Genomic DNA, 60,445 nt, shown 5'->3' on the forward strand with positions numbered 1-60,445 from the left:
TGCCATAATGCGTTTTTTTCCAACCCACTAATTAATTCTAAAACTCATGGACAGACTCTAGCCGAGAAGGAATATATATAAGTTTATAAAAGAGGTCGAGGTTATCCGTTCTTAATTTTATATAATTGTGGCAAGGAAACAATCTACTTTGAATTATAATCATTACACTAATGAATATCCTTGGCTGAAGAGAAGCAGCATATTATGTAAGAACTACCTGTGCCGCTAATTTACAGTCACCTTATTTATGTTAATAGGCAACATTTAATTACCATGATATACAATACAAAAATAGTGGGAACATGTTGTGTATTTTTTTAATTTATCTATATTTTATAGTTAAAAAATCTTTGATCTAGCAGATAGACGCAAGACCTTGTCAATTCAAGATTTTAAGCAGTACAAAATCACATAGTAAAATAAAATTGAATTCCATAAAAGTAATGAACTGAAAAGTTGACCCCAAGTTAAAGTCTTTTGTGGAAAAAAAAAACATTGAATGAAAGGTTAACGGCAACCAACTATTTTGAGACCATTAATGCTATCAATTGTTTTTTCCACGAGATGGGTCTACGAGAGGAGATGGGGGACATTAATGCTATCAATTGTTTTTTCCAACGGTCTCTACTTGCTAGATAATCGTTTCCAAGAGGTGGGCCCATGAAGTCCTCTATAAATGAAAGCCAGAACCTCCTCGCTAGCTGTCCTCTATAACAAATATTGATCCAACCTTCCCTCCTCTTGGTTTATATTCTGATATTCAAGATGTTGACGGTACTGTTACTGATTCTGATGCTTTCCCTGCAAGGATGGCATCCTCTTGGTTGCTTGGAGGAAGAGAGGATCGCTCTCTTGCACCTCAAAGATTCTCTTAACTATCCCAATCGCACCTCCCTTCCCTCCTGGATGAAAGCTGACGTCCACTGCTGTTCTTGGGAACGTATTGTCTGCAACAGCAGTACAGGTCGAGTCACCGAGATCCATCTTGAGGGCGTAAGGAATCGGGAACAGGGAGATTGGTACTTAAATGCCTATTTGTTCCTTCCTTTCCAACAACTCAACACTCTCAACTTGTCAAATAATCGCATAGCTGCTTGGGTTGAGAAGAAGGTACGCTCTCTTAAGTATTACAAAATATTTAGATTACTTTTTTAAATTAATCAAATAAAGTGTTGTTTCATTACTATCAATTTGGTTCTCCACTGTAATTCATCGAAGAAAATAGAAATCATATTTAGCAATAAGGTGTTGTTTAATTCCTTGCTTTATTAATATAACCACAACAGATATTATTACATTACCAATATTATTACATCATCACTATAACAATCACCCCTCTTAAGAATTACATCATTCTTGATCGATCATAATTAAATTACTCCGATAATATTATTTTTTTTCTTTATATGAAGTGTTGATTATTTTTTTTTATTTTTAAATAGGTGGTTATGAGTTACAAAGATTGAGAAATTTGGATTCCCTTGACTTGAGATCAAATCATTTCGATAACAGTATTCTATCATCATTGAAGGGGTTTTCATATCTTAAATCATTATATTTAAATTATAACAGGCTAGAGGGGTTAATAGATTTGAAAGGTTAGTTTTTTTTCTTTACTATTAAATTTAATTTCAAAAAACACAATTTAATTTATGTGGTGCAGTGAATTAATTAACTTTTATTTTATATAAATATCAAGAATCCTTGAGCAGCTTGGAGACCTTGGATTTGAGCGGCAACAATATTAATACATTGGTAGCCTCAAGAGGTAATCCGTAATATCATGATGATGAGCCCATCCAATTATTAAAGCTCATCCATACAATATTGATTATTCAGTTTCTTCCCTAACTAACATGCAGGTCAAAGCAACTTGAGGACTCTATACATAGATAATATCACAACCTATGAAAGTAGCTTCCAGTTATTGCAATCACTAGGAGCATTCCCAAACCTCATGACGATTCATATGAGCTACAATGATTTTAGAGGAAGAATATTAGGTGATGGTAAGTTATATATATATAGTGATGTTTATATATTTGGGTTTAAATGAAAATTTTAATTTTCTACTTTTGAACAAACAGAGTTGCAAAACTTAAGCTCCTTGCAAAGGTTGTACATGGACAGTTGTTATCTAGATGAACACTCCCTTCAAAGCCTTGGAGCACTGTCTTCTCTAAAAATTCTTTCATTGGTTGCACTCAGTGGCATTGTGCCTTCTGAAGGTAAATTAACAAATTTTAACTTGGTGGATATTATTATTTTAAAATTCTATTATCCATTTATTAACTCCACGATTAGATGTGTTCGTATAGAATTCCTCTTTTATATTTTCACAACCTACTAAACAAGTCTTGGAGAGACAATTCTCAAAATTAACTCAATTGAAATCTTTATTATTTTAAGATTCTACCATCCATTTAATATAAATAATATTTCACTTTAATTTTGCTCCTCTCTCAACACCATTTTAGTGTAATGTAATTAAAATGATAACATAAAAAACAATAATTTTTTAATGAAAAGGCAACTTCATACATAGAGAGTCCTATTTTTAGAAGGAGAATAAATTAACAATGGTGTATTTTTATTTTTTGGGCTAGACATATAAAAAATCCTTCTCTTAAATGGACAATACAATTTCTACACTTACCTTATGCTTTTAGTTTTTTTAGCCATGATCAATACGTAATGAATTATTTCTAATCTTAATCCCTTCTACATAATTTCTTGTTTAATTGATTGTGGCAGGCTTTCTTGATCTTAATAACTTGGAATACTTGGAATTGAGTTTCAATACTCTTAATAATAACATCTTCCAAGCTATCAGAACAATGACCTCTCTTAAAACTTTGATTTTGCAAAGCTGTAAACTAGATGGGCGAATATCTACAACCCAAGGTAAGGTTAATAACTCTTACTCTTTCCTTTCCTTTATAATTTTATTTGCTTTTATGTTAATATAATTTCTTGATTATGGCAGGCTTCCTTCATCTCAAGAACTTGGAACACTTGGATTTGAGTTACAATACTCTCAATAATACCATCTTCCAAACCATCGGTAAGGTTGATGACTCTTACTCTCTCTCTCTCTCTCTCTCTCTCTCGGTTATATAATTTCCAGTAGACACTCAAGAGTTTTAATTTTCCCTAAATTATAATGTAATCAGGCTTATGTGACTTAAATCATCTCAAAGTGCTGCATATGAGTGACAATGATCTCAGTGGTTTCTTGCCTCCGTGTCTGGCAAATTTGACTTCCCTTCAACGATTAGATCTCTCTTTCAATCACTTGAAGATCCCCATGTCATTGAGCCCATTATACAACCTTTCAAAACTCAAGTATTTTGATGGTTCAGGTAATGAAATATACGAAGATGATCATAATCTGAGCCCGAAGTTCCAGTTAAAGTACCTTTCGTTGAACAGTCGTGGACAAGGTACAAGAGCATTTCCCAAGTTCCTTTACCATCAGGTGAGCCTACAATATGTGGATCTTACAAACCTCGGATTAAAGGGAGAGTTTCCAAATTGGTTGATTGAGAACAACACATACCTACATGATCTTTATTTAGACAATTGTTCTCTTTCGGGTCCATTCTTGATGCCAAAGAATTCTCATGTGAATTTGGCACTCCTAAGTATATCCATGAATCACTTCCAAGGCAAAATCCCTTCAGAAATTGGAGCTCGTTTGCCAGGGTTAGAAGTTTTATTTATGTCTGACAATGGTTTCAATGGAAGCATTCCTTTCTCGTTGGGTAACATTGGCTTGCTACAAGTGTTAGACCTCTCCAACAACAGTTTGCAAGGGCAGATCCCTGGATGGATAGGGAATATGTCTTCTCTTGAATTCTTGGACTTATCAAGGAACAATTTCTTTGGTCGTTTACCACCTAGATTCGGCACTTCTTCAAATTTGAGATATGTTTATTTGTCCAGAAATAAGTTGCAAGGACCGATCGCAATGGCATTTTATGACTCCTTTCAGTTATTGGCTTTAGATCTTTCCCATAATCATTTAATTGGTAGTATTCCACAATGGATTGACAAACTATCTAACTTGAGATTTCTACTCTTGAGTTATAACAATCTTGAAGGTGAAATCCCAATTCAATTATACAGGATGGACCAATTAACCCTGATTGATCTATCTCACAACCACCTTTCTGGTAACATCCTTTCTTGGATGATATCTACTCATCCTTTCCCACAACAATACGATTCCTATGATTATCTGTCCTCATCACAACAATCCTTTGAGTTTACAACGAAGAATGTATCTCTTTCTTATAGAGGCAAGATTATCCAATACTTCACAGGAATTGATTTCTCATGCAACAATTTCATAGGAGAGATTCCTCCTGAAATTGGAAACCTCAGCATGATCAAGGTGTTGAACCTTTCGCACAACAGTTTAACTGGACCAATTCCACCAACATTTTCGAACTTAAAGGAAATAGAAAGCTTGGATCTTTCCTATAACAAACTGGATGGAGAAATCCCACCTCGACTTACTGAATTATTTTCTTTAGAATTTTTCAGTGTGGCACACAATAATCTGTCTGGCAAGACTCCTGCGAGAGTTGCACAATTTGCCACATTTGAGGAGAGCTGCTACAAGGAGAATCCTTTTCTTTGTGGAGAACCGCTACCTAAGATTTGTGGTGCGGCTACGCCACCGTCACCAACACTAACTTCAACGAACAATGAAGATGATGGTGGCTTCATGGATATGAAGGTTTTCTATGTAAGCTTCGGGGTTGCATACATCATGGTGCTTCTAGTGATAGGTGCAGTTCTTTACATAAATCCATATTGGCGATGAGCTTGGTTTCACTTTATTTAGGTGGGCATCAACAATTGTTATTATTTTCTGGTGGACAATCTTCCCATTTTATCCAAGTTTTGATTTTCATAGCCTTGATGGTACTAAAACTTGATGCTTTGTTGTGTATTCTAGTTTTAAGATTTAAACAAGTTTAAATGCATGCTCAAGTGTTGGATTAATTTTCATTTGTGTTTTGTTTTTCATTAATTTTAGCTTCTGTGTGATATAATAATTAATTTTCTTCATTAGTTAATCCAAGCAAGTATTTTCAATTCAATTCGATTTTCCAAGCCCATAAATAATTCCATGAGTTCTACTTTTCATTGTCTTCGTACCTTGTATATTACATTATTACTGGATTTTTATGGATGATCAATTCAAATTTACAACACAAATATCCAAAAATAATATCAAGGGGAATACATTACAACACAAATATCAATTCAAATTTACAACACAAATATTATTGTTAAAAACACACATTTGCATTATCTTCCTGTACTGAATTCATCAAAGAATATGGATTTGTCTTCGTAGTTTTCTTTTCTTGGTACCTAATATTTCTTGAAGTCACAATTGATCTAAAGGCAAGGTTGTCCAAAAAGAATTTCATCAATATAGCTTACAAGAGGTATTCACATACTAAGCACCTTACCAGTTCTTGCTGAAGTTGCTTAATTTGCTGGAAAACAATGTGTTTGAATGACTTAGCTTCTTCCAAACCAGTTTTTGCTCAAGCTATTAAGAACGCAACTTACCATTCAATATCCCTCCGAATGCACTGTTCAATGGCTGATAGAGGCACGCAAGTTTTCAACTTTTCCACCTCTATATGTAATCGATATTAGGAATGTAACTTCTCTCTTCATCTCCTCATTCAGCAATTGGTATATGTTCACCGAATGATGATGTAAGTTGTCACCAACATGAAATTCATGAACACGAGCTCCAATGTCAATCCAGTTACAGCAAGGGGTTTTAAAGACACCACACTGCCTCATCAACACCCTTATCTTTGCAGAATCATCCCGCCTTCTCATATTTGCATATATCTTAGATAAGATAATATATTTTCCTGAATTTGATAGCTCCATCTCTAGAAACAATTGAATGACCCTTCACCAACATCTGCATTTCTACACCTCTGACAGGCACCAAGAAATGACCCCAACACAATTTCATCTGGTTTTCCAGGCATCTTTTTGATTAAGTCCCAAGCTTCGTTCAGAAGTCCAGCACGCGCACAAAGATCAACCATGCAAGAATAATGCTCCACTTTTGGGACCAATCCAACCAATCCAAATGACAAAGTCATTGATTAAAAAACTCCCACATTTTGCATACATATCATTTAATGCACTCGCAACATAAACATTGTGTTGTAACCTCTTTCTGATGCATGTGTCTCAACCTATTTCCCCAAATCAAAGGCCCCTATTGAGGAACATGCAGACAATACTTCAATCATTATGACTTTATCTGGATTAGGACCTGCCTCTCTCATTCCATTGAATAGTACAATTGCTTCATTGGAAGCTCCATTCTGTGAACACCTATGAAGTGATTGTTGAACAAAAAAAAATCATATTAACTTGAAACACATTTACAAATTTCATATATCTGTGTGGTTTTTATTTCATAGCTGATTAATTGTGAAGAATTCAAATTTCAAGTTAGTTCAAAAGAACAGAAATAGACACAATTACATTATATGTGACAATTACAAAGTATAAAACCATCTAATTACCCTGTGATAATGGCATTGCAAGGGACAACATCCTTGTTTGGCATTGAATCAAAGACCCTCCTCGCAGATATCAAATCCCTTCACTTACCATACATGTCAATCAAAGCAGACCCCACATATGAATTTACCTCCATCTTCTTCTGCAAAACAAACCCCTCCACCCATCTCCCCAAACCCAAATCCCCACACGCCCCAAAAACACTCACCAACGTCATCTCATCTGGCCCAAACCCCTTTTCCCTCATTTCCATAAACAACCCAATTGCCTCTTTAGAAAAACTCGTCTTAGAATACCCCGAGATCATCGAATTCCTTGACACCAACTCTCTGTCACCCATTACATCAAACACCATCCGTGCAAACCCCATTTCACCACACCTTTGGTACATTCTAATCAAAGAACGATTCACAGACTCATCACCATCCAAACCAGCCTTTAACACCAGACGATGATCGATCTTTCCGTGAAGCAACCCCAAACATTCCCACACGCTATAAACAAAAAAGGGTATGTAAAATTATTTGCTTTTAGGCCTAAAGACTTCAGCTTGTAATACAATTCAACACAAAAATCATACTTTTTCCATGTGGTAGCTAACCCACGAAGCATGACATTGAAGGCATGGTTTAGTGATGTGATTAAAAACAAGGGATGCATACGCCAAGTCTTTGAGGTCAATGATTTTGTAAAGAAGGAAATTGGGTTTTGGTATTGAGTTTATAAGCATTTATGTGTGGATTTTTTTTAAAAGGTTTTTGGATTTGCATTGTTTAACATAGACAAAGGCTTTTCAGTTAAGTTTCCATTTATTTGTTAGAAAATAGTTTTTTGTTGGAAAGTGAATTTCAGAAAAAGTAAATTTTAGGAAAAATATTTTTCGATGTTTGGTAGTGTAATGAAAAAATAAATTGAAAAAACATTTTTCAATGTTTGGTTATGTCATGAAAAATGAGCTGTAAAATAATTTATTAATATTTTATTTTTCTCAAATTTATAAAATAACGAGGAACAAATCTTAGAAATTAAAAAGTTGAATGAGAATAAAATTGAAACAAATATAATTTCATAAATTATCTCAAATAAAATAAATAATAATCAAAATAATAGTGATCAAATCTAAAAAAAAAAAAATTGAAAGATGAAGAAATTAAAATAATAATAATTAACATTTCTAAATTATTTCAAATGAAATAAGTAACAATAAAAAAAATGAGGACCAAATTTGATAGATAAAAAACTTTAATTAAAAAAATAATAAGAAAAAATCAAATAATAATTATAAAATTGATAACCAAAGTTAATATAAAAACTAAATTCTAAGGGATGAAATTGAAAAACAAATATTTAAAACAAAATATATATAGCAATCAAAAGTTTGAGGACCAAATTTGATACAATCAGGAAATAATATGATATTTTTAAATTTTTCACAACTTCTAAAAAGTGTTTTCCGTCAAAAATAAAAGAAAACACTTTCCTGGAAACCAAACTAAATTTTTTGTTGACCGGAAAATATTTTCTATTAACCAAAAAATATTTTCTGTTGATCAATTTTTCTAATAACAAAAAAACACATAAAATGTTTGATGTTATTTTTGGGTTTGGAAGTTAGAGGTTTGAAAAAGGGAGATTGTAGGGGGTAGAAAAGAGGTAGGTCTTGTCTTGAGCATTGTTTTTGGAACTCAACTTTGCTCACACTTCCAAAACATATAAGTAAGGCAGCGTTTGTTACTGTCTCCGGATACAACAGGCATATCATAGATAGTTACCATCCTTGTTTTAAAACCTGATCTAGAAAATGTACAGGACAACGCCCGAGTTAAAGCAAAAAAATCGAGCTCATGTAGGTCTTGTCAGAGATTGACCCAAAAAACAAATTTTAAAAAATCAAAATCACATCGTTTTGATTTCTTGCATGTTCTCATGTAGTCACCAATCAACTTTTGACAGATTATATGCCCGGGAGAAGAAACTCTACCAAGAAGTCAGGGTACATCTCAAATCTTCTGCATAACTTTTTGAATGATGCATTCTGAGCGTCCCTAGTTTTCAAGGCCATGATTATAAAATCGAATTTCAATGTATTTATCTATGCACAGCAGCGAAGAGACGATCCACACAGGACCCCGATCGGTTCAAAGAGATTTGGAGCAGTGTTGTAAGTTGAATGAGGCAGAAGTATGGAAATGGTGGAGGTTGATGAAGTAGAAGATGTAATTACTACAGACAAAATGGCTGAAATTGCCATAAAGGTACTTTGTGCAGGAATGTCAGTTGCAATGAGCTCACTGACTGAATTTTCTATTGGTTCTGCAGAGAGGGATATGCAGAATATGTTAAGCAATGGGAGAATGCCATTGCCAACGGCTCCAGAGTTCTAGCAGGCCTAGAACATAATTTAGGGTATCCCGGTGGCTAATATTGCTAGCATCAGTGATGTAATTACATGTTCTAACCTAAATGAAAAAGGTAGCGTAGAGCAATTGCTGCTCCTGCTAACATATTTCTTTGTGATCTATTAGTTGGCAAGCTAACCAAAGATGAACAGCAGATATCCTTAGAAATATCTGGGATTGGAAGTAAATCAATGAGAATGAATGAGTGCTCACGGGGTGATTTTTTACAGTGGATTCAAATTCAACAACAAGGGCTATTTCCTGCAGCAAGGAAAGTTTCCGAATTTTCATTATTAGAATCCAATTACTTTGCCCACAATTTCTTCTCTGAACCACCTATCACTATGCTTAGGGAAATGTTGATCAAGCACACAGTTAACAACCTACAACTGTTGGATGATTATTTTTTAAAATTTTTACATGGAGTACTAGAACGAAAGGTAAAAAGGAAACTATCTTTCTCACAGTGATGTCCATGACTGTATTGTCATGAGGAAAACAATTGTCAAGGAAAATACAAATTTCTCAAAAAAATGAATGCTTCTTCAATCATAACTGAAGTCTTCATCATCATCAACCTCCACCTCAGAAAAATCGTTACTGCTCATGACAGATAGAAAAACTAAAACTGCAACTACTTGTGTTACTAGAAAGTATCTTGCCCTTCTTCTGAAAGTTTTCTCCTCTTCCGTCCTTTCCCTCTTGGGTTGCTTCTTAGGCTTTGAGCCTAGTGATAAAAACACATGAAAATAGTTAGAAATTCTATTTGAAAGAAAAGAGACATGGATGGTACCTTTTGACCTCTTATTTCCCAATGGCTTTTATTTTTCTTGAAGCATCTGAAACAACAAATTGTTAGTTTGATGATGACTAAAACATGATCTGTAGGCTGGTTAGTAAATCCACAACTCAAGACACTATCAGATGACCAATATAATATTCACAAGAATAAAAGATGAAAATATCTTGCCTGAATTTGAAGGACGTCTTGTTGAAGTTGATGAAGCATCTGAAAGGAATTGCGGGACAGAAGAAGACGATCCAGCCTCCATGAAATCTGTCTTAAGTTTTTCAGCATATCGTATGAGATTACCATGCTCCAAGAGTGCACTTTGCAGCATCGATGATTCCTAATGGCATGGAACGCATAAAAGGATAAGAGTTGAAAATATTTGACAAGTGAAGCAACAAACTCAAATGCTTTGTGCCAAGACAGAATAACAATAGCAGATCACGTGAAAATCAATTAAGTAGAAACTATGTTAACAGAAAATGGTTTCAAGAGAGTTTTTAAATGAAAAAAAATAAAATTGATGGTAATGTGTTTTATAACAGCATAGATTGCTGTAGTGTTCTTGAAAGAAATTAGAAGGACTTGATTGTTAGATATTTACAGCAAGGCCACATGTAATAACCATAGCGATGCTTGTCATCAGGGCATTCAACTACAGAAAGTGAATGGTAATGATGTAATTTTTTTTTGCACCATCATCCCAGGTCATGTATTACCACATTTTCAGCTGTAAATAATTGTTCTCGCCATACAAATGCCAGCATTCAGCTCTCACAGGTCACAGAAGACAATTAGTAAAGTGCCTCACAGGAAATGCTTGAAGAGTGAAAAGGACATGCCCAAGGAAATATGCGTCCAAACTAGATGGCCTGCACAAACAGAAAAATGAAGTTGGGTGTATAATCAATGCATAGTCAAGACCTCAAACTTAAAATTTGAATTCAAAACATAAAAACCAAAATATCTTTAGATGATTTCAGGTCAAAAATGAAAAATATATATATTAACCACGATATAAAAAAGAAACACCTTTCAAAAAGAAATGCGTGATCCCCTAATGTGGTTGACAAAGCTCCAAATGCAATTTTCGCTCTCTTGTAGATCTATCCATAAATAAAAATAAAAATATTGCAAGGCCATGGTCAAGGAAAATTAACAGAAAATGAAGCAATATATAAACGGGTAAAATCATTCCACAGGTGTATGCTTTCTAACACTAGTGTATGTGCGCAGATTTGATATCAACAAGTTGCAGAAAAAGATCATAAACGACAGAAGTGTAACCTCTGCTTCCCTTCGTTCAGCATTTTCTTTAGTTATCCCAAGTCGCTGCTTAACAACGTGCACTTGTTTCATTAATAGAGCCTTTCCTATCAACCAAGCCAGAGTGATAAATTGTTCGGGCAGAGGTTCCATCAGACCCCACCAAGAGTTCATACATGATTGCATCTGCAAGCCAGGTGCTAACCATCGCTTTCATTGATATCCATTCTGGGAAAGAGCTGAAGTCAGTGTCCAAATCAACAATACCATCTTCCTTTAAACTTTTGATTACCCCACCATTCTCGTCATTGTAGGCCACATAAGTGCCTGATTCAATATATGGAATTTGATCTCCAACAGAAAGTCAGATAAGTGTTTTGAAGACAATTTTGATATTTGCATTATATATTTGAGAAAACAAACATATATGACAACATGAACAAAGCATGCACACATTAAAAACCAGCTGCCATTTCTTGTCAATCAAAAAATCAATATCCATAAAAAACAGTCAGATATCCAAAAGAACTCAGTTAAAGGAAAGCATAGAACTCAGTTAAACTGCAAAATGATCACAGCCCATCTTAACAGACCTATCAACACATAAAAGAAGAAAACTTCAACAAAATGGAAACGAAGAAAACTTCAACAAAATGGAAACAAACATTTTAACAAACACTGAGTTTTAATTTTTCTATCAGACCTATGTGACTTAAATCATCTACAAGAGCTATATATCAGCGACAATAATCTCATTGGTTTCTTGCCAATCAAAAAACCAATATCCATAAAAATTTTTTTACAAAAATAAAATAAAAATATAACCTGTATATTTCTTGTATTTAAAGAGAAAAAAGCTATGAATTTAATCTCAAAACTTCAAAACTTTTCAAAAAAAAATTATCTTAATCTAAAAACTTAATCTATTAGATGGGTTCTAAAAATAAGATTTATATAATTTTTTAACAAATATTATCTTTCAAATAAAATTTTTTTAAACTTGAAACTTATATAATTTTACATAATTTTATATTTATTTTTTATAAAATAAAATAAAATAATAAAATTTAAATTTATAACCACTTGATTAATAAAATTCAAAAACCATGTAAACCATCTCATAATAAAAACTTAATCCTATAAGTATATGCGTTTTTTCCTTGTTGATGAGACCATTGCCATCATGTATTTTTTTTCTACAGTATAGGGCCGTAGCTTGGGGGCTCCAAAAGCCTAAAACTCGTCGATGTTATTTGCAAGAGATAGTTATTTATTCTAGCAGCAATTTAGTAATAACTACATTTGTTACTCATGCTTTACAGTTGTTAGAGTAAAAATAAAATTGGTGTAAAAAAATACTAGTACTAAATTATTGGTTCAAGTGATAACCCAAACAATACTAAAAAAAATATAATAACAATTAATAAAGTGCTAAAAAAACCATAAAAAAGGTAAAAAAAACAAACCTGAGCCTATTTAGATTATCAAATAACCTAATTCTAATATAATAGAAGGAAAACTATAAAACAATAATAAAGCAAAACTAAAAAAAATAGAAGAAGAAAACATAAGCTTAAAAAAAACTCGGGTGAATTTTATAAATCTGATCTAATATCTAAAACTTATAATTCGATTGTTAAATTCTGGACTCAACTTTAATAAAAAAAAATTAACTCCCAACTAATTTAATTTTAAATAATGAATGAAATCATTGAAAAATATTAATAAAAAAAAACTTGTAAAAACAAAAAAAAAAATAGCAGCACAAAATGATGAGGATAAGATTTGGGAGAACAAAATCCGAGGATGAAATTTGAAAAACCAAAAAACAATTTAAAAATGATTTTATATAAAATAAATAGCAATTAAAAGAATGAAGATAAAATTTAAAAGATTAAAACACTATAAAGAGTTAAAATTAAAAAATAATAAATATTAAAATTAAAAAAAAAATATATATATATATATATATATATATATATAAAAAAGGATAATGATGGTGGTTTCATTGCAAGGATGGCTGATCCTGATGGTGGTTTCATTGCAAGGATGGTGGTTTCATTGCAAGGATAGCTGCCTCTCGTAGGAAGAGAGAATCTCTCTCTTGCACCTCAAAGATTCTCTTAACTATCCCAAGAGCACCTCCCAACGTCCTGGATAAAAGGTGAAATTAAAAGTATTTTCTGCAGCAGCAGCAGAGGTTGAGTCACCGCACTCCATCCTTGGAGCGTAAGGAATCAGGAACCGGGAGAAAATAGAAAAACATATTTTGATTATTAAAACAACGAAAGATGATTTGTTGTTTTTCTTTTAATTCCTTACTTTATTAATATATTCATACAAATTAGACCGTCAATGTAACAATTACTTCTTTTATTTTTCGCTCTTTCATAGCAATTAATTACATGCCTCTTCATCAATATAAACATGCCTCTTCATCAATTTAATTAAATTACTTCAATAATATCTTTTTTTCATTCTTTACATGAAGTCTTAATTTATTTGTTATATATATATATATATACTTCTCTTTTCTCTATTAAATTTAATCTCAAAAAACATAATTTGTTATAGTGAATTAATTAACTATTATTTTTTAAAATATCATAAATTTTTGAGCAGTTTGGAAGACTTGAATTTGAGCGGCAACAATACTAACAAATTGATAAGCTCAAGAGGGAGGTAAGGAACACATTCACATAAGGATTGATGAGTAATTGGTATGGCAACTTCACTTTCAGAGATTATTCTGTATGTAGTGCATCGTGATTATGTTCTACTGTTTTTATTCATGAATATTTTCATGGAAATAATTGCGATGAAACAATGTACCATCTCTTCAACTACTGAGCTTTCCTTTATATTTACAGCTGTAATTTGGGGGACCGAATCCAGGATAGCAATGTCTCTGACATGAAGTTTGGATGGCTTGATCTCTTTGCTTCAAGAATGTCAAGTTACTTAAATGTATTATTCACATGTCCTTGGATCATGTATGGGTGTTTTGACATGTTCTTGTGGAGCTTTCTCAGTTGCCATTACTTTTTCTTTCTTTTTTTATCATGTAATGAAGTCTTGGGAAACATTTTTCATGCTTAACTTTATATATTTCCATTTTCAGATTGCTATAGTTAAAGTTTTGTATGAAATTCGTATACTGAGTGGAAAGAGCTATTGGGAGTATGGATGCAAATGAAGATGGTTTGTTAGATCTTTGAATTGGTGTGTGGATTCTGAAAAGCTTTGAATCCTAGACATTGAGGTAATTAACATCTTTGACTCTTAATTTTGAACCAATCCAGATTACAATTCTTCTTGTTGCCATTCTAATTTGTCAGAAAAAGAAAAAATATGCTCTTTCACTCGTCTGTGTCGGATATTTTATGTTTCCGAAGTATTATTGTGTGTCAAATAATAAAGCTATGCAGACATGCACTATCTAGAGAGAGTTAAGCTTGCTTTTAGACTTGCAGGTAGTATGCTTGCTTTTAAATAAAGCTCTGGAGTGATAATAACCGGAGTATTCAATTTTTAGCTGAATTTAGCTGAAGGTAAGTGACGTATTGCGTATAGAATATCCTGAGCGGTAACATGCTTTTATAAGCAGAAATGACCGATTTATTCTAGATTATAGGATAATGATAAAAGGCCTTTCGTTCGCTGTTCTTTATGGTCCACAATCCATGTTTGTTATTATTATTACAATTATTATTAAGAATTGAAGCTGCAAAGCGGGGGAAAGAGAAGGATAGACTTACCTGGAGCTGCTACTTAAAGACGAAGACGATGGTGATGGAGGGCTGGCTAACCAAGGTTACTTTCTTCCCCTCTACTCTGTTTTTCGTTCACTTCTCCTCTGTTCTTGCTTTTCTCTGCTTGTTTTCTCTCTTTTTCTTTTTCTTTTTTTGCTTTCTCTTGTTCCCTCTGTCTCTCTCTGTTCTTGTTCCTCTTGGTCTCTCTCTGTATTATCCGTGTTTGTTCATTTCGTTTGTATTATATGTCCGTGGTTCTCCCCTTCTTTGTGGCCTTTCTCTGTTCGTCCTGGTTTCTCAGGGTTTGTATTTGGTTGGTTGGATCAACAACCTACGGTGAGGGGAAGTTGAAGTTCCCTTTCGCTGGAGGAAGGACACAAGTCTCTCTGTCTTCTCTATGTCTCTGTTTTTTCCCACCTGCCTCTTCGTCTCTGTGTTGTGGACTGGTCTTTATAGGCAAGAGAATGCCCCTTCATCACTCCCGGGATAGTGTGGAGATTACCACGGTCCTGTCATGCTTGAGAAAAAAAAAAAGCCCATTACTGGACTGTTAGGGGCACATTGTGGAGGAGAGATACTGTATAGAGACGTGACCATGATCTACTGCCGTTTCTGCTGAATCGGTGGGATGAAGGAGATGAATAGTTTGTTTTGAAACCGCGTTGTTTTCACCTGAAAGGGCTATTTTAATTTTTCTCCTGGATGAATTGCAATTGAAACCCTGTTGCCATTTACAAAAACAATTTTTGGTTTTCAATTTAATTAATTCATTCTTTACTTAGCTATTTAACTTTTAAATATTTTAAAATTACCTTTACAATAATTAATTAACCCTATGGTATCACCTTCTATTTATTTTGGTTCTTTAACTTTAATTTTTTATAATTTAAATTTAAATTAATCCTGAATTTTGATATTTTTTAATTAAGCTTTATATTTTATTAATTAAACTAATTTAAAGTTTATTTAAGTCCTTAAACTTATTGATCCTTCACGTTGTGATCAAATTAACTTTTAAATTTATTATTTTTATCTTTATTAGTCCTCAAATTCTCAATTTGTCTTATCTTGATTCCATTTTCAAATTATTTTTTTATTCACATCATATATCTCGTTAGTTTAAAGGAACCGATTGATTTACATATCAGATTACAAATCGATAGAAATCTTTAGTCTTACTAGGATATAATAAAATAATCATGGTTAGTTTGAAATGTGAATCATATTGTTTATTCTTACTAGGATATAATTAGGGCTTTTTAACTGTTCCGGAAGCTCTGTGAGCAATCTTTCTGTTATCAATACATATATTTTTCACTTCATTTTTTCCTTGGATTCCTTCTCCAGGAAAATTTTGCAATTCCTCTAGATCCTCGCAGAGATGTTGGAAATCTGTGACAACAAATTCACCTCTTGTTATGGTACCGGTTTTGGATATGAGCTTCACCTGTTCTTGTGCATACATAGCAGCCGCTTCACTATCTCCTGTAAGCATAGCAGTTCTAATGCCTAATGACTTCAGTTCCTTGATGGCCTCTGCAACCCCTGTCCTGCAGCTGTCAGAGAGACTGAAAATCCCAGCAAGAGTTGCTCCATAGTACACATATCAAACAGTCTTTCCTGTCTTCTTATCGCCTTCAATTGTTGGCACTATAAGAGCAAAGCACCAAAGCATTTAGAACACCTCGAAAGGCCAATTCTACCAGTTTGTTACTAGGATATAAAGGCTTTTTACCTGTTCCCGAAGCTCTGTGAGCAATCTTTCTGTTACCAATATATATATATATATTTCACTTCAATTTTTCCTTGGATTCCTCTAGGAAAATTTTGAAATTCCTCTACATCATCAGGCTTTGGTTCTAGTGAATGCCACCTTCCATAGTCGACTATAGCGCAGCTGCCATTGGATGACTTGATTTACTCTCGATGCTTGATACCCTGAGAAACTTGAATAAACATTACTTGCCAGTGAAGAGTAAAGTTCGCCATAATTGAAGAATTATAGACATAGTCTTTACCAATAAAGCAACGTGTATGAGCTGATATCATCGCAGAGATGTTGGAAATCTGTGACAACAAATTCACTTCTTAAGGTACCGGTTTTGTAGAAAGTCATTGCCTTAATCTTGCCTAGTGTTTCAAGATAGTACCCCCCCTTTGATCAGAATACCAGCTGTTGCTGCCCTTGTAAGTGCACAAAAAGTTGCAACTGGTGTAGACACGATAAGAGCACATGGACATGCACTGACTAAAACGAGTGATCACGGTTAAGAACTCGTAATTCTAGTGGAATCACTGCTACGCCAGCCGGCATGAATATCACCGCTGCAAATCTGAACAATGAACTAAAATGAAAACTTTCCCACAAAATGAAAGGTAGGATTGTCTAGCAATGGAGCTGACGATTCATTCTGAAAGAATGATGTGAAGGGCTGTGTCCAAATACTCGTTCTCGGTACTCTACTTCAGTGAAAGCCTATAAAACTGGATGAGTAATTGGACTGCAGTATGCCTAACCTGGAGTATAGTACTGAGCAAATTTGTCTATGAATCTTCGAGTTTTAGACTTGCTGTTTCGAGCTTCTTCCACAAGCTTTGCCATTTTAGCCACCACACAGTCTTCAGCTAAAGCGGTAGTTCTAACACCCCATTACCACCAAAGCCAAAATGCATTCAAAAACAATTCATAGAGTGTCAGAGAGAAGTATTGACACCATTTAAGTTAATAGTTCCAACCCACACTATGGAATCACTTGTTTGGCAACCAGAAATGACTCTCCAATTAAAGTTTTCTCATCCACTTCACAATTTTCTCCATCAATTGGTATAGCTTCACCAGCCTTAACTGCAAGAACAGTGTTTAACATGACCTCATCAGCATCTATTCCTTCCCTAGTGTCGCACATGGACGCGCAACATCGTGGCGTCAATTAGGAGTCGCCACATAGCTAGTTGTTTGGTTCAGGGTTGCTAGGAAAACTCGGGTGTATTGGTCTTGTCAAAGATTCGAGGGTAATGGACTGGTTGTGGCTAAAAAAGATACTAGCACCCCTAGCGTACATTACTTAAAGTAAGCTGCTTTGTGGTTGATGTGGTTTAGAGGTTTTTACGGTTGTCCATATAAAGGCTTCTCTTGTGGCATTTACAATTCTTTCAATAATCGTCTTGGCCATATGAAATGATAAACACATGATGTATTAACTACATATTCAGCTTCACATATTAATAAAGTGATTATAAATTATTTACTTGAATTTCTTGTGAATAATGTGTCTCCAATGTAGAAAACAAAATCCATAGCACTCTTTCAATCATTCATATCTCTGACTCAATCATTATCACTATAGACCACAAGATCAAAGCTATTAGAATATCCATAAAATAAGCCAAAATCAATTGTACATTTGATATACCGAAGAATTTGCTTCGAAGCTTTGAAGTGAGTCATAGTTGGTGTTTCTATAAACCTATTCACAAGTCCTACTCCAAAACAAATATCCAGACAAATGCATGTTAAATATCTCAAACTCTTAACTAGGCTTTTGATTAATATTGTAGAGTTTATCTTCTTCCTTTTAACATTGTTTCACATCTTCACTCCTATTTATTATAAAAAAGAAAGGAGACATTGCTTACCCAATTCATGTCATTGTTTGGGCTTGAGTTATTTGGGTAGGCATTGTTTCAACATGGTAAGGTAATTGGTTAAGAAAGAATATGATATCTATATTATTAATTAATTTATTTATTTTAATTAAATATGGAATTATTTTTAAACTCGTGGTGAGAATAGATCTATGAACTTAACCTCAAAACTTGAAAAACTAATTTGAAGGTCATAAAAATAAAAAAACTAATATGTTGGCAATATTATTCTAAAGTTAATAAAGGATGATAAGCGCAAGAACATGTTCATAAAAGAGGTCGAGGTTATCCGTTTTTAATTTTATATAATTCTGGCAAGGAAACAATCTACTTCGAATTATAATAATTAAGCTAATGAATATCCTTTGTTGAATAGAAGTAGCATATTGGAAGAACGTCTTGTGCCGCTAATTTAGAGTCACCTTATTTAGAACTTCTACTCTAAATTTATTATAATCTATTGTATCAATTGGTTAGATTGTATATTAATCGAAAGTAAATTTCTTATTTTAACAACTTTAAAGATGCACCTCCATCTAGTGTATTTTAAAAGATTTAACAAGTTGTTACTTGTCTCTAATAGTGAAAATAATATATTTATAGCCCACGCTACGCTACAATCGCAAATATTTTCAATATAAAAAAAATATATAATATTTTTTTATTAGAAAAAAAACTTAGATCATGTGAAAGTTAACCCAATCTATAATTAATTAATTAATTGAGAATTTGAGCTCCTTGAAAAAGTTGTTTATGGACTTTTGTTTTCCGGAGAAAAGTCCCTTAAAACCCTTGAGCACCACCTTCTCTAAAATGTCTGTCTTTGCCTTAAGTTAGGGGCTCTGTATCTTTTTAAGGTCAATTAACAAGTTTCAACTCAACTCTGTATCTTCTCTAGATATGTCTGTGACTGTGCCCCATAAAGAATTCCTCTGCTTCTTTAGGCCTTGATGTTCTCACAACCTATCTAACAACTCGTCCATCAAGTTTTTGATCCCCAATTAAGATGGTTCTATGTCTTGAAGAATTCTTAAATCCTGCGTAACTTGAATTCACGACATAACTCAAAGAAAAGAAAATCAAGTCCCCCAAAGCGGGAGCAAATTACACAAACACTTTGTTCCAATTTCCAGCATCCATTTCGCATCACTAATGATCATCAATGACGAACAAGACAATCTTGATAAATGAGATTTTACTCTGTAATTTGACCTGAAACATGCAAATTAAAATTCAAAGTGTGAGCATTGAATTTCTTGCCAGTTTACACCTTTCTGTGGTGTTTCCTCTTTCCATTGATTGAAGAGCGTCTAAAAGGAAAAACTGAAGAGGCAAAAGTTCGGTTGTACAGTGAAAAAGGGCATGAGAAATACACGAAAACAGAGATGCATGAATCCTTCTCCACTAGCGGCTCCCGTCCATCGGATCATTGCGGTTTCAAGACTGATGCCCAATCATTGCCCTCTTTGTTCGATTCCTCAGACCTTTTGGAAATAGCATATTCCATGTAAAAGATGCCCCGAGTTTTAGAACTTACCCCGGGGGCAAGTCTGTGCGCAAGGGCACAAGGGGACGGAGGATTTGACAAGGGCTAAGAGTATTATATCAAGAAATGATTTTGAAGAATTTCTGAATATTTGTTGAATAACTGAAATAGGAGTCTTGATAAGGGCAAGAACATAGGCTCTCCAAGACGATTGACCTGAAGGAGAGAAGGAATGCTCATTCTGCCACACACTGACTCTTGGTCTCAAAGAAGAAACAATTACTTGGCTCTATAACCTTAGCACATCAAACACTCCTTTGCACATTGCTGCACTCCTCGGGGTTTGCCATGGTGGTGATGCAATGCTGTCCTCATTTACCATTTTTTGTCTTTCTGCTCATCAGACATGTATATGCTTCATTTAAGGAAACAGAGGACAGTGTATATATACAAGGCAGTATATATATAATAGTCGAGTATTATTTCTGCTTCTGCTTCTTGTTCTTTTTATAATAATCAATTCATTCAATGCGTTTTAAATTTCTATATAAATGGGCATTGGTCAAACTTGATAATTAATTATTAAACTTTATAGAAATTAATTAATATATATATATATATATATATATTAATATATCATAAAACTAATAATTAATACACACACACACACACACATGGTCAAAACTCCAATCCACACACACACACACACACACAACACACACACACACACACACATATATATATATAAAATATATCATAAACTAATAATTAATATACAACATGGGCATTCGCCTTCAATCTAATAAAATAGAATTCAAAAACTTATAAGCTAAAAAACCATCCTCTACTTGAAAATCGTCGTCTCTTATGGAGCTTTGAAGCTCACAAAATTATCGAAATTTGTAAGATGACATATCCATCTGTCCCTGGCATAAAAAAGGAAAAAAGAAAAAAAGCAAGATTGATGAAGAACCAATAGAGAAAAGCATAGAAGAGAATCCCGAGAATCTATGGTTGAAGAGATGTAGAAGATGTAACAACATATGTAAACCAATATATTACATGTGTCTCTCTGGATGTATACGAAGGAGGTCGAGCTGTTGGGAGGCTTCTACACCTTCCTCTTATAGGCCTGGAGTCTCACATGAGAAGAAGAGAACAAAATATAGCCAAGGACATCCTGCCGGCCGGGCATGCCAAATAGAAGGCTTGCTAGCTAGCTAGGAGGAAATGCCGGCAAGTCATCCTTGGCTGCATTCTACTCTCTACCTCTTCATGCAAAACTCCTACACCAAACTCCACGCTATTTTGTGGCAATATCTTACCTCTCTACTTCATGTTCTTGTGTGCCAAGCAATATATGGTTTATATAGGCAGGGATGGTCGAGTCAAAGGCATGGAGGTGATCTCTATGCTCATGCTCATGTATTCCATGGCTGACCAACTTTTCTGAAAAAACGGCTAGTGCTTGCCTGACAACTAAAGGGTGTGACCACTTAAGGCTTATAAAATAATTAGGAAACTATATTCGCATATCATTACACGTCCAGCAATTCACTTTGTCGTAGGAAAAATAATCTCATATGAATTTTTTTTTGTCATAACTGAGAAATCAATTTGGATCTCAGTTAGTTTTAATAGGGTGGAAAAAATTGGTGAAAAATCACGAAAATCTTACTGTGCTCTACCTGTAATTATTAGATACAGCATAGAAGAGGAAAACAAGAATGGGATTGTACTGGTCAATTTGAAATGTTCCGCCTGGTTAAAGAAAAATTTCAGGGTCAGGCTGTTACTTTTCTTTATAAAGGATTGTACTGGTCAATCACGCAATCATTTAATTTTTGAGTCCAAAACTTTAGATTAGAATATGATATTTGACCTCATCTTTTATCAGTTGATTTTTTGGTTGAAATTCTGTGTTAAAAATTTCAGCTACATAGGGTTCAAGTTTACTAGAAATTCTTGAATGTATCATGAACTAGACTAATTAGTTAGAGCTATCCTTGCCTCGCTTAATTTTTTCGAGTTCCCCCTTGTAATCTTTTTTATTTTTTAGCCCTTATTATTTTAATAGGACACTTTATTTATAATATTCTCGATTACTATATATATAAAAAAGGAAAACAAGAATGAGAGAATTTAAAAATAGTTTTTAATAAGAAAAAATTTCTTATCACATTTTGAAGAATTAAAAAATTAATTTTTTAATTGAAAAGAGAATTCCTATCATCATTTTCTCTCTTTTCTTTGTATTTATCTCTCATATGCTACAAGTATCACTCATATGCTTTAAGTATCTTAAATTCTAAATTTCATGGCATATATGGTTAGGAACAAAGTTATTAAAATCACAAGTTAACTTGTAAAATCGTAACATGTATCTAACGTGCTAAATCGGACTAAAATTCGAAACCAGTAAAATCGGACTTAACTCGAGCAAAATCGGTAAAATTGGTAAACTCGGTAAAATCGGTCTGATTTTACGAGTTTATTAAATTTATGATATGAACCAAGTCAGGTCTAAATTTAGCCTTAAAATGTCTAGTGACTAGTTTTGCGAGATTGAACATATCTTTTAAACCGTGTATTGGATAAAGCTAAAATTTTACATGGAAATATTAGATACATAAAAATATATTATTGTAAATTTTTAGGTCAAATGGTGTTTAGGAAACATAATATTTCAGACGGTCAAATTTAGTAAACTAATATTGTCAAATATGTCAAACAATACTTTTGTTTACTGTTTAGGACATATCTAGAATTACTAGTGGAATTTTGCTTCGATTAAATTTGGGATAGAAACTAGACATTTGAAACTTTCCAACTATATATCGTAGGCCCAATAATTCATCCAAACGAGAGAGAACAATATGTTTGAATTCAAGAGAGAATGACATGTTTGAAATCAGGACTCAAATCTGCCACGAATATACAAAAATTAGAGATTTAGGCTACATGGAGAAATTTTGACATGAAGACCTTTTTTTATTATTCTATTTTTTTTTTTTAAATAGTAATTTTTAATTTAAATTTTTTTTAGCACATTAGACATTGTTTAGGGGTTTATTTCATTATTCAATTTATGTTAGTTAATTACTAATTTAAACTCATTAGCTTGCAACCCAAAAGGGGTCTATCAAGATTTATTGTGCTGGAAACAGCCAGGTTGTCACTAGATTTATGTGTGCTTCCTACCTTTCAGTGATTCCCTTGTATTGAGAAATTTTATTTCGAGACTTTTTATTTCTCCATGTCATTAATTTATTAATTCATACTAGCTATTTATCTCTCTCATTCTATTTAGATCACTTATTGATTATAATATTGTTGATTCATTTTATTAGATTTTAATGTAATTTAATTTCTTGACTATAATTATTAATATATAATTGGTTAAAAAATTACTTATGATTTCACAATTCGATTTTTATATTGTATTTTTCATGTCGTGTAAAAAAAACATTTTTGACAACCTTGGTTAGGAATATATATGATGTTTAAAGATAAAACTGATATAAGAAATTATTTGATGGTAAAATTGATACCTTCCCAATAATTAGGAGATATATTTCAAATTCCCTATTTTGAATTTAGAAAAATTGGACACTTATGATTCCTACAATGCAATATTATTATACATATTACACTAATGAATGGAGAGGATGTCCTAATAATGTACTTAATACTGAACTTGGGAAAAAAGATTTCCACCAACTTTGTTATCTATAATGAACCTTTTCAGATAAAATTTGAAAAATTAATAACTTCACTACCTTAAATGATGATTTATTTTTATTCAAGAATCAACACGTGAGATTTTAATGAATTTTAAAAAAATTATATTAAGAAGCAATTTATGTAAAACTTGTGATGTGTATATTTATTTCAAGAGCCCCGAATGTATAACTACTCAAGATATCATCTTACAATCATATGTAAAAATTATTTATAATACATGATATATTATTAGTTTGAGGGAGCCTATTGATTTAGATATCGGATTATAAATCGAGAGGAATTAATCGTGGTTATTTTATAAAACTACCAAAAACATTTAAGATGAAAGTTATGCCATAAATGTTGTATTCATGCATCTTTAAAATGTGAATCATAGTGTTTATTTTTATGAAAATGAGGATGAAAAGCAAGACTTCACAGTAAAAGATATTTTCAGATCAGTTTACAAATTTTTGTTATAGAAAATGGCAACAAAATGGAAGAGGCAAGGTCTAGAAAATAACTCCTTTTGCAGGCTGTGAACGCACAATATGAATCTGTGCGGCACCAATTAATTCAATGTATAATTGATAAGTTGGGTACGAATTACTTTTAAAGAAAGAATAGGATTCATAAAGGGGAATAATTTAAATGCCATCATCAACTAATTTTAGTGGATTTGGACCCTTTTTGTTTGCCTGCAAATCTGACCACAATTGTCCTTAGAATCTTTTTGTTTTCAAATTATGGCATTCAGACTACTGAAAGGACACAACCACATTGGCCCTCAAATTGTTAACGTTCAATTCTGTTCTTGCTTCTTTCCCATCTATTTAAAATTCTAGCTGGTTTACTTGTGGAATATTCCTGAATTTTCTAGAAATGTTTAAAGTTGAAGAAGAAGAAGAAGAAGCAAGCATACTTGAAATTTTGCAAAATCAATGGCTAGATACCCATGTACACTTTGAAACTTGGGGCACACCATATATATCACTCGTGAAAATTCACATTTCTGCATGGAAATCTCAATAAGATCGAAGTTTTCATGGATTTAGCACAATTCTATGATTTATCATTGGTAAATCTCTAAATGGGGGTCCATAAGTTTGGGCCTCAGCTTTTGTTGGAAGAATCATACCCAACAAACAACAAAATCACAGAAGCATTCAATGTAAGTTCCAATAAATTTTGATAAGCAAACACCAGATTTATGATACAGAACCCTAATGGAGCACTAGTAACAAATTCAAAAATTAAAAATGTTAAGCAGCACGAATCGCTAATTATTAATGTACAAATCTTTTAACTACAAAATATTGTAAATGGGGAACACTTTCATCATTTCATTCTTTGATTCTGTTTCTGGTTACTATATGCACTTCACCAAAAGTTCCTACTTTCTTAGCTAGAGCATAAACAATATTCACCTAGAGATATTCACACTTGTTTGTTAATAATTTTTGACTATATGCTCTTCATCAAAGTTGTTGCTGTGAATCTCAAGCTTTAAAATTATAGAAATAGAGAAAATTCTGAGTTTTTTTAAATCTATATCTCTAATAAAAATTCTATTATTAAATTGTAGACTTTTCATAAAACTTCAAGTTGTTCTCTCTATAGTTTCGGGATGTAATCTTATGGCTTGAAATCTCTCTCTCTTTTTTCTTTTTCTTTTTTTAATTTAGTTTTAGACTGTAATCATAGAACTTAAAAACCCTAGTTTTTATTAATGCTAGACGGCAACTCAACTTAATTTATTAATTCAATGTATAATTGATAAGTTGGGCACGAACTTTTAAAGAAAGAATAGGATTCATTAAGGGGAATAATTTAAATGCCATCATCAACTAATTTTAGTGGGTTTTGACTCTTTGTTTGCCTACAAATCTGACCACAAATGTCCTTAGAATCTTGCTGTTTTCAAATTATGGCATTCAGACTACTGAAAGGACACAGCCTCAAATTGTTTTCAATTCAGTTCTCTCTTCTCCACGCTCATACAAGCATGCATTGTTGTTGGTTCAATATCAATAACAGTGTGAAGTGGAGAGCAGCACTTCTTCCATTCTTGGTGGACCTCTTGGTGTTGATGCTAATGATTGAAAATGGATTCAACAATCTCTCCTAAGGACTCATCAATATTCTTGGGAATGTTAATAGGGCCTTTACAGCTGTTGTTGGAGCTGCAGTTAGTTGTAACTTTTGTCATTATTTTGCTTTCTTCTGAATCGTGAGAACAATAGTTTGAATAGTAATGAATACCATGATGAGTATCAGCAGGTTCCTTGTGTGAATGAGGGCAGTGTTTTGCCTTGGGAAGGCCATCTTCTTCTGAGCAGTGACCTTGAGTTTCTATTGGATCCTCGCATGTATGTCTCGAGTTGTGAAGGACTGAACAAATATGGTTGAGTGGATGATTTGCCTCTGTGTCACGATTGACTTTGTAACCATGATCATGGTGCGTGGCTTCATGCAGTCCACTAACATTAGTTCCAACACATCCATCATGGCTCTCAGCTGAGTCTGCGCGCTCTTGCTTTCTACATGAGCTCACACTAAGATGGCTAGATTGGCATCCTGAGGCAGAGCTTGAACTTTGAGCCACATACTGCTCCTTCACAACTTTCTGGCTATAGCTACATCCTGAGGCACAGCTTGAATTTTGAACCCCACTCTGCACCTCCTCAACTTTCTGGCTAGAGCAACATTTTGAAGTGCACCTTGAATTTGAGCCTCAAGCAGCTCCTTGTCAACTTTCTGGGTAGAACACCCTGAGTTGCAGATTGAATTTTGAGCTCCACTTGGCACCTTCTCAACTTTAAGGGTAGAGCAACACCCTGAGGAACAGCTTGAATTTTGAGCCCCACCCTGCACCTTCTGAACTTTCACGTTAGAGCAACCACCTGAGGCACAGCTTGAGTTTGTAGCCCCGAACCGCACCTTCTCAACTCTCTGGCTAGAACAACATTTTTGAGTCCCACATTGCACCTTCTCGACTTTTTTGATAGAGCAACAGTCACTGTGATTATTATGCGATGAATTCTTGTTACCATGTTTATGTGAACGCAATCCACCTGATGTTTTAGTGCATTTCCCAGCATGATTGTGTGTCCCTCGTAAATGCAGCATGCTGCTGAAAATCACCAGCAAACATGTACCCAAATCGGCAAGAACAGCTGCCCCAACAAGTGGGTGACCAGCAAATGCCAAGGCAAGGATAGCAGACTTTGTGGACATGGACATAATCACATTCTCAATAACTTTCGGGACTTTTCTAAGATCATTGGACATAAGAATCACATGTCCTGTATCTATTGCAGGTGCCGAGCCTGAAATTCCCTTTGAAATGCCAATATCAGCGATAGCTAATGCAGGGGCATCATTCAGGCAATCTCCAATCATTGCTGTTGGCCCTTCCTTCTTAAGTTCTTTGATAATCGTAGCCTTGCCTTCACGTAGGAGTTCTGCATGAACTACTTCAAGAGCATGATCTAGCTGCACATGGCATTAATTTTACTTCCATGTCAGTTTGAAGTGAAACGCAAACAGACCAGAAAGTAGATATGATTATGGATAAGAACTACATAAAGGCTTTTTACCTGTTCCGGAAGCTCTGTGAGCAATCTTTATGTTACCAATATATATATATATATATATATTTTTTTTTCACTTCAATTTTTCCTTGGATTCCTTCTCCAGGAAAATTTTGAAATTCCTCTACATCCTCAGGCTTTGGTTCTATTGAATGCCACCTTCCATAGTCGACTATAGCGCAGCTGCCATTGGATGACTTGATTTACTCTCGATGCTTGATACCCTGAGAAACTTGAATAAACATTACTTGCCAGTGAAGAGTAAATTAAGTTCGCCATAATTGAAGAATTATAGACATAGTCTTTACCAATAAAGCAATGTGTATAAGCTGATATCTTCGCACAGAGTTGTTGGAAATCTGTTAAGGTACTGGTTTTGTCGAAAGCCATTGCCTTAATCTTGCCTTGTGTTTCACGATAGTACACAAAAAGTTGCTGCCCTGTAAGTGCACAAAAAGTTGCTACTGGTGTAGACAGGATAAGAGCACCTGGACATGCACTGACTAAAACAACCAGTGCTAAGTAAAACTCGTAATTCTAATGGAATCACTGCTACGCCAGCCGGCATGAATATCACCGCTGCAAATCTGAACAATGAACTAAAATGAAAAATTTCCCACAAAATGAAAGGTAGGATTGTCTAGCAATGGAGCTGACGATTCATTCTAAAAGAATGATGTGAAGGGCTGTGTCCAAATACTCGTTCTCGGTACTCTACTTCAGTGAAAGCCTATAAAACTGGATGAGTAATTGGACTGCAGTATGCCTAACCTGGAGTATAGTACTGAGCAAATTTGTCTATGAATCTTCGAGTTTTAGACTTGCTGTTTCGAGCTTCTTCCACAAGCTTTGCCATTTTAGCCGCCACACAGTCTTCGGCTAAGCAGTAGTTCTAAGGGTCTGTTTGGTATTGTGGTTGCTTTTGTGGTTGTGGTTTCAAAAAAACAGTTTAATAAAAAGTACTTTTTGTGAGGTTTGTTTTAAATTTTTATGTGTTTGGTTAAAACTGCGGTTGAAATTGTAGTTGAAAAAAAATAATTTCTTGTGTTTGGTTAATATGCTTTTTTGTATGAGGTTTGATTGTAAAATTACCTAAAAGGACATACATACATACATACATACATATATAATGGTAAACTATTTGCAATTCTATCGCGTATAAAATTCATATGTGAAGACCTCTGCGATTCTTGAATAGCTGGGCGAGATACAATATCCGGTAAAAATAAACATCCACATATTTAATTTTTTAAAAATAAACATATATATATATATATATATATATATATATATATATTATCTCTAACAAAAATTACCTCTAAATATAACCACTCAATAAAAAAGCTTTATACAAATAAATTATAATAGCATAAGCAATATATGTTTTGTTGTTGTTATTACAAAAAAAAAAAAACTTATCTAAATTCTCACCAACCAATGAAAACCAAGAAATTAGAAAAAATTGAGAACAGAGGGGAAGATGGGCTCTCCAACGGGAAAGTTTTGCAATGTTAATTAAAATTATACAGTGTTGGTGTGAGAGAGAAGAGAACACAACAACAAAAAGCAATTGTTTTTTTCTTTTCAAAAACTGAGGTCTAACCTCAGTTTTGAAGGGGGGCCCACGTTAAAAAAAGTGTGGTTAGTATTTACCAAACACTTTAAAATAACTTTTGATGCCAACCACAGCCGCAGCAGCAGACCCAAACACCTTCTAACACCCATTAGGAGTCGCCACCTAGCTAGTTGTTTGGTTCAGGATTGCTAGGAAAACTCGGGTGTATTGGTCTTGTCAGAGATTCGAGGGTAATGAACTAGTGTGGCTAGAAAAGGTACTAGCACCCCTAGCATACCTTACTTGAGGTAGGTTGCGTTGTGGTTGATGTGGTTTAGAAGTTTTAACGGTTGTCCATATAAAGGCTTCTCTTGTGACATTTACAATTTTTTCAATAATCATCTTAGCCATATGAAATGATAAACACATGATGTATTAACTACATATTCAGCTTCACATATTAACAAAGTGACTATAAATTGCTTACTAGAATTCCATGTGAATAATGTGTCTCTAATGTAGAAAACAAAATCCATAGCACTCTTTCAATCATTAATATCTCTAACTCAATCACTATCACTATAACCCACAAGATCAAAGTTATTAGAATATCCATAAAATAAGCCAAAATCAATAGTATATTTGATACACCGAAGAATTCGCTTCAAAGCTTTGAAATGAGTCATAGTTGGTGTTTCTATAAACCTATTCACAAGTCCTACTCCAAAAAAAAAAATCCAATAAATGCATGTTAAATATCTCAAACTCTTAACTAGGCTTTTAATTAATGTTTATCTTCTCCCCTTCATCATTGTTTCACATCTTCACTCCTATTTATTATATATATAAAAAAGTAGACATTGCTTACCCAATTCATGTCATTGTTTGGGCTTGAGTTATTTGGGTTGGCATTGTTTCAACATGGTAATGCTAGGTCGTTTTGTTGTGGTAATTAATCGGTTAAGAAAAAAATATGATATCTATATTATTAATTAATTAATTTATTTTAATTAAATATTAAATTATTTTTAATCTCGTGGTGAGATTAGATCTATGAACTTAATCTCAAAACTTGAAAACTAATTTGAAGGAATTAAGTGATCATAAAAATAAAAAACTAATATGTTGGCAATATTATTCTAAAATTAATAAAGGATGATAAGCGCAAGAACATGTTCATAAAAGAGGTCGAGGTTATCCGTTTTTAATTTTATATAATTCTGGCAAGGAAACAATCTACTTCGAATTATAATAATTAAGGTAATGAATATCCTTTTTGAAGAGAAGTAGCATATTGGAAGAACGACTTGTGCCGCTAATTTAGAGTCACCTTATTTAGAACTTCTACTCTAAATTTATTATAATCTATTGTATCAATTGGTTAGATTGTATATTAATCGAAAGTAAAATTCTTATTTTAACAACTTTAAAGATGCACCTCCATCTAGTGTATTTTAAAAGATTTAACAAGTTGTTACTTGTCTCTAATAGTGAAAATAATATGTTTATAGCCCACGCTACGCTACAATCGCAAATGTTTTCAATATAAAAAATATATATAATATTTTTTTATTAGAAAAAAAACTTAGATCATGTGAAAGTTAACCCAGTATATAATTAATTAATTAATTGAGAATTTGAGCTCCTTGGAAAAGTTGTTTATGGACTTTTGTTTTCCGGAGAAAAGTCCCTTAAAACCCTTGAGCACCACCTTCTCTAAAATATCTGTCTTTGCCTTAAGTTAGGGGCTCTGTATCTTTTTAAGGTCAATTAACAAGTTTCAACTCAACTCTGTATCTTCTCTACGTATGTCCGTAACTGTGCCCCATAAAGAATTCCTCTTCTTCTTTGGGTCTTGATGTTCTCACAACCTATCTAACAACTCGTCCATCAAGTTTTTGATCCCCAGTTAAGATGGTTCTATGTCTTGAAGAATTCTTAAATCCTGCGTAACTTGAATTCACGACATAACTCAAAGAAAAGAAAATCAAGTCCCCCAAAGCGGGAGCAAATTACACTAACACTTTGTTCCAATTTCCAGCATCCATTTCGAATCACTAATCATCATCAATAACGAACAAGACAATCTTGATAAATGAGATTTTACTCTGTAATTTGACCTGAAACATGCAAATTAAAATTCAAAGTGTGAGCATTGAATTTCTTGTCAGTTTACACCTTTCTGTGGTGTTTCCTCTTTCCATTGATTGAAGAGCGTCTAAAAGGAAAAACTGAAGAGGCAAAAGTTCGGTTGTACAGTGAAAAAGGGCATGAGAAATACACGAAAACAGAGATGCATGAATCCTTCTCCACTAGCGGCTCCCGTCCATCGGATCATTGTGGTTTCAAGACTGATGCCCAATCATTGCCCTCTTTGTTCGATTCCTCAGACCTTTTGGAAATAGCATATTCCATGTAAAAGATGCCCCGAGTTTTAGAACTTACCCCGGGGGCAAGTCTGTGCGCAAGATCACAAGGGGACGGAGGATTTGACAAGGGCTAAGAGTATTATATCAAGAAATGATTTTGAAGAATTTCTGAATATTTGTTGAATAACTGAAATAGGAGTCTTGATAAGGGCAAGAACATAGGCTCTCCAAGACGATTGACCTGAAGGAGAGAAGGAATGCTCATTCTGCCACACACTGACTCTTGGTCTCAAAGAAGAAACAATTACTTGGCTCTATAACCTCAGCACATCAAACACTCCTTTGCACATTGCTGCACTCCTCGGGGTTTGCCATGGTGGTGATGCAATGCTGTCCTCATTTACCATTTTTTGTCTTTATGCTCATTTTTTGTCTTCATTTAAGGAAACTTTCTATGCACAACCGCGCCAAGTTATTTCTGCTTCTGCTTCTTCTTCTTTTTATAATAGTCGACTATTACTATAGAAAGGTGGTAGAGCCAAAATTAGAGGCTAGCTAGCATAAAATTCAAGATAGGAGTTCATCTAATTAAACTATATTGATCTATGAGGTCAACATATGATCTAGTTAAAATTCAAGTGAAACTAGATTTGACTTTTCAAATATTTTTTAAAATAACTTTGTTATAATTTTTTTTTTAAAAAATCTTAAAATAATATTATTTTAAATTAAATCACTCAATCTATGACTTGAATAGATTTTACAAGTATAATGAGAGATAAAAGAGAAAGAAAGATAGATAAAGCAATCCCCAAAAATAGTACAAGAAGAAACAATAGTGAGATATAGATGAGAGAACAGATGTGGACTAATTCTTATTAACTAAATAAACTTATGTTAGAAAGTTATAATTATTAATATTAAATTCAAAATACATACATATTGCACATATTTAAATATGTTAAGTGGTTTAATAAATTGGATTTTGTCTGGGTTGACTAGGTTGTGGATTGATTTATTTGGTTAATCAGGTTTGATTGAGTCAACTCTCACTTGAGTTTTTTAAAACCTGAATGAAGTTAGGTTATGTTGATCAAAACAAACAACATCCTAGGAAAAAAAAATTGAATTGCATAAAATTAATTAACTGAAAACTTGTATTCTTCTTATAAAGTAGCAATTTTATCGTCCATTGGAAAAGATGACTTTGCCCTTGAATGTACTGATACTAACTGCAGTTTTATCGTCCACCGGAAAAGATGGCAATGCACTGATCCATTATTCAAGCCGTAATTGGAAAAGTTGGTTTTTTTCTTGTTTTTGGGTTATGATTGTTGGGGATAATGGATACATCTAGCTTCATACTTATTATCACTGTTTCTATTTTCGCATATGAGATCACTTTTTTGTCTCTGTTTTTTTCTGAACAATGGATGCTATTTTATTAAAACTGTCAAGGTAGTTTGTTGTTTCTTTGAGCCTTCGTAGTGACAAAGATGTCTGACCTTCCACCATTTTTTTTAGCTTAGCAAGCTCTCCATAAATTATGCTTTTACATTTTTGTTATAGATTTTAATTGTAAATGCATACAAAATATTGGCATGTAAAATAACACTTATCTAACTGATATCAATTATTTGCAGTCAAATATTTAATTTTTATTTCCTTAACACAATCTAATAATAAATAAATGTATTTAAATAATATTTAAAACGAATACCTCAAGGCATTCGATAGCTTTATCCTTTAATAAGATATATAATAAAAAAGTAAGTTAATTCATGTTTTTGGTACTTTTCCTCTTAAGAAGAATAGGAATAAGCCTCCATCTTGTTTATCTAATTTCAAAACCACGAAGGCATTTAGAGGCCCAAATCCCATTTCGATTATTTGGTTAGACAAGATAAATCAACGACGAGGCAGTTTAGAACTTGGATGGGTAGTCCAAAAGGTTAACTATATGAAGCTCACTTTGCATGACAATGATGGATACATAGGAATTACTACTTTCTTTATGGAAATAATGCGTGGAAAATCATGCCTTAATTTGAATGGAGATAACAAAATCAAACAGTATCGTTGATAAAATATACCACAAATGATAATATCTCTAAAATACTTCTTGTTATGGATGCAATGTCAGATAGGTTTGTGAGATCATTGCTATCTGTATTTTTTCCACGAAGTGGGTTATGGAATGGTCCATAAGATTATTATCATCTTTATTTTTTTCCACGATATAGACTAGTGGGATGGTCCATGAAACCATTGCTATCAAGCATTTTTTGTTTTTTCTATGAGACAGGTCCATGAGACCATTGTCCCATAAGCTTGAGAATTAGGGGTAATATGCTTTAATTTCAATTTAGTGTATAAAAAAGAATTAAATGCTTAAACATAAAAAATAAATCTCAAGCGTTAGAATGCAATCGCCGATTAGTTAATGGAAAACGAACCTTAGATTAATATATGACGCATCTTTCAATGAAAATTTAAATGCTTTACTAGAATTAAATACTCTCTTTCTCCAATATCATTTTTTTTTGTATTTGTTTTCTGGATATATTTATTTTTTTATCAATATTTCTAACGTAAATTGCTATGTATTTTGAATGAAGGATTGAGAGATAGGAAAAGAAATAGAGACAAGACAATTCAGAAAAAGAAAAAAGAACAATAGTGAGAGATAACTGAAAGAACAAAAATAGAGAAGTTTTTATTAACTAAATAAACTTTATAATTACTAATATTAAAATCAAAATATGTACATATTGCAAATATTTAAACATATATAGCTTAACAACATTAATCAACTATTAATATCTTTCATTTTATATATATTAAAAGTAAATATTAAACCTATTATATTAGTTAGTTATAATTATTCTAACTTATTCATATTTATTTTGATTGTCGCACGTCAGAAATCCGCGCGGCATCGTCTGGCGATTTTTGTCGTTGTTGTGTTGTATTGCTTTGATTGGTTCGTTAAAGTCACCACCTAGTAATTTATTGAAGGCTACTAGGAAACCAGATGTACTGGTCTTGTTAGAGATTCACGGGTAAGGGACTGGTTGTGATTAGGAAAGGTATTAGCACCCCTAACGCACCCTACCTAAGATAAGCTGCTTCGTGATTTTAACGTGTTAAAGAAGTTTTAAAATTTTATCTTTTCATCGGATATTAGAAATATAACTTACGTATAAGTTAATAATTCTTGACTATGATCCAATCAAAATATTAAATTCTTCTTTAATCTTTGCAATTTTATCATAAATAAAAACATCCATAAAAAAAACATACAAACACACACATACACTTTCACTATATTTTTTCTTTTCTTTTTTTTTTCCTTATTCTTTTTTGCTTCCATGTTTACAAAAATACAAATTACAAAAACTCAAAACTAAACAATAAATATTACATTAAATAAAAAATCACATTAAACAAATTCTAAAATTACAAAACAGCCATTCAAAAATCCATAACAGTGCTGGGACTAGTTCTGTGAAGCCAAAGGACAGCAGGAACAGTGGCAGTGCGTTGTTCCACGCGCCCCATCATTGGCGGCGCGTGGGTTCAGGCGCCGCCGTAAGAAACTCCAGAAACAAGGGGGTCTGGATCGACTTCTTCTTCTTAGTCTCCCTACACCGACGGTGACCTGCAAAGTAACCGAAAACACCACAGGCAGTTGATTTTAATTTTTCTTTCTTTTTCGGATCTGTTTCGGTCTTCTCCTTTTCAGATCTGCATCATTGCAGATCTTTCGTTTGTTTACATCTTCTTCTCCTTCCCTTCAGGTGGCCGACAGTTGAGCGGCGATGCAGTGTTCAGAGGGCGGCGATGAATCTGTAGGGCTGTTGTTGATGGATGAATGGAAGGGAGGCCGGATGGTTTGGTCTGCGAGGGAGGAGCTCGGCTGCTATTGTGATGAGCTCTATTCATTGGCCGGTTGTTGTTGATATGACCGGAGGAAAAAAGACAAAAAATGTGGCGGGCTGTGGCTTGGAGAGAGAAAGGGTCCGACGCTGGTTTTTTCAGGTGAGAAGAGGGAAGATTTGTGGCTTTAAAGGAATGGAGTGGCTGCTCTGGTTTGGTTTTGAAAGAGAGGGGGTTGTGGGTTTGTTGCCAGCTGCTGAGGGGAAGAAGAAAATCAACGGGGAGGGGCGGTCGTCCTCTATAAACAAGGAAAGGGAGGCTTGCGGCCACCCCTGCTCTCTCTAGTTTTTTGCTAAATGGGAAGGGGGGCGTGCCACCCCTTGAAAAAAAAGATGGGTTTAGGGTTAGGGTTTTCTTTTTGTATTTTTCTGATGTTTCAAAATCACCCCCTCCCCTTTGTGTGTGTTGAAGACCAGTATTTATAGGCAAAAATGTTGCTAGGTTTCCAAACTTGGTCCCTCAACTTCTTTCCTTATGTAAATTTGATTTTTCTTAATTTTTTTTTGTATTTTTTGAAAACGAGCAATATCAACGTCGACTTGATGAGGAAAATAAATGATTTTAAAAAATAACACGTGAAAAGTCGAACGCATTCGAAAGACCCTTAAAAATTTAAATTCGTTTTTAGACGACGTTGAAAATGCTAAAATGACGAAAATATATTAAAAAAACATATTTTTTGGATTTTCATTGTTTTTCTCTATTTTTGGATTTTTCTGAAATTTTATCAAAACGTGAGTCAAAAAATGGGTAGCAACATTGATATTGATGTCTCCATCTATTTACAGCTAGAGAAAAGAAACATCACTTGCTTTTATTATCTCTTCTTACCTGGAAGATAAGGAATGCGAATATTCAGAGCTGTTTGAGTGCCACCCATTTTAGTATATTTTTATTTTTCTTCTATTAGTATACCAAAAAAAAATTATTATATCAATTAAATATTTTTTTTCTTGTTTTCTTTGATGGTGTGACTTTGATCAAATGAAATTGAGTTTGGGTTTTTCCTCCAGAATAAATAATTGTTTTGATGAATAAATAATTATCTCTCATCAAGTTTTTGCCCCCACCACTTTGATGGCTCACTGTAGAGACAAATTTGGTCCATCTTTTGGTTTCTAATTCCACGGCTTTGGTTTGATTTATTTTCAGGCATTCTCCGAATATCTCCATCAACTAAAATTTGAATTTGAGTTGGAAATTAAAGAATTTGGTGTCGAAATATATTCAAAAAATAAATTTTTCTTTTATAATTTTATTTACTATTTCTTTTGTGTTAATATTTGTTTTTATTATCTTATAATTGAATAAAAAATTCCAAAATTTTCTTATAACAGCATGCGAGAAATATAGGTAAAAAAGAAAAATATAGGTAAAACTATAGACAAAGTGAAGAAAAATAGAACAAACTATAGTTTTAACTACCCACTAATTAATTCCTTGAGTAGGAAGAGTGGGGATTCTTAATTTTTTGAAAGGCTAATATTGTACTATTTATCTTGGAAATCCCTTGAATTTATTCACACCAAAATTTAAAATTCAGAGAAATTAAATCTATGGTTTATTTATAAACAAATTTTATTGCTAATATTTTTATTATTAGTTACTTTATATAAACCTTATATTTATTAGAGAAATTAATGTAAGCAAATTTATGTACAGACACTAGTTTATCAAGTACTTAAATAGAAGGGAGAAAAATCAATTAGAGTACTTGAATAAAAGAATATATAAAGGACAAGTATTTTATATATATTTACTGTTCACAAATTAAAAATAAAATAAAATCAATTGAAACTCATCTAAAAAAAATTTAACTATAACATCATCATAATAGAACTAATGAAGATATTTTATTGATCAGATTTTGTGAATATAAATATTCAAATTGAAAAAAAAAAAATTTATCCATGTTTTTGGTATTGATATCTCCATCCATTTACAATCAGAAAAAAAAACATCAACTCCTTTTATTATCTCTTCTTTCCTAGAAGATAAGGCATGTGAACATTCAGAGTTATTGAAATGCCACCCATTTTAGTAGATATTTTTTTATTAGTATATACCAACTTTTTTTTATTATATCAATTAAATATTTTTCTTGTTTTCTTTGATGGTGTGACTTTGATAAAATGAAATTGAGTTTGGGTTTTCCTCCAGAATAAATAATTGTTTTGATAAATAAATAATTATCTCTCCAACAAGTTTTTGCCCCACCACTTTAATGGCTCACTTGTAAAGACAAATTTGGTCTATCTTTTGGTTTCTAATTAATTCCACAGCCTTGGTTGATTTATTTTTCAGTCATTCTTTGAATATCTTCGTTCTTTGATAGACTTTTTTCTGGATATGCCCCGGTTGGTACTGTGTTTCTAATAAAAATCAGATAAAATTTGATTTTTTTTATTTAAAATTATTTTTTTTATATTTTTTGAATTTTTTAATACTGATATTAAAAGTATTTTATAAAAAAATAAAAAAAATATATTATTTTAATTTATTTTCAAATAAAAAATACTTCAACAAATAGTTATTATCCAACTTTAAATTTAACTTGAATTCAGCTTGTCATTGTTAACTATTTTATTTTCACTATAATTAATTGCTTTATCACGTTAACGCCAGCAGTCAACAACTATCTTACATTCCCTTCGCATCGAATTCCATGTCTTTGCAAAATATCAAAGGCTCCAGTGCCTCTCTAGCAATAATTAATTTTATTCCCCCCCAAATATTTATCAAAATAATTAATTTAGCCACTCAAAAAAAAAATAGATCCAACTACCATACTATTTCCATAAATTATTATTTTTTTTAATAAATAACTTTTGAAACCATCAAGTAATGAAACATAAAAAGACAGAGGAAAATGAAGAATAATCGAAGTGATGAATAGGAATGTAATCAACCACATTTATCAAAAATAATTAATTTAATCACATCCTCTCAAGCTAAACTAGATTTAATAATTGGTTGGTACTGTGTTCCAAATAAAAAAAAGAATAAAAAATTATTTTTTTATTTAAAATTATTTTTTTATTTTTAAATTTTTTTGATATGGTTATATTAAAAATAATTTTATGTTGAAATTGATTAATAACATTGATTGAATCCACAATTAAAGTAAGATGAATAGTAATGTACAGTGTGAGATGGGTCGGTGATACCATTTGCTATCAAGAGTTTTTTCTAGGAGATGAGATATGTCGTAAGACCATATTTCCCCATAAGCTTGAGAAGGGATAATATGCTTTAATTTTAATTTCATCTTGTATAAAAATATAAATCTCAATTTAGTGCGTTAGAATGCAACCGCCGACTAATTAATCATTTTTTTGTATTTGTTTTATATTTTTTTTTGTATTTAGTCATATTTAATTTTTGTATTTAGTGATTAATATGTATAATTCAATGGGTATAATTCTTATTAAACGCTAAATGCAATGTGTTTAGAATTTTGATGGATTGAGAGATCATGGGGGATAGAAAGAGAGACAGAGCAACTCAGAAGAAGAAGAAGAAAGAACAAAAGTGAGAGAGAGAGACGAGAAAACAAAAATAGACCAGTTTTTTATTAACTAAATAAACTTATTTTAGGAAGCTATAATTATTAATATTAAATTCAAAATACATCTTGCAAACTCTTAAACATAATCATTTGGTTGATAGAAATTATTTTTATAAACATACGTGGCTTAACATCATTAATCAAAAGATCATAATATCTTTTATTTTATATATATTAAAAATAAATATTAAAACCTATTATATTTGTTAGTTATAATTATTCTAACTAATCCATATTTGTTGTGGTATTAAAATATATATTGCACATATTTAAATATGTTACGTTATTTAATAAAATTGAATTTTTGGTTACCTATTATATTAGTTAGTTATAATTATTCTAACTAATTCATATTTTATTTTGGTATTAAAATATATATTGCACATATTTAAATATGCATGTTATATGATTTAATAAATTGAATTTTGACTTAGTTGATTAGATTGTGGATTGATTTATATTATTGATAAGGTTTGATTGAGTCAACTCTCACTTGAGTTTTTTAAAATCTGAATCAAGTTAGGTTTCATATTAACTTATCAACCTTGAATCTAATTTAATGATGATGATTAAAACAACATCTTAGAAAAAAAAATTGAATTGCATAAAAGTAATTAATTGAAAACTTGTATTCTTCTTATAAAGTTACCCAATGTTTTATGAAAAAATATGAATAAAAGGTTAATGCTAGGAAGCTGACTTTGCATGACAATGATGGATACGTAAGACTTGCTACTGTCATTATGAAAATAGCATGTGGAAAATTATGCCTTAATTTTGATGGCGATGGCAAAATCAAACAGTATCGTTGATAAAATGAACCACAAATGATAAATATTTCTAAAATACTTCTTGTCATTATCATGAAAATAAGTCTTCTTTTTTATTTCTAAAGTACTTATCGATTTATTTTTTGTAACACAATCAACAAGTAAAATGGATAGGAATTTGCAGTGTCGAATGGGTCTGTAAGACCATTGCTATCTGCATTTTTTTCATGAAGTGGTTAGTGGGATGGTTTGTAAAGATTATTGTCAATTGTAATTTTTTTCACGATATAGACCAGTGGGATGGTCACAATATTTTTTTCATGCTTTATCCATTTATATAAATAATAGTACCACATAATTATATGAATAAATATTAGTGTTGCTTTTAAGATTCAAGGATAAAAAGGGCTTCTTTTGTAAAATTATAACATAGCATCCATGTTTAATATTTTTTAATTTTTTTTATATAAAAAAATAAAAATCAATTTGGACTTTAATTAGAACTAAATCATAAAAAATATAAAAATTTTATATAATCCATCCTCAATATTATTAGAGAAAACAGTGAAGCCTTCGAAGTAAAAAAATCCACACAAGCAATGCTTAATAATATGAAAACAAAAAACGAAAGGGATTGTGATGAAGAGTACAATCAGAGATAAGGCATGTGAAACATTCAGAAATATTCAAGTGCCAACTATTTTTAGTAGATTTTTTTATTATTATATCAATTAAATATATTTTTTCTTGTTTTCTTTGATCGAGTGACTTTGATAAAATGAAATTGAGTTTGGGTTTTCCTCATAAATAATTGTTTTGATGAATAAATAATTATCTCTCCATCAAGTTTCTGCCCCACCACTAAAATGGCTCCATGTAGAAAACAAATTTGTTCCATCTTTTGGTTTCTAATTCTTTGGCTTTGGTTTGATTTGATTTATTTTATGTCATTCTTTAAATATTTGATTTATTTTATTCCTTGGCTTTGGTTTGATTTGATTTATTTTATGTCATTCTTTAAATATTTTCATTCCTTGATAGACTTTTCTCAGATATGCTCTTGTTTTTTTTATTTAAATTTATATATATATATATATATTTAAATTTTCTGATATGCTGATTTTAAAATATCTTTAAGATAAAAAATATAATTTAAATAAAAAACTTTAAAAAAATAATACTAGCTAACTTTAAATACCATTAAGATGAGGCAACACTCTCTTTTTGATTCGGCTTGTCTACCATTCAAATAGAATTTTCAAAAGAATTCAGCATGCCAAATAGAATTTTCAAACCTAAATTGAATTCAGCTTGTCGTTGTTAACTATTTTATTTTCCCTATAATTAATTGTTGGGCTTTTATCAGTCGAGGATGCCTGCCTGGTTTCTAAACTTTTTAATTGAAAGAGTTATATACTACTAGTGATGTTGATGTGATTCCATTGTTTTTATGTTATTTCTTGGCTTCTGGAACGACTTGGTCGCATTTTGTTAAATTTTTAGTTTGCTCCTTGAGATTTAATCTGTAAATAATAGCCTTTTATAATTTTCATGCTTTTATCCATTTTATATAAATAATAGTACCGCAAAATTATATGAATAAATATCAGTGTTTTTGAATAAATATCCATTTCAAAACAACAAAAAAATAATGGAATGAAGAGGACATTGCCGTCCAGAGCCATCCTACTTCTTCTTTGTTTTTTCACGAGATGGGCCCGTTGGATGATGTCATCATGCTTTTTTTTAAAATTAAAAATTATTTTTTAAAAAAATACATGGTTTCAAATTTATTCTCATTTTCAAATTTGTTAAAACTAAAAAAAAAATAGTGGGAAAATTATATTAAAAAGTTTGTGTTTAGTAGGAAAGATTCGTATCAAACCTTGTTAAAATTAAAATGGATTCTACACGAGAGGGGATGGGAGACCGTTGGCATCATGCAGTTTTGTCCAACGATCTCTACTTGCCAGAATAATCGTTTCCAAGAGGTGGGCCGTGAAGTCGTCTATAAATTAAAGTCTTCACCTCCTCGCTAGCTGTCCTCTATAACAAATATTGAACACACACTAGTTTATCAAGTACTTAAATAGAAAAATAAAAAACAATTAAATTACTTGAATAAAAAATAAAAAATATAAGTATTTTATAAATCTCTATTGTTGATAAATTAAAAATAAAAATAAAATCAATTTAGACTCATCTAAAAAAGAGTTAATTATGACATTATTATTGATTAAATTTTGTGAATATGAGTATTTAAATTGAAAAAAAAAACATTGATACAAGTTCTTAAATAAAAATATTATAAAATATATATAATTTGTAATTGTCGTTTTGCATTTACTAACACTTAATGAATTTAATATATAATTTCCATGTGAATAACGTCAAAATAAATTTAGTTGTATGGCATAGAAAAATATATTTGTTTTTGTATTTTAAAAATATTTTTTTGAAAAACATTTAAATTTTTTCAAGGGTTAGATTGTATATTAATTGAAAAACTAATTAGGTTTTTTATTCAAATAACTTTAAGGATGCACCTCTTTATTTTATATAATATATTTAATAAAATTCCCTAAACTACTGTATGTCTCTAACAGGGAAATATCACTATAAATGGTAGCCATCCTCCTATCTCAAGAGCACACCAAATAAGTATTTTATAAGTTAGCTGTCATGTCTTTTTTTCCTCGAGATGGGTCCGAAAGACTATCACCATAATGCATTTATAAGTCAGTGAGACCATTGCCCTTTGGTCCCTGATAGTGTTGCTTTTCCTCGAGATGAGTCTGTGAGATCATTTCTATCATGCATTTATGTGTTCCTGAGATCATTTTCTTCTGCACATTAGTCCTTAAGACTATGAGACAGTTGTCATCATGCATTTTTTCTCTGAGACGGGTTCGTGGAAAAAGTTTGGTTTAATTGGGAATGCTATTATTGATTTAAACTTTCTAATTAAAATAAATTTGATTATTTGATTTGAAAAAAATCCTTAAATGTTATTAACACATGAAATTAATCAATTTATTTTCTTTAAAAAAATATTGTAACCATATAAGTAATTTATTTATTTATTTTAATAAAATATAAAATAGTTTTTAATCTTGTGGTATATTTCTTGTCTTTAAAGAGAATCTATATATATATATATATATATCCTTTTCAAAACAGAAAGGATTTTGATGGAGATTGCAACAAATTTGTCATCATGCATTTTTTTTCTACGAGATGGGGCCGCATGCTTTCCCTCTTGGTTTATATTCTGATAACAAATTTGTCCTCTATAAATTAAAGCCTTCACCTCCTCGCTATAACAAATATTGATCCAACCTTCCCTCCTCTTGGTTTATATTGTGATATTAAGATGTTGACGGTACTATTACTGATTCTGATGCTTTCCCTGCAAGCATGGCATCCTCTTGGTTGCTTGGAGGAAGAGAGAATCGCTCTCTTGCACCTCAAATATTCCCTTAACTATCTCGATGGCACCTCCCTTTCCTCCTGGAGAATAGCCCATGCCAGCTGTTGTTCTTGGGAACGTATTGCCTGCAACCGCAGTACAGGTCGAGTCACCGAACTCCATCTTGACAGCGTGAGGAACCAGGAGCTGGGAGATTGGTACTTGAATGCCTCCTTGTTCCTTCCTTTCCAACAACTCAATACTCTCATCTTGATGGGTAATAGTATAGTTGGTTGGGTTGAGAAGAAAGGTTTGCTCTCTTAAGTATTACAAAATATTTATATTACTTTTATTTTTTTAGAATTAATCAAATAAGGTGTTGTTTAATCAGTATCATTTTGGTTCTCTACAGTAATTCATCATCGAAGAAATAGAAATCATATCTAATAACAAGGTGTTGTTTAATTCCACAACATATATTATTAAATTGCCAATTTTATTAGAATCATGACATAGACATAGACCGTCACTTTAACAATTACTCTTTTTATTTTCACTTTCACCACCTCAACCTTCACTGTAACAATTACATGCCTCTTAATCAATCAAAATTAAATTACTCCAATAATATCTTTTTTATTCTTTACCTAAAGTCTTTATTTATTTATTTTATTTATTTATTTTATACAGGTGGCTATGAGTTACATAAATTAAGCAATTTGGAGATCCTTGACTTGGCATATATAATAGCTTCGATAACAATATTCTATCATTTGTGGAGGGGCTTCCGTCCCTTAAATCACTATATTTAGATTATAAATAGACTGGAGGGGTTAATAGACTTGAAAGGTTAGTTTTTTTATATACTATTATTTTTATAAAATATTAAATTTAATTAACACAATTATCTATTAAATTTAATTTCAAAAAACACAATTAATGATTTTATTTTTTATATATAAATATCAAGAATCTCTGACTAGCTTGGAGGAATTGCGTCTCGGCGGCAACAACATTAACAAGTTGGTAGCTTCAAGAGGTAATTATCAACACATTCACATTACTTACCTGGCTGGTAGCATCAAGATAATATTAAGTATTCTTGTTTCTTTCTTTCCAACAACTCAACATTCTCGACTTGTGGAATAATAGCATCGCTGGTCTGGTTGAGAAGAAAGGTTTGCTACAAGTAGTAAATTATAATCTTTCTTTCAACCTCTTTACATGAATTCATCGTACCAATTACATGCCTCTTCATCAATAATAATTAAGTTACTCCAATAATATCCTTTTTTTTATTCTTTACATGAAGTCTTAATTAATTTATTTTTTATTTGTTTATATAGGTGGTTATGAGTTGCAGAAATTGAGCAATTTGGAGATCCTTGACTTGGGATATAATAGCTTCGATAACACTATTCTAACATTTGTGGAGGGGCTTCCATCTCTCAAAATCACTATATTTAGATTATAATAAACTGGAGGGTTAATAGATTTGAAAGGTTAGTTTTTTTATATACTATTATTTTTATAAATATTAAATTTAATTAATACAATTATCTATTAAATTTAATTAACACAATTATCTATTAAATTTAATTTCAAAAAACACAATCAATGAGTATTGTATTCATTTATTTTTTTTATATAAATATCAAGAATCTTTGAGCAGCTTGGAAGACTTGGGTCTGGGTGGCAACAATATCAAAAAATTGATAGCCTCAAGAGGTAATTAGTAAACACATTCACATTACCTATCTTACCTGGCTAGTAGCATCATGAAGATAATATTAATTATTCTTGTTTTTTCCATAACTACCTTGCAGGTCCAAGCAACTTGAGTACTCTTTGGCTAGACAATATCACAACATATGGAAGTAGCTTCCAATTACTACAATCATTAAGAGCACTCCCAAACCTCACGACACTTTATCTAAGAGACAACGATTTTAGAGGCAGAATATTAGGCGACGGTAAGTTATATTACATATATAGTGATGTTTATACATTTGGGTTTAAATGAAAAATTCAATTTGCTACTTTTGAACAAATAGAGTTGCAAAATTTGAGCTCCTTGGAAAGTTTGTATCTGGAAGGTTGTTCTCTAGATGAACACACCCTTCAAAGCCTTGGAGCACTACCTTCTCTACAATACCTGTCATTGGAACAACTTAATGGCACTGTACCTTCTGGAGGTAAATTAACAAATTTTAACTCTACTATTACTTATCATTGATCATTTTATTTCTTTCTATACCTGCTACAATTAGGTGTCTGTATAGATTTTCTCTTTTATGTTTTAGCAACCTACTAAACAAGTCTTGGAGAGACAAATTAAATCTCAAATTTAGAAATTAATTCAATTGAAATCTTTATTATTTTAAAATTCTACCATCCATTTAATATAAATAACATTTCAATTTAATTCCCCCCTTCTTTCTCTCTCAACACTATTTCAGTGTAATGTAAATAAAATGATAACATAAAAAACAATAATTTCTTTAATAAAAAGGTAACTTCATATATAGAAAGTGTTATTTTCAGGAGAAGAATAAATTAACAATGAAGTATTTTTATTTTTTGGGTCAAACATATAAAAAATCCTTCTCTTAAATGGACAATACAATTTGTACACTTACCTTATGTTTTTAGTTTTTTTAGCCATGATTAATAAGTTATGAATTATTTCTAATTTTAATTCCATCTACGCTAATATAATTTCTTGTTTAATTGATCATGGCAGGCTTCCTTGATCTCAAGAACTTGGAATACTTGGATTTGAGTCAAAATACTCTGAATAATAACATCTTCCAAACAATCAGAACGATGACCTCTCTTAAAACTTTAATATTGCAGAGTTCTAATTTAAATGACCAATTACCTACAACCCAAGGTAATGTTAGGTTGACGACTCTCTCTCTCTCTCTCTCTCTCTCTCTCTCTCTCTCTCTAGGTTATATATTTTCTATTAGACACTCAAAGTTTTTTTTTTCCCTAAATTATAATGTGATTAATCTTATGTAACTTAAATAATCTTGAAGAGCTATATATGTATAGAATTTCTCTTTTATGTTTTCGCAACCTACTAAACAAGTCTTGGAGAGAATTAAATATCAAATTTAGAAATTAACTCAATTGAAATCTTTATTATTTTAAAATTCTACCATCCATTTAATATGAATAATATTTCACTTTAATTTTGCCCCTCTCTCAACACCATTTCAGTGTAATGTAAATAAGATGATAACATAAATAACAATATAACTTCATATATAAAGAGTGTTATTTTTAGGAGGAGAATAAATTAATAATGGTGTATTTCTTTTTTTTGGGTTAGACATATAAAAAAAACCTTCTATTAATTGGACAATACAATTTCTACACTTACCTAATGTTTTTCATTTCTTTAGCCATGATTAATAAGTAATGAATTATTTCTAATTTTAATTCCTTCTACACTAATATAATTTCTTGTTTAATTGATCATGACAGGCTTCCTTGATCTCAAGAACTTGGAATACTTGGATTTGAGTTACAGTACTCTCAATAATAGCATCTTTCAAGTCATCGGAACGATGACCTCTCTGAAAACATTGAAATTGTGGGGCTGCAATCTAAATGGCCAAATACCTACAACTCAAGGTAAGGTTGATCACTCTTATTCTCTCTCTAGGTTATATATTTTCCATTAGACACTCAAAGTTTTAATTTTCTCTAAATTATAATGTAACCAGGCCTATGTGACTTAAATCATCTCCAAGAGCTAGATATGAGTGACAATGATCTCAGTGGTTTCTTGCCTTCGTGTCTGGCAAATATGACTTCCCTTCAACTACTCGATCTCTCTTCCAATCACTTGAAGATTCCTATGTCATTGAGCCCATTATACAACCTTTCAAAACTCAAGTCTTTTTATAGTTCAGGTAATGAAATATTCGCAGAAGAAGATGATCATAATATGAGCCCAAAGTTCCAGTTAGAGTCCCTTTATTTAAGAGGTCATGGACAAGATGCGGGACCATTACCCAAGTTCTTCTACCATCAGTTCAGCTTGCAATCTTTGGTGCTTGAAAACATCCAAATGAAGGGAGAGTTTCCAAATTGGTTGATTGAGAACAACACATACCTACATCAACTTTATTTAGAAAACTGTTCTCTTTCGGGTCCATTTTTGTTGCCAAAGAATTCTCATGTGAATTTGTCATTCCTAAGTATATCTATGAATCACTTCCAAGGCCAAATCCCTTCAGAAATCGGATATCATTTGCCAGGGTTAGAAGTATTAGAGATGTCTGATAATGGTTTCAATGGAAGCATTCCTTACTCGTTGGGTAACATGAGCTCGTTGCAAGGGTTAGACTTGTCCCATAATTTTTTGACTGGAAGAATACTTTCGAACAACAGTTTGCAAGGGCAGATCCCTGGATGGATATGGAATATGTCTTCTCTTGAATTCTTAGACTTATCAGGGAACAATTTCTCTGGTCGTTTACCACCTAGGTTCAACACTTCTTCAAATTTGAGATATGTTTATTTGTCTAGAAATAAGTTCCAAGGACCAATCACAATGTCATTTCATAACCCCGCTGAGATATTGGCACTGGATCTTTCCCATAACAATTTAAGTGGTACAATTCCAGAATGGATTGATAGGCTATCTAACTTGAGATTTCTACTCTTGAGTTATAACAATCTTGAAGGTGAAATCCCAATTCAATTATCCAGGTTGAACCAACTAACCTTGATTGATCTTTCTCATAATTGTCTTTCTGGTAGCATCCTCTCTTGGATGATATCTACTCAACCTTTTGATTTTGGGTTCTCATCACAACAATCCTTGGAGTTTACAACGAAGAATGTATCCCTTTTTTATAGAGGCAACATTATCCAATACTTCAAAGGAATTGATTTCTCATGCAACAATTTCACTGGAGAGATTCCTCCTGAAATTGGAAACCTCAGCATGATCAAGGTCTTGAACCTTTCGTATAATAGTTTGACCGGACCAATTCCACCAACATTTTCAAACTTAAAGGAAATAGAGAGCTTGGATCTTTCCTACAACAAACTATATGGAGAAATCCCACCTCGACTTACTGAACTATTCTCTCTAGAAGTTTTTAGTGTGGCACACAATAATTTGTCCGGTAAGACTCCTGCGAGAGTTGCACAGTTTGCCACGTTTGAGGCGAGCTGCTACAAGGACAACCATTTTCTTTGTGGAGAACCGCTACCCAAAATATGTGGTGCAACTATGCCACCATCACCCACGCCAACTTCAACGAACAATGAAGATAATGGTGGCTTCATGGATATGGAGTTTTTCTATGTGACCTTTTGGGTTGCATACATCATGGTGCTGCTGGTGATAGGCGCAATTCTGCATATAAATCCATATTGGCGACGAGCTTGGTTTCACTTTATTGAGATGAGCTTCAACAATTGCTATTATTTTCTAATGGACAATCTTCCCATTTTATCAAAGTTTGGGTTTTCATAGCCTTGATGGTACCAAGACTTTGTGCATCTTTGTGTATTCTAGTTTTAAGATTTAAACAAGTTTAAAGGCATGTTCAAGCGATGTTGTATTAATTTATACGGTTCCATTCGGTTTCGAGGGTTTTTATACAACGGGGACTTTTCAATTCCATGAGTTTTTACCTCCCTTGTATATTACATTATTACTTGATTTTTATGATGATCAATTCAAATTTACAACACAAATATCCAAAAATATTTAATATTAAAGGGAATACATTACAACACAAATATCAATTCAAATTTATTTCGCTGATTGTATATAAGCTTGTGAGCACTTAGCTTGATATCAATTCAAAATAACCATTCCAAAAGTGATGTACAGAAAACTAGAAAACCTTGTATTTGATATCATTAGCTTTCACCTTGAGGTAAAAAGAAAAAAAATTAGACTTCCTCTAAAAAAAACTAGAAAATGAGAATTACAAGAATAATAGATCCAATTAGACATGGATAAATATCCGATGAAAGAATACATGAAAATAAAGTTAAGAAGTCTCTTGTTAGAATCTTTAATTACCTCCACTTCCACTTGCTTAAAACACTGACAAATCAAAATGCATTTCTTCTCTTCCTAGCATGTCCTTTAGCTTTATCATATTTCCAGCTGCAATTGCCACACCAAGGAGAAAGTTAAGAAAGCAAAGAAGGGAGCATTAAAAAACTAAACTGGCCTTATTTGTTTCATGAAAACCACTTTTCTGGAAACAACTTTCCTATGTTTGATAAACTATGAAATTACAAGGTCCCACTAGGGAAAGACAAATAGATATGGAGTCGCGTTATGAGGCAATTTCTGTACAAGTTCTAATCGTAGATTGGGTTTTGTCAGAGGACTATTGAAAATGATTTATGGCATCCCTTAAAAACTTAAAAGGTGTCAAGTGCATTTTATTTCAATCCACCAATATTCCCCCTGCATTCCTTCCTTATGTTATGAAAAAAATATAGTTTTAGCATTCTTTCCGCAATGAACTTGCATTACTTTACAGCAAATGCATGTAACAATCCAACAACCATTTTCATTTTACAGAAACATACTCATGCGAGGGTAAACGATACATTTCTATCAGCAAGATAGAGATCCTTGCTCAAGCTCTTAAGAACACAACTTACCATTCAACATTTTGGCTGTAGTCATCAACCAGAAGATATAATCCCTCCGAATGCACTGTCAATGACTGAAAGAGGCCACCAAGTTTTCAACTTTTCCACCTCTATATGCAACCGATATTTGGAATGTAACCTTCTCTCTTCATCTCCTATTCAGCAATTGGTATATGTTCTCCGAGTGATGATGTAAGCTGCCACCAGCATGAATTTCATGAGCACGAGCTCCAACGTCAATCCACTGCCTCATCTTTGCAGAATCATCCCACCTTCTCATATTTGCATATATCTTAGATGAGATAATTGCATCTCTGGAAACAATTGAATGGCCCTTTCACCAACATCTGCATTTCTACGCCTCTGACAGGCACCAAGCAATGACCCCAACACAATTTCATCTGGTTTTCCAGGCATCTTCTTGATTAAGTCCCAAGCTTCGTTCAGAAGTCCTGCATGCGCACAAAGATCAACCATGCAAGAATAGTGCTCGACTTTTGGGACCAATCCAAATGACAATTTCATTGATTCAAACAATTGGCGGCCCTCATCAACTAACCCAACATGCACACATGCAGAAAGTACTCCTATGAAAGTGATGTCATTAGACTGAACAGTGCCATTATCCTTTGACATGCGTCTGAATAATGATAATGCTTCCAGGGCCTGCCCATGGAAAGCAAGAGCAGAAATCATGGCATTCCATGAGACCTTATTTTTATGAGGCATGCTCTCAAAAACCCTGAGTGCATCATCCAAGCTCCCACATTTTGCATAAATAACAATTAATTCACTCGCAACATAGACATCGTGCTGTAAACCTCTTTCTGATGCATGTGTCTCAACCCATTTCCCCAAATCAAGGGCTCCTATTGTGGACCATGCAGACAATACTTCAATCATTGTGACTTTATCTGGATTAAGATCTGCCTCTCATTCCATTGAATAGTACAATTGCTTCATTGGAAGCTCCATTCTGTGCACACATGAAGTGATAGTTGAACAAAAAAAAATCATATTAACTTGAAACGCATTTACCAATTTCATATATTTGTGTGGTTTTTATTTCATGGCTGATTAATTAGGAAGAATTCAAATTTTAAGTTAGCTCAAAGGAATAGAAATAAACACACAATTCCATTATATGTGACAATTACAAAGTATAAAACCGATGTAATTAACCTGTGATCATGGCATTCCAAGTGACAACATCCTTGTTTGGCATTAAATCAAAGACCCTCATCGCAGATATCAAATCCCCACACTTACCATTCATGTCAATTAAAGCAGACCCCACATACGAATTTACCTCCATCTTCTTCTCCAAAACAAGCCCCTCCACCCATCTCCCCAAACCCAAATCCCCACACGCCCCAAGAACATTCACCAACGTCATCTCATCTGGCTCAAACCCCTCCTCCCTCATTTCCATAAACAACCCAATTAAAACCCATCTTAGAATACCCTGAAATCATCGAATTCCACGACACCAAGTCTCTGTCACCCATTTCATCAAACACTTTCCGTGCAATCAAAGAATGATTCACATACTCATCACCATCCAAACCAGCCTTAAACACCAGACAATGACCAATCTTTCCATGAACCAAACCCCAAACATTCCCTCACGCTATAAACAAAAAAGGGTATGTAAAATTATTTGCTTTTAGGCCTAAAGACTTCAGCTTGTAATACTATTCAACACAAAAATCATAGGTTTTTCACATACACAAAAATCATATTTTGTTCCAGTATTGTAAATTGAACCATTTGCAATCTATAAACAAATGCTTCTCCGTTACCTTAGTTTCTTATAGCTGTTTAAAAAGTTGAACCAACCAAAAAACGAACTCAATATCACCAGAAACGGTAAACAAAGAACCAGAAACAGGAAGAAGGAATTGGAAGTAAATCAATGAGAATGAATGAGTGCTCACAGGGTTATTTTTTACAGTGGATTCAAATTCAACAACTACAACGACTATTTCCTGCAGCAAGGAGAGTTTCTGAATTTTCATTATTAGAATCCAACTACTTTGGCCACAATTTCTTCTCTGAACCACCTATCACTGTGCTTAAGGAAATGTTCACAATTAACAACCTACAACTGTTGGATGATTATTTTTCAAAATTTTTACATGGAATACAAGAATGAAAGGTAAAAAGGAAACTATCTTTCTCACAGTGATGTCCATGACTGAATTGTCACGAGGAAAAAAATTGTCAAGGAAAATACAAATTTGTCAAAAAATGAATGCTTCTTCAGTCATAACTGAAGCCTTCATCTTCATCTTCATCATCATCAACCTCCACCTCAGAAAAATCATTACTGCTCATGACAGATAGTAAGACTAAAACCGCAACTACTTGTGTTGCTAGAAAGTATCTTGCCCTTCTTCGGAAAGTTTTCTCCTCTTCTGTCCTTTACCTCTTGGGTTGCTTCTTAGGCTTTGAGCCTAGTGATAAAAACACATGAAAATAATAGAAATTCTATTTGAAAGAAAAGAGATATGGATGGTACTTTTTGACCTCTTATTTCCCAATGGCTTTTATTTTTCTTGAAGCATCTTAAACAACAAATTGTTAGTTTGATGATGACTAAAACATGATCTGTAGGCTGGTTTGGTTTAGTAAATCCACAACTCAAGACACTATCAGATGACCAATATAATATTCTCAAGAATAAAAGGTGAAAATATCTTGCATGAATTTGAAGGATGTCTTGTTGAAATTGATGAAGCGTCTGAAAGGAATTGCGGGACAGAAGAAGACAATCCAGCCTCCAAGAAATATGTCTTAAGTTTTTCAGAATATCGTATGAGATTACCATGCTCCAAGAGTGCACTTCGCAGCATCGATGATTCCTAATGGTTTTTGTGTGGCAGAGGTCCATCAGACCCCACCCAGAGTTTTTCAGCATCGTATGAGATTACAAATGCCAGCATTCAGCTCTCACAGGTCACAGAAGACAATTGGTAAAGTGACTCACAGGAAATGCTTGAAGAGTGAAAAAGACATGCCCAAGGAAATATGCGTCCAAACTAGATGGCCTGCACAAACAGAAAAATGAAGTTGGGTGTATAATCAATGCATTGTCAAGACCTCAAACTTAAAATTTGAATTCAAAACATAAAAACCAAAATATCTTAGATGATTTAACGTAAAAAATGAAAAACAATATATATTAACCACGATATAAAAAAGAATCACCTTTCAAAAAGAAATGTTTGATCCCCTAATGTGGTTGACAAAGCTCCATATGCTCATGAATGGAGCCTTTCCTATCAACCAAGGGAGGCCAGAGTAATAAATTGTGCGGGCAGAGGTTCCATCAGACCCCACCCAGAGTTCATACATGATTGCATCTGCAAGCCAGGTGCTAACCATTGCTTTCATTGATATCCATTCTGGGAGCGAGCTGAAGTCAGTGTCCAAATCAACAATACCATATATCTTCCTTTAAACATTGGATTACCCCGCCATTCTCGTCATTGTAGGCCACGTAAGTGCCTGATTCAATATACGGAATTTGATCTACAACAAAAGGTCAGATAAGTGTTTTGAAGACAATTTTGTTATTTGCATGATGCATTTGAGAAAACAAACATATATGACAACATGAGCAAAGCATGCACACACATTAAAAACCAGCTGCCATTTCTTGTCAATCAAAAAACCAATATCCATCAAAAACAGTCCTGGTCATGCAGATCCAATCTTGAATGCTAATTACTAACTCCTTCCCTATTATTTATAACCATGGCCTTCTTTAAGACAATATGTTAGCCTCATTTATTCCGAATCCTCGCCATACACCGAGTCCCAAAACACACTAAATTTCCCACTGAACAACAAAATACCAACTTTCAGATATCCAAAAGAACTCAGTTAAACGAAAGCATAGAACTCAGTTATTATTATTACAATTATTATTAAGAATTGAAGCTGCAAAGCGGGGGAAAGAGAAAGGAAGACTTACCTGGGGCTGCTACTTAAAGACGAAGACGATGGTGATGGAGGGCTGGCTAACCATTATTACTTTCTTCCCCTCTACTTCAGTTTTTCGTTCACTTCACTCTGTTCTTGCTTTTCTCTGCTTGTTTTCTCTCTTTTTTCTTTTTTCTTTTTTTGCTTTCTCTTGTTCCCTCTGTCTCTCTCTGTTCTTGTTCCTCTTGGTCTCTCTCTGTATTATCTGTGTTTGTTCATTTCGTCTGTGTTTTTTTTGCATTACCTGTCTGTGGTCTCCCCTTCTTTGCGGCCTTTCTCTGTTCGTCCTGGTTTCTCTGGGTTTGTATTTGGTTGGTTGGATCATCAACCAAGTCTCTCTGTCTTCTCTATGTCTCTGTTTTTCCCCACTGTCATGCTTGAGAAAAAAAAATGCCCATTACTGGACTGTTAGGGGCACATTGTGGAGGAGAGATACTGGATAGAGACGTGACCATGATCTACTGCCGTTTCAGCTGAATCGGTGGGATGAAGGAGATGAATAGTTTGTTTTGAAACCGCGTTGTTTTCACCTGAAAGGGCTATTTTAATTTTTCTCCTAGATGAATTGCAATTGAAACCCTGTTGCCATTTACAAAAACAATTTTTGGTTTTCAATTTAATTAATTCATTCTTTACTTAGCTACTTAACTTTTAAATATTTTAAAAATTACCTTTAGAATAATTAATTAACCCTCCTATGTTATCACCTTCTATTTATTTTGGTTTCTTAACTTTAACTTTTTATAATTTTAATTTAAATTAATCCTGAATTTTGATATTTTTTTAATTAAGCTCTATATTTTATTAATTAAAATAATTTAAGGCTTATTTAAGTCATTAAACTTATCAATCCTTCACGTTGTGATCAAATTAACTTTTAAAATTTATTATTTTATCTTTATTAGTCCTTAAATTCTCAATTTGTCTTATCTTAATTCAAGTTTCAAATTATTTTTTTATTATTTTTTTAAAAAATAAAAAATTAGTTTTATGAAACATCATATATCTCGTTAGTTTAAGGGAACCGATTGATTTACATATCAGATTACAAATCGATAGAAATCTTTAGTCTTACTAGGATATAATAAAATAATCATGGTTAGTTTGAAATGTGAATCATATTGTTTATTCTTACTAGGATATAATAGGGCTTTTCACCTGTTCCGGAAGCTCTGTGAGCAATCTTTCTGTTATCAATACATATATTTTTCACTTCATTTTTTCCTTGGATTCCTTCTCCAGGAAAATTTTGCAATTCCTCTAGATCCTCGCAGAGATGGTGGAAATCAGTGACAACAAATTCACCTCTTGTTATGGTACCGGTTTTGTCGAAAGCCATTGCCTTAATCTTGCCCAGTGCTAAGTAAAACCAGTGATCACGGTTATGAACTCGTAATGCTAATGGAATCACTGCTACGCCAGCCGGCATGAATATCACCGCTGCAAATCTGAACAACGAACTAAAATGAAAACTTTCCCGCAAAATGAAAGGTAGGATTGTCAAGCAATGGAGCTGACGATTCATTCTAAAAGAATGATGTGAAGGGCTGTGTCCAAATACTCGTTCTCGGTACTCTACTTCAGTGAAAGCCTATAAAACTGGATGAGTAATTGGACTGCAGTATGCCTAACCTGGAGTATAGTACTGAGCAAATTTGTCTATGAATCTTTGAGTTTTAGACTTGCTGTTTCGAGCTTCTTCCACAAGCTTTGCCATTTTAGCCACCACACAGTCTTCAGCTAAAGCGGTAGTTCTAACACCCCATTACCACCAAAGCCAAAATGCATTCAAAAACAATTCATAGAGTGTCAGAGAGAAGTATTGACACCATTTAAGTTAATAGTTCCAACCCACACTATGGAATCCTCTTGTTTGGCAACCGGAAACGACTCTCCAGTTAAAGTTTTCTCATCCACTTCACAATTTTCTCCATCAATTGGTATAGCTTCACCAGCCTTAACTGCAAGAACAGTGTTTAACATGACCTCATCAGCATCTACTTCTTCCCTAGTGTCGCGCATGAACGCGCAACATCATGGTGTCAATTAGGAGTCGCCACCTAGCTAGTTGTTTGGTTCAGGGTTGCTAGGAAAACTCGGGTGTATTGGTCTTGTCAAAGATTCGAGGGTAATGGACTGGTGTGGCTAGAGAAGGTACTAGCACTCCTAGCGTACCTTACTTGAAGTAAGCTGCTTTGTGGTTGATGTGGTTTAGAGGTTCTAACGGTTGTCCATATAAAGGCTTCTCTTGTGACATTTACAATTCTTTCAATAATCGTTTTAGCCATATGAAATGATAAACACATGATGTATTAACTACATATTCAGCTTCACATATTAACAAAGTGACTATAGATTGCTTGAATTCCATGTGAATAATGTGTCTCCAATGTAAAAAAAAAAAAAATCCATAGCACTCTTTCAATCATTCATATCTCTAACTCAATCATTATCACTATAACCCACAAGATCAAAGTTATTAGAATATCCATAAAATAAGCCAAAATCAATAGTATATTTGATATACCGAAGAATTCGCTTCAAAGCTTTGAAGTGAGTAATAGTTGGTGTTTCTATAAACCTATTCACAAGTCCTACTCCAAAAAAAATATCCAATAAATGCATGTTAAATATCTCAAATTCTTAACTAGGCTTTTAATTAATGTTTATCTTCTTCCCTTCATCATTGTTTCACATCTTCACTCCTATTTATTATATATAAAAAAAGGAGACATTGCTTACCCAATTCATGTCATTGTTTGGGCTTGAGTTATTTTGGTAGGCATTGTTTCAACATGGTAATGCTAGTTCGTTTTGTTGTGGTAATTGGTTAAGAAAGAATATGATATCTATATTATTAATTTATTTATTTATTTTAATTAAATATTAAATTATTTTTAATCTCGTGGTGAGAATAGATCTATGAACTTAATCTCAAAAACTTGAAAACTAATTTGAAGGTATTAAGTGATCATAAAAATAAAAAACTAATATGTTGGCAATATTATTCTAAAATTAATAAAGGACGATAAGCGCAAGAACATGTCATAAAAGAGGTCGAGGTTATCCGTTTTTTAATTTTATATAATTCTGGCAAGGAAACAATCTACTTCGAATTATAATAATTAAGGTAATGAATATCCTTTTTGAAGAGAAGTAGCATATTGGAAGAACGACTTGTGCCGCTAATTTAGAGTCACCTTATTTAGAACTTCTACTCTAAATTTATTATAATCTATTGTATCAATTGGTTAGATTGTATATTAATCGAAAGTAAATTTCTTATTTTAACAACTTTAAAGATGCACCTCCATCTAGTGTATTTTAAAAGATTTAACAAGTTGTTACTTGTCTCTAATAGTGAAAATAATATATTTATAGCCCACGCTACGCTACAATCGCAAATGTTTTCAAATATAAAAAATATATATAGAATTTTTTTATTAGAAAAAAAAACTTAGATAATGTGAAAGTTAACCCAGTCTATAATTAATTAATTAATTGAGATTTTGAGCTCCTTGGAAAAGTTGTCTATGGACTTTTGTTTTCCGGAGAAAAGTCCCTTAAAACCCTTGAGCACCACCTTCTCTAAGGGCCTGTTTGTTTTTGCGTTTCAAAAGTATTTCACTCGTTTTCCCCTTCAAGTTCCTTTGCGCACTAGTGCCTTTGAGCACTCGCTTCCCCTTTAAGTGCCTTTAAGCACCAGTGCCTCTAAGCACTCACTTTTCCCTTCAAGTGCCTTTGAGCACCAGTGCCTCTGAGCACCAGTGCCTGTAAGCACTCGCTTTTCCCTTCAAGTTCATTTGAGCACTAGTGCCTCTGAGCACTCGCTTCCCCTTGAAGTGCCTTTGAGCACTCCCTTTTCCCTTCAAGTGCCTTTGAGCACCAGTGCCTCTGAGCACTCCCTTGCCCTTCAAGTGCCTTTGAGCACCAGTGCCTCTGAGCACTCCCTTCCCCTTCAAGTGCCTTTGAGCACCAGTGCCTCTGAGCACTCGCTTTTCCCTTCAAGTGTCTTTGAGCACCAGTGCCTTTGAGCACCAGTGCCTCTGAGCACTCGCTTTTCCTTGAAGTGCCTTTGAGCACCAGTGCCTTTGGGCACTCGCTTTCCTCCTCAAGTGTCTCTGAGCACCCGCTTTCCTCTTCAAGTGTTTTTAAGCACTCGCTTTTCTCTTTGAGTGCCTTTGAGCCCTCATTTTCTTTTTTTACTTGGGTAGGTCACCCATCATAATGAGACCACTTCTAAAAAAAACAAAAAAAAACAAAAAAATAAAAAACAAAATACAAAAAAGAAAAGTGGGCCGTCTTCCAAATGACTTGTTTCTTGATTTCTACATCTCCCTGTAAAGGTCATCTACTTTTTTTCAAAAAAAAAAACAAAAAAAAACAAAAAAACAAAAACAAAAAAAAAAAGGGTCGTCTTCTCAATGACTTGTTTCTTGATTTCTATATCTCTTTGTAAAGGTCGTGTGTCAATCTACTGTTTTCAAAGTTTTCAAAACTAAAAAAAAAAAAGAAGGTTCTTTCTATGTCTACTTTTCTTTATAAATTTACTACACAAAGCTAAAGAAAAATAAAATTTTCCAATATCTTTGCATAGTAAATATTATAAAAGAGGGGGGCAACTGTCATAACCCAATTTTTGATCATTTTTATTATTATTTTTTATATTTATTGAAAAGGATAAAAAAAATTGATTGATGAAAAAAATAATAATGATGATGAAAAAAAACAAGTAAAATGAAATAAACGAAGAATGAATTAAAATTTTGGGTTAAGGGCAATATGAATGAAAGTTTTGGGGTTTAATTAAACTTTGGAATTAATCTAATTAAGCTTGGAATTAATTTATTTAAATTCAATTAAGGGTTTAATTGGAGAATTGATAAATTTTTAGACTTAATTAAGCTTGAAATTAATTTAATTCATCCAATCAAGGATTTAATTGGAGAATTAATAAGTTTTGAGACTTAATTAAGCTTGGAATTAATTTAATTCATCCAATTAAGGGTTTAATTGGAGAATTGATAAGTTTTGAGACTTAATTAAGCTTGGAATTAATTTAATTCATCCAATCAAGGATTTAATTGGAGAATTAATAAGTTTTGAGACTTAATTGAGCTTGGAATTAATTAAGGGTTTAATTTGGAGAATTGATAAGCTTTAGACTTAATTGGACTTTGGATTTAATTAAATTAATGAAATCAGGGACTTAATTGAAGAAATCGCAAAGTTTGGTGTTAATTGGGGACACGATTGAAGCAGAATTAAAGTCCGAAGGATTAACTTGAAAAAGGCGCCGAAATGCAGGGACAATTACGGGTTTAAACGAGGGGCTTAATTACAAAACTTTTAAAAACTTCAAGGGCTAAAACGCAAATAATCATTAAACATGAAAACGACGTCGTTTTCAGGGGAACTGTTCGTCTTCTTCCGCTCACCAAACCAGAGAAACGGGCGCCCCCTGCCATCACTGCTCGTGCAATAAATGGTTTTGAGCCTTCATTACCAATGGAAACGCATGCCATTCGCCGACTATAAGAAACCAGAGAAGGGATGCGCAGAGGGGGGGTTGAATCACAAAACCGGGGAAGAGGCAAGCCACGAAAAAATCACAGAACTGGGAGGGAGATTATACAGAGGAGAGAGCAAATTTTGGCCGGCCACTGCACCTTCATCATCGTCTTCTTCCAGACCACGGTTGCACCCCCTTCCCCCTAAACCGACAGACGCAAGGGCAACCAAGGGAACACAGAGAAGAGGAGATAAATTAAAAAGCAAGAACAGAGAGACTATACAGAAGGCCACAGGAGAACGAAACACACACAGAAACAGGAACCAGAGCTTTTCTTTCTTTCCTTGAGAAGAGAGGACGACAGGGAAACCAGAAAACCCACAGAAAAAGCCACCCAGCATCACAATCGGCTTCTTCTTCTCCAGCGCCGGCTTCCAAAACCAGAAAAAGAAAGCTTAAAAAACAGAGGAACAGCCCTCCGTCACGTCTCCGCCTCCCTGCTTCCAAGTAAGTCTCTCCAGTTTGCAAGATAATTCACACTGTGCACTAGCAAATTTAATTACATTTGGTGCGGGTAAAAGCTGCCCGGGTCACTGGCTTGGGCCAGTGACCGGGCCAGCCCTGCTGGGTCCAGCCCAGCCCATGCGGGCTGCGCTGGGCCCAGCCCAAAAAAATACAAAAAAAATAGAAAAAATAGAAAAATAAAAATAAGAAAAATAAAAAAATAAAAAAATGTGTATGCATGAATAAAAAATAATGTAAATTTATTGATTTATTCACTGATGCCAGAGTTTAAATTTATATTATTTTTATTCGTTGTATTTTTTATTTTATTTAGCTAAAAAAATAAAAAATATATGCATGCGTAAAAAATAAATTTATTTTTATTTATTCACTAGCGCTAGAGTAGGGAATAAAAAACATTAATCTAATTTTTTCGTAGCTACGAATTTTTACCAACGCCAGAGTTGGAATTTATTCGAGCTCGAATATTCACTGGCGCTAGAGTCAGGAATATTTAAATAAATCATCACAGCATAAACTAATAAACATTTAGCAATTTAAGACAAAACCAGCAATGCAGTTTGCCTTAGGCAGAACGTTTAAGGGGTGATAATATCTTCCCTTTTACGTAACCAATCCCGAACCATAGAAATCTCTGTTGACGCAGTTAGGGTTCCTAATGACCATAATACTAGGTGGCGACTCCTCAAACGAGACATTTTTTTCTAAAAGAACCGGATGCCAGAATCTATTTTTTTTTCATAATTCAAGAGAATTATTATTTTTTAGGGCCGCCGCGATGTCGGGTGCGACAGAATGGCCGACTCCACTGGGGACTAGGATTAAGCTTTGTCTTTTGTCTTATTATTGCTATTTTTTTATTATTTGTTTTTTGTTGTGTTTATTTGTTTATTTTTTCCTGTATTTACTGCTTTAGCATGCATTCTTATTTAT

At 32.9% G+C, this 60,445-nt stretch overlaps 2 protein-coding genes, 2 long non-coding RNA genes and 1 pseudogene across 11 annotated transcripts; 2 read left to right on the forward strand and 3 right to left on the reverse strand.

The window, feature by feature from the left end:
- The first annotated feature begins 1,431 nt into the window (after nt 1-1,431).
- LOC140954974 (uncharacterized) lies at nt 1,432-5,019 on the forward strand. 4 transcript variants are annotated; one of them, XM_073406296.1, is made up of 6 exons: nt 1,432-1,598; nt 1,700-1,768; nt 1,863-2,009; nt 2,088-2,904; nt 2,987-3,064; nt 3,174-5,019. In XM_073406296.1, exons 4-6 carry the CDS (start codon nt 2,838-2,840, stop codon nt 4,829-4,831), a joined length of 1,803 nt encoding a protein of 600 aa, XP_073262397.1. In that variant the 5' UTR covers nt 1,432-1,598; nt 1,700-1,768; nt 1,863-2,009; nt 2,088-2,837; the 3' UTR covers nt 4,832-5,019. The 4 variants fall into 4 exon arrangements, with proteins under 4 accessions (XP_073262397.1, XP_073262399.1, XP_073262398.1 ...); XM_073406298.1 differs by having other exon boundaries at nt 1,700-2,009; XM_073406297.1 differs by lacking the exon at nt 1,432-1,598 and having other exon boundaries at nt 1,614-1,768.
- A 4,910-nt stretch (nt 5,020-9,929) lies between these two features.
- Nucleotides 9,930-11,410, reverse strand: LOC140954975 (uncharacterized). Its single transcript, XR_012168678.1, has 3 exons — nt 11,056-11,410; nt 10,801-10,874; nt 9,930-10,640 (listed from the first exon to the last, which is right to left on the reverse strand). It is a non-coding gene; the product is annotated as an uncharacterized lncRNA (long non-coding RNA).
- Nucleotides 11,411-16,035: 4,625 nt separating this feature from the next.
- Nucleotides 16,036-17,692, reverse strand: LOC140954956 (cadmium/zinc-transporting ATPase HMA2-like; annotated as a pseudogene).
- A 25,047-nt stretch (nt 17,693-42,739) lies between these two features.
- On the forward strand, nt 42,740-48,491 carry LOC118039526 (cuscuta receptor 1-like). 4 transcript variants are annotated; one of them, XM_073406293.1, is made up of 10 exons: nt 42,740-43,153; nt 43,534-43,692; nt 43,814-43,882; nt 44,190-44,345; nt 44,503-44,571; nt 44,670-44,816; nt 44,898-45,038; nt 45,587-45,736; nt 46,336-46,485; nt 46,578-48,491. In XM_073406293.1, exons 8-10 carry the CDS (start codon nt 45,670-45,672, stop codon nt 48,341-48,343), a joined length of 1,983 nt encoding a protein of 660 aa, XP_073262394.1. In that variant the 5' UTR covers nt 42,740-43,153; nt 43,534-43,692; nt 43,814-43,882; nt 44,190-44,345; nt 44,503-44,571; nt 44,670-44,816; nt 44,898-45,038; nt 45,587-45,669; the 3' UTR covers nt 48,344-48,491. The 4 variants fall into 4 exon arrangements, with proteins under 4 accessions (XP_073262394.1, XP_073262395.1, XP_073262396.1 ...); XM_073406294.1 differs by having other exon boundaries at nt 44,516-44,571; XM_073406295.1 differs by lacking the exon at nt 45,587-45,736.
- A 3,090-nt stretch (nt 48,492-51,581) lies between these two features.
- LOC118039581 (uncharacterized) lies at nt 51,582-54,032 on the reverse strand. Of its 2 annotated transcripts, XR_012168676.1 has the most exons (3): nt 53,468-54,032; nt 52,699-53,022; nt 51,582-52,538 (listed from the first exon to the last, which is right to left on the reverse strand). It is a non-coding gene; the product is annotated as an uncharacterized lncRNA (long non-coding RNA). The 2 variants fall into 2 exon arrangements; XR_012168675.1 differs by lacking the exon at nt 53,468-54,032 and having other exon boundaries at nt 52,699-53,457.
- Between the last annotated feature and the right edge of the window lie 6,413 nt (nt 54,033-60,445).

The sequence above is a fragment of the Populus alba genome, chromosome 18 (assembly GCF_005239225.2).
Source record: "Populus alba chromosome 18, ASM523922v2, whole genome shotgun sequence".
Lineage (NCBI taxonomy): Eukaryota > Viridiplantae > Streptophyta > Magnoliopsida > Malpighiales > Salicaceae > Populus > Populus alba.

Excerpts from the sequence above, each read along its gene's own strand:
- LOC140954974 (XM_073406298.1), top strand. The coding sequence starts at position 2,838 with ATGACCTCTCTTAAAACTTTGATTTTGCAAAGCTGTAAACTAGATGGG. Across the intron at positions 2,905-2,986 it reads GCGAATATCTACAACCCAAG|GCTTCCTTCATCTCAAGAAC; the intron begins GTAAGGTTAATA and ends TGATTATGGCAG. Across the intron at positions 3,065-3,173 it reads TACCATCTTCCAAACCATCG|GCTTATGTGACTTAAATCAT; the intron begins GTAAGGTTGATG and ends TAATGTAATCAG.
- LOC118039526 (XM_073406293.1), top strand. The coding sequence starts at position 45,670 with ATGACCTCTCTTAAAACTTTAATATTGCAGAGTTCTAATTTAAATGAC. Across the intron at positions 45,737-46,335 it reads CCAATTACCTACAACCCAAG|GCTTCCTTGATCTCAAGAAC; the intron begins GTAATGTTAGGT and ends TGATCATGACAG. Across the intron at positions 46,486-46,577 it reads CCAAATACCTACAACTCAAG|GCCTATGTGACTTAAATCAT; the intron begins GTAAGGTTGATC and ends TAATGTAACCAG.